This window comes from Bubalus bubalis, chromosome 5 (genome assembly GCF_019923935.1).
Source record: "Bubalus bubalis isolate 160015118507 breed Murrah chromosome 5, NDDB_SH_1, whole genome shotgun sequence".
NCBI classification, from domain to species: Eukaryota; Metazoa; Chordata; class Mammalia; order Artiodactyla; family Bovidae; genus Bubalus; species Bubalus bubalis.
Window position 1 is genome coordinate 7,503,604 of NC_059161.1, and position 71,746 is coordinate 7,575,349.

General features: G+C 44.7%; 1 protein-coding gene across 2 annotated transcripts; it reads left to right on the forward strand.

Moving 5' to 3' along the window:
• The first annotated feature begins 3,983 nt into the window (after positions 1–3,983).
• Positions 3,984–32,795, forward strand: UTP25 (UTP25 small subunit processor component). 2 transcript variants are annotated; one of them, XM_006057018.4, is made up of 12 exons: positions 3,984–4,204; positions 5,230–5,269; positions 5,983–6,223; positions 8,218–8,388; positions 10,399–10,487; positions 11,838–12,248; positions 14,211–14,430; positions 21,654–21,856; positions 23,222–23,404; positions 23,538–23,650; positions 24,361–24,606; positions 31,916–32,795. In XM_006057018.4, exons 1-12 carry the CDS (start codon positions 4,098–4,100, stop codon positions 32,157–32,159), a joined length of 2,268 nt encoding a protein of 755 aa, XP_006057080.2. In that variant the 5' UTR covers positions 3,984–4,097; the 3' UTR covers positions 32,160–32,795. The 2 variants fall into 2 exon arrangements, with proteins under 2 accessions (XP_006057080.2, XP_044798596.1); XM_044942661.2 differs by lacking the exon at positions 5,230–5,269 and having other exon boundaries at positions 4,060–4,204.
• Positions 32,796–71,746: the final 38,951 nt, after the last annotated feature.

Sequence of the window (71,746 nt, forward strand, 5' to 3'; positions counted from 1 at the left end):
ATGTCTCTGCTTTTGAATATGCTATCTAGGTTGGTCATAACTTTCCTTCCAAGAAGTAAGCGTCTTTTAGTTTCATGGCTGCAGTCACCATCTGCAGTGATATTGGAGCCCAGAAAAATAAAGTCTGACACTGTTTCCACTGTTTCCCCATCTATTTCCCATGAAGTGATGGGACCAGATGCCAGAGAACATAAGAATATATTAAACGAATTGTGTAAAAAAAAAAGACATTTATGAGAAATTTGAACACTGACTGAATATATGATGATACTAAATAATTTATTAGGTAAAATAGCACTATTGTGGCTGTGTTAAAAAAAATAACCCTTATCATTTAGATATTTTAAAAATATGTTTACAGATGAAATAATACAATGTCAGAGACTGGCTTCAAAAATAATACGGGGTGGGGGTTGGAGGGGTCAGGGGTAGAGGGTGGGTGATTGTATAAAACAAGATGGCCCTCTGTTGAAGCTGAGAGAAGGAAGCAAAGAAGTGTCTTATACTATCTTGACTACTTTAGCACTTAATTGAAATTTTCCAAAGAAAAGGTTTTCAAACAAAGAAAAATAAACACCTTTTTGAATATTCTAACACTCTTGTCCTAAGGGGCAGTCATCCTTGTCTACCCCCAAGGATCAATATCCCAGGGAGTCTCCCCAAATGGAAAATACCCAGGGAAAAGTGACAGTGATTCATCAAGCTCTCTTTACAAACTAGTATAAAAGATTACTTCCTGCACTGTTTTCACCACTGAAAATACTGAGTCCCTGAGGGGAAAGGTGAAAGAAAACCTTGGAGGAGGGGGAAGAAGAGTCGAGTGTGGGAAGACGAAGGGGAAGAACACACTCTACCTTCGTTACACTTTTCCCAGGGCCCTCACTCGTTGTCACATGCATCTTCTTTGTGTGGGTTTTACTAAGAGAACTTTCATTGGGGGGCAGGGAAAAAGTGTTTCAGTTCTGAACTCTCGGGTTAAAACTGCACAAAGCATCCTCTTTTATGTTGTCAAAGTCTAATATAAATAAATATTTTCAGAAGCAGGCTCACTGAGCCAATGATGAGACCGCTTGGGTGGAGCTAGGACACAGTTTTTTCTGGACCTGGGAACAGTCTGGACCTGTCCATAGGACTGCAATGACGTGGAAACCAGGAGAGAGTAAGGAGTCACCTGAAATGCTCAAGAGTATACCTTTTTATAGCAGATCTCTGGAAGAACACCAAGAAACTGGTTGCCTCTGGGGAGGGAAGCTGGGGCACTTGGAATAGGGTGGGAGGAAAAAAAACAGTATGACTTTATTGTTATAGCCAGGTTATACTGTGGTTAGTGCCTTAAACTAAATGATGACATTTTGCAAACAGCCTTTTGTTGACATAAGTGACTGTACTTTTTATCTTGGAATTAGACAGAAGACAGATGTCTGTTTGTTTATGGCTTCCTTGGCTGGGTCAGCTGCTGGCTCTACCTGCTGTTTGCATATTTTCTTGATTCTCCCTCCTATCCCCACCCCTCTCACCCCAGCCTCCCAGAATTTAATTAGAAGTAGTAGATGGTCCTTAGAACCACAAGAATAAGATTCTAATAGTTCTGGTGCGACTTCTGTAGGTGTGACATGGAATTGTACAAAGTTCAAATGCTCCCACTGAAGCGTCAGTAATAACAGAGCGAGTGAACACCGTCTTTAATGGCTCCTGTTTTACCTTAAATATTCAGGCGAATGCTGTGGTTTATAATTGACAATTATAAATAATTTATAATTGTTACTATTAGGAAAAAAGCATCTCTTTGTGTTTATCGAGTGGTGTTTAAGTAGCTCTGCATATATGCTGCATGTCTCTTGAGTATTAAGTCCAGTTGCGTTTTTCGTTTTTTTCCTGTTTATTGAGATTATTATTTACTAACATTTAAATGGACCCATTTTAAATGTACAGTTTGATAAATTTTGGTAATTGTATACAAGGTGTAACCAACCCCATGATCCAGGTGGAGAAAAGTTACTTCACCTTTAAAAGTGTTCCATCCTGCTTTGCCCCAGTTCGGTTTTGAGGCTCTTGATTTTTACTGCTTTCTCTATTATGATTCTCTGGGTGATTTAGGAAAGTCATTTTACCTCTCTGGATGTGTTTCTGTTCTTGGAACATGAAAAAAAGTCAGAACAGATTTGTTACCAGGGGCCCTTGCAATACTTTCAGAAAATGAGGGGGTAGGGTAAGCGCAAGGATCTCAGCCTTGTGTCCCACTGTCCCTGTGTCAAGACATGGCACAGGCATGTCACAGGTCCCAGTGGGAAAAGCCTGTGTCACATCCGACAGACTTGGGCTTCCATCTCCTCGCTTGTTAGTGTACATGTAACCTTTTGAAAGCATTAGCCTTCTCATCTCCAATATCAGGTTTATTAACATGTCACATTTGTGTACTGTTATGAGGATGAATCAGGACGAGCCAGCACCCTTAAATGTTGGTTAGTATTTTTATTACAGTCTAATATAAAACACTAGGGAACCGAGAACGTCCAGATGTTCAAGCTGGTTTTAGAAAAGGCAGAGGAACCAGAGATCAAATTGCCAACATCCACTGGATCATCAAAAAAGCAAGAGAGTTCCAGAAAAACACCTATTTCTGCTTTATTGACTATGCCAAAGCCTTTGACTGTGTGGATCACAATAAACTGTGGGAAATTCTGAAAGAGATGGGAATACCAGACCACCTCACCTGCCTCTTGAGAAAACTATATGCAGGTCAGGAAGCAACAGTTAGAACTGGACTTGGAACAACAGACTGGTTCCAAATAGGAAAAGGAGTACGTCAAGGCTGTATACTGTCACCCTGCTTATTTAACTTTTATGCAGAGTACATCATGAGAAATGCTGGGCTGGAAGAAGAACAAGCTGGAATCAAGATTGCCGGGAGAAATATCAATAACCTCAGATATGCAGATGACACCACTCTTATGGCAGAAAGTGAAGAGGAACTAAAAAGCCTCTTGATAAAAGTGAAAGAGCAGAGTGAAAATGTTAGCTTAAAGCTCAACATTCAGAAAACGAAGATCATGGCATCTGGTCCCATCACTTCATGGGAAATAGATGGGGAAACAGTGGAAAGAGTGTCAAACTTTATTTTTGGGGGCTCCAAAATCACTGCAGATGGTGACTGCAGCCATGAAATTAAAAGACACTTACTCCTTGGAAAGAAAGTTATGACCAACCCAGATAGCATATTCAAAAGCAGAGACATTACTTTGCTAACAAAGGTCCATCTAGTCAAGGCTATGGTTTTTCCAGTGATCATGTATGGATGTTGAGTTGGACTGTGAAGAAAGCTGAGCACCGAAGAATTGATGCTTTTGAACTGTGGTGTTGGAGAAGACTCTTGAGAGTCCCTTGGACTGCAAGGAGATCAAACCAGTCCATTCTAAAGGAGATCAGGCCCGGGATTTCTTTGGAAGGAATAATGCTAAAGCTGAAACTCCAGTACTTTGGCCATCTCATGCGAAGAGTTGACTCATTGGAAAAGACTGATGCTGGGAGGGATTGGGGGCAGGAGGAGAAGGGGATGACAGAGGATGAGATGGTTGGATGGCATCACCGACTCTATGGACGTGAGTTTGAGTGAACTCCGGGAGTTGGTGATGGACAGGGAAGCCTGGCGTGCTGCGATTCATGGGGTCGCAAAGAATCCGATAGGACTGAGCGACTGAACTGAACCGAACTGAATATAAAGCACTGCATTCACCCATCTCCGCTACTGCACGTTCACGCAGGCTGATTCTGACAACCACAAGAGATGCACAAAGTACATCCATCCACTGACCTATCTGGGGAACCCGGAGGCCTGCCTGCCTACTTTTGGCCTATCTTCCTTTTACAGCCCAGAAGAGACGGGAAGGCGAGCACGTGCTTCCAAAGAACCCCACTAGAGGGCGAAACGGGAAACAGGAAGTTACAACGCCTGTCGCACAAGCACGACGTAAAGCGGGTCTGCTTTATGGCACGCCCCTGCCGCCGTAAAGCGCCGCCGGCGGTCGCGCGTGAATGGGTCGACAGGTCTACTTCCAGGCGTGAAGCTAGTGGAGGTGGGCGGACTTGCGGTGCTCGCCATGGGCAAACGTGGGAACCGGAGCCAGAGCCAGCTGCTCGGCTCCCTGACTAAAAAGCAGAAGAAGCATCTTCGGGATTTCGGCGAGGAGCACCCCTTCTATGACAGGTGTGGAGGGGCGTGGCGGGACCCGCGCTGCCAACCCCCTCTCCCAGAGGGACCCCGCGTGTCCCGGCGTTGGGCCCGCGCGCGCCCCGGGGCTGTGACAGGGCGCCCCCGCCGCCCCGGGCTGGGCGTCCTGTCGACGTCCCGCCCGAGACGTGGTGTTCTCCCGTCTGCCTGCCTTTCGTTGAGCCGGTCGCCTTCTGCCAGACCCTACACACCTAAAGTGGGGGCGGGTGTCGGGGGTTGGTTTTTGTATGGTCAGAGATTTTTCTGAGATCGTTTTGTTTTTTATGTTTATGAAGATTTGCTTGCGGCTCCCCTGGTGGCTCAGACGGTAAAGAATCCGCCGGCAATGCGGGAGACCCGGGTTCCATCCCTGGGTCGGAAAGATTCCCGGGAGTAGGAAATGGCAACCCACTCTAGTACTCTTGCCTAAAAAATCCCGTGGACAGAGGAGCCTGGGGGGCTACAGTCCATGGGGTCGCAAAGAGTCGGACGCGACTGAGCGACTTCACATTGGGGCCTTCGGCATCACCGGTCTATTCCGTGACCGTGAGGAAACTGATGTATGGGTAGATGTGGGTTTTCTCTATAAGTGTCCAGACTCTCAGTTATGATCATAGCTCTTACCCGCCACTTTGGGCCACTTTATCAAAAAGTTAAGAGGGACGGCCTAATTAAGAGACTTGCTAGAAAAGGGTGAACCCCAAGGGCTTTTATTGCCAAACGTTCTTATCTTTCGGATGAGAGCTAGTTACTGTGTGACTCGGGTATTTGTCCTGTGATCTTGTTAAACTTTTACATTTGTCGATTATCATCTATTTGGCATTTTCTTGCAATCCCTGTCCAAGTGCATATGGAGTTTTTACATGACTATAGTTATAATGTATTTATAATGTATAGTTATACTGTATTTATGTTACAATGTATTGCTAGTCTGCCATGCTTATTTAAAGTTGTATCATTAGACTTTTTCCTAATTGTTACATACCAGTAGTTAGAGTTTAACATTACCTGTTTCTTCTCAGGGTTTCCAGAAAGGAAGCAAAACCACAGACTTGTCAACTGGTAATGCTTTATATCTTCCTTATGATAGTTGATTCTGGGCTGTTACTTCTCTGAGATTATATATAATAAAGTTTGAATACATTTCTGCTTTTTGATTTTAGATGTAAGCTATTATTTTCATAATATTGCTTAGTTCTGAATGCGGATGTGTGTTTAAATTCCACTGTGATAACTAATACAGTACAGAGTTTGAAACTGTCCTGAGAGATTAGCATTTTAGAACTTGTTAAGGAGGCATACCAGAGGGCTCTTAGTAAATCCTAAGAGGAAATATCTTGTATACTTAACATAAAATAGAGTGGAAAATCATCAAAGGTCTTAACTCATTAAAACAAACTCAGAAAAATTGCTACATTTTTGTTGTTGTTGTTGTTGCATTGTAGTTTTTTTCTGTTGCTCCTTTAAAAGTGCCAAATATCTGACCCAGGTGAGATTGCCTTATAACCTAACGCTCACTGTCTTTAGTCGGCTTTCTTCCCATATAGAAGATTAGCAGTTCAAAGAAGAGGAAGAGCTTTTAGAAGCATAGCCAGGTTAGCTATTTTAAATAAATTTGGTGCAAGGTTTGGTTGAATAGATATTGCATATTTACAGAAAAGCTAATTTTAATTTAGAAAAATCTGAACTTGTTCCCCTGTGGACCTGATGATAGTGATGGGGTAGTCATGAGAACAGTATACTTCTTGTTTTTAAAATCCCTATTTTCCTTCCAGTCAGAGAGTTCAGATACTTCAAGTTCTGAAAGTGAAGCAGAGAGTGAACCAGAACAAGTGTCTGGTTACCATCGATTACTTGCCACATTAAAGAATGTTTCCAAGGAAGAGGAGGAGGAGGAAGAGGAAGAAGAAGAAGAAGACAGTGTTATGGATGAGACAGAAATGAATCCTGAAGATGGCGACAGTGATGTCAGCGAGGAGGAAGAGATGGCAGCAGAGTCTACTGACATGCAGAGCAGTAAGTGTCTCTGGTGTGGCTCTAAGATCTTTGCTGGGACCACAGACAGATTGCCCCAGGGGTATGGTGCCTTGTGCTATACGAGCTGGGTGAAAGCACATGGATTCAAAGCAGAGATTCTTAACCTTTCTGGGCTTGGTGATAACTTTGAGGTCTGACAGAAAACACAGGACCCTCTGGCCATAAACATGGAGAAGTGACATTTTTGCTTATGATTTCCAAACTTCAATCCTAGTTAAAGTTCCTGTGATTGGCAGGAAAGGGAACATAATTCTGTTTTTGTTAACAGTCTCAATTTATTAAAGAGATTACTGTCCCTCCCTTAGAGGAACTGTGTGTATTGGAAGATAGACATGAAATATACAAAACATTTCAAGCAGCAGATCTAGGTGGAACAGATAGATACAGGGTGGTGAAGAGATGCAGAGTGGTCACATGCTGCCAGAGTAAATGAGGGAAGGCTTCAGAGAAGAGATGGGACTGAAAACCCAAAGGGACTCTGCCTCACTCAGGCATCTAGGTGACTTTTTAAGTTAACTTTAAAATCAACTTTATTGAGGCATGATTTACATACAATAAAGCATACCCATTTCAAGTATGTGATTCAGTAACTTTTGACAAATGTATATGTCTGTATTACCACCACCAAAATCAAGATACAGAATGTTTCCAATACCTACAAAAAGTTTTCTTCTTGTCCCTTTGCAGTCAGCTTCCCAGGCTGGCCTCAGGCAACCACTGACCAGCTTTCTTTCACTATATATTAATTTTGTCTTTTTTAGAAATTCTTATGAATGAGAGCATACTATAAGTACCCTCTTGTGTCTGGCTTCTTTGGCTTCTCATGTTTTTGTGACTCATCCGTGTAGTTCATATTATTAATTCACTTCTTTTTGTTGCTAGAGTAGTAGTCCATTGTCTGAATATGTCTGGGTAGCTTTTTATACCCTATTATCTTAATACCTGTTTGCCTGACTATTGTTTTCTATACTTTAAGGTGTCACACACCAGTCTTAGTGTTTTAATTCATCATTTGTACTGGGATAAATAAATCATTGTCTTAGACTTAGGGATTTCTTGTTTAATTTTGTTGCTTTTTCAGCTTTCTTTCATGTTTTGGGTTTTTACAGATGAGAAGTTGGTGTTTTTTTTTTTAATTGTAAAAGTAATATATATTTACTGTAAAAGTTGAAGAGGGTGATATAATATGGTTCAGCTGTATTTGCACCACCCTGAGATGAACACCTTTAACATTGTATGTAACCTTCCAGACTACTTTTTTATGGATATATGAGTGAATACGAGTCTATACATATATTTGTGAGTATGGTCTCATATATTCCTGTAACTTCTTTTTCTTTGTTAATAATATAATGTTTGTAACTCTGGATTCACATTAGCTTAATCACAGAGTATTCCATTGTGAATACTGTGAGATAATTTAATTAGTACCCCATCAATAGAAATGATGAAATAATTTTTCCAGTTATTTGTTATAATTAGTGCTGCTTTGAACATCCTTACACGTACTGGGTCAACAGTCCAGCATAATTTTGAAACTTCTGTCTTCGAACCTGAGTTGGTTTAAAGGTAAATGATGGCAGTGGGTGTCAGGGTCAGTATGCTATGCTAAGTCACTTCATTCGTGTCCGACCCTGTGTGATCCCATAGACGGCAGCCCACCAGGCTCCCCCGTCCCTGGGATTCTCCAGGCAGGAACACTGGAGTGGGTTGCCATTTCCTTCTCCAATGCATGAAAGTGAAAAGTGAAAGTGAAGTTGCTCAGTCGTGTCCGACTCTTAGCAACCCTGTGGACTGCAGCCTACCAGGCTCCCTAGTCCATGGGATTTTCCAGGCAAGAGTACTGGAGTGGGATGCCATTGCCTTCTCCGAGTGTCAGTATAGACTGAGGAATTAGATTTCATTTGTCAACAGAAGTGTAATTGTATTCAAGAGCAGTAAATAATTTTATAAAATGTTTCCCAAAATTGCAGGTGTGGCCTCACCTGCTGATCCTGAGGGAAAAGACGGGCACGGGCCACCTGGCACATCAGAGGAGTCCCCCGAGGAGTTTACAGATGCAAAACATGAGTCACTCTTCAGCCTAGAAACCAATTTTCTTGAAGAGGAAAGTGGCGGTGACCCTTCTCCGAAAGCATCACAAGGTCAGAGCCTGGTGTACATTGTTTGAATTCACCTGGTGCTAGGTAGGGGCTGCTTCTGCTGCTGCTGCTGCTGCTAAGTCGCTTCAGTCATGTCCGACTCTGTGCGACCCCATAGATGGCAGCCCACCAGGCTCCCCCGTCCCTGGGATTCTCTAGGCAAGAACACTGGAGTGGGTTGCCATTTCCTTCTCCAATGTATGAAAGTGAAAAGTGAAAGGGAAGTCACTCAATTGTGTCCGACTCTTAGCGACCCCATGGACTGCAGCCCTCCAGGCTCCTCCGTCCATGGGATTTTCCAGGCAAGAGTACTGGAGTGGGTTGCCATTGCCCTCTCCAAGTAGGGGCTAACGTGTGTTAAATCTCCTGATACTGGAATGGCAGCAATAAAAACAGATAGTTTAGCAGCTAGAAGTGGAGCTGGGAAGAAATGTTTCTCCAAGGTATTTTCTGGTTTTCAGGGCTGAGGCCTTGTTGGGAGTGGGAGGGTGTTCAGGAGAACAAACAGTTGAATGATAGCAGGGAAGACCCATTCCCCAGACCTGACATTCCCGCAGCTGGGATCAGGGGAAGATCCTGACTTTTTTTCCCTGAGCAGAGAAGGAGGAGAATAGTACTTTGCATTTTTCTTTCTACCCGTCACTTCTCAATTTCTGTAAGCAGCAATTTTACAGGTTTGTGAGCCCCGGGGTGGCTGATTTAGTTGGTCCTTATTACCAGGGAGCACCTCGGAAGCCAGCACACTCCACCTTATCCGCTCAGTCTCTCTCGGCCTCTTGACCGCCCTGTGCCCCTGTGGCAGTCTCTTGGACAAGACCCACCTGTGGAAGGCTGAGGCAGGTCTCTGCCATCTCTCAGGGTCCGTGTCTCCGTGTGTGCCTGGATGGGCAAGTCAGCTTGGTCTCAATCCCGTGTCCTGACTGCCTTTTTTGGTCCCAGTGCCATTCTTCAACCAGGTCTGCCACTGAAGTTGAAATTTTAGTCGCCACTGAAGTTGAAATTTTAGTCCTCATTTGATTCTGTTAGCTCTTCTGGAGAAGAGGGAGAAATAGCAGGTAGAATTTGGGCACGAACCCCATTCTGAACTTAAAAAACCCTTATGTTTCATAAGGAAGCTTATCATAAAGTTTCTCTTGTGGTTTTGCCTGTACAGATATATTAGCACCTTGAATTCTGATTTCCTATTGTTCACCCTTATCTTAGGTTTTGTTGTTAGGTGCATTGCATTTGAGGTTTTACTGCCTGGATCCTGAATAGGTCGTTGAACTTTGCTTCTGAAATGGGTGGGACTGGAAGAGCAGACTGGTGCCAGCGCAGAGCGCTGAGGATGACCCCGAGAGCAGGTGGTGCCGTCTGAGCCTTTGTTCGCCTCAGTTGAGTGTTGAGCATGTCTAGGTGTCTTCAGTGCAAGTTAAATCAGACACAAAACCTGCCCACAGGGATCTTAAGGTCTAATTAGATGAGGTAGGACATACACACGTGTGTTGGGGTGGATGGTGGGGGTCTTGAGAGTGATAACTGTCTGTAGGGGACCAGAGGTGGCCTATTCATGGAGCCAGCCCTGTGCCTGACACAGGAACCTCCTGGGAAATAGTTGTTTACTATGAGTCAGGGGTAACACTCAACTGATCCTGTTTGGATATATGAAAATGAGGTGAAGGAGAGGATAGAATTTTCAGTTAAAGGAAGGAAAACCACAGTGGCAGAAGAATTTGAGAGCCATGTCATTCAAAAATTACATTGGAGAAGTAGGTTAGAGGTGTGTGTTGATTTTCAGACTGAGAATTTTCTTCAAAGGTTTTTGAGCTCGGAAATAACGTGACTAAAGAAATGCTTTAGGGAAGTGAACGTGTCAGAAACTTTTAAGCTCTGGACTGGGATAAATGATGGGGGAAGTAGGTGGGGGAAAAAGTCGAGTTAACATCATGAAGAACATCATGTCATTAAAAGGGAAGACTGAAAAATCCCTGTCATTTGCTCTAACTGTTCTAATCTTCTTTATTTCTGAATTAGATCCATTTGTACAACATGTGAACACAAAACTGAAAGAAAAAGAAATCCAGGCTGTTGCCACAAACCCCAAAACTACCCACCAGCTAAAAGTAAGCGTCATTCCATCATCACAGTCACAGATGGGGAGGAGCGGTGATCTTGGGTTCTAGTGATCTCCCTAAATGTGTGGTACACACCAGTGGCAGATGACTTGGGGAGCAGGACACAGGAACACTGGAAGAGCCTGGGCGTGTGCTCACTCGCTCAGTCACGTCCAACTCTATGACCCTGTGGACTGCAGCCCTCCAGGCTCCGTGTTCATTGAAATTTTTATTGAGATAGTTCTTACAGATGTGGTTGTAAGAAATAGTGCAAAGATACCCATGTACTCTATGCCTGGTTCACCCCAGTGGTAATGTCCTGCAAAACTGTAGTACAGTATTGCAGTTAGGAAATTTCCATTTAGCCAGTCTCCTTGTCTTATTCAGGTTTCCTTCGTTTTGCTCCTATTGATTTATGTGCGTTACTTAGTTCTGCACTGTTTTATCACATGTAGGTTCCCATTTCCACCACTATAGCCAACAGACAGAGCATTTCCAGCTCTGTAAAGATCCCTCCTCTTCTCTGGAGCTGTTTTATGACCGTACCCACCTCCCTTCCCCTTGGTAATAACCACTAATCTGTTCTCCATTTCTGTCATCTTGTTATCTCAAAAGTGTTCTAGAAATACAGTGATACAAATTGGCTTTCTTCACTCAGCACAGTTCCCTGGAAATTCATCCTACTTGTTGGCGTATCTTTAGTAGTTAATTCTTTTTTATCGCAGAGGTCATCCTTTATTGCTAAGATCAGCAGTTTCATTAGAATGCAAACATCCCCGCCCCCCCCCCCCAAAAAAAAAATCCCAAACAAAAACCTTGTTCAAAAAAAAAAACAAAAAAAAACAAAAAACCTTGCTCCGTGCCCAGGTAAATTTGGAAAACTCTGGGTTAAAGAAAATGGAACAGAGTCCTTGTTACAGGACTCAGCAGAACCTTCATATCTATTCTGCTGTGACTCTCCCTGAGGGGGATTAGGTTTTGTAGTGTTTTCAAAGTTACTTGACCATTGGGTACCTGTACCTTTTTTTTTGTCTAGAATAAATTTTGACTTCCTACAGTGTGGTCCACAGCACAGTCTGTGACCCACTGAGTGAAGAGCTCACAAGTTTTCTAAAGTCATAAACCTGGGGCTCTAACCCTTAGCTCTGTTCTCTCCTGTTTGTCTGAATCCTGTAACCTCTGAATCTCAGCATTTCCTAAACTGTAAGAAGAGCATTATGGCATTTACCTTGCACGGTTGTTGTGAGGATTAAGTGAGAGAACCTGTAAGTCATCAAAGGCCTTTGTAAGTTATGAAGTACTGTATGAATGTAAGGTACTGTCATTCATTTCTAACTTCTTGATTCTTTTCTCCCTCAGTGGCCCATCCTGGGCCAGGTTGTCTTTTCATCCAAGTTTCAGAAGTTGGAAACCTTTAAACCCCCAAAGGACATTGACTTAAAGTCAGTTCATCTTCAAAAGCCCCTGGAATCCACCTGGATCAAGACCAACAGCCAATTCCTCTCTGGTCCCCAAAAATCAAGTAGCCCCTTCACACCCCTCCAGAAAGAGCTCTTCTTAATTATGAATTCTTACCGGGACCTGTTCTACCCAGAAAGGACGGCCCTGAAGAATGGGGAAGAGATCCGACACGTGTACTGCCTGCATGTAATAAATCACGTCCTCAAAGCCAATGCCCAGGTGCTTAGCAACAACAGCAGACGCCGAAGCCAGAAACTTGGGGTGGGTGATGATGACGACTTCAGGGACCAAGGGCTGACAAGGCCCAAGGTGAGTGGCCCCAGAACTTTGCCCTCGAGGAGGCTATAAGGAACCACCATTTAGGCCCTGGCACTTAGAAGGTTCTCAGGTGCTTTAATGCTTGGAGTAAAGAACAAGTCCAAGACTGAGCGTATCAGCTGGGTGATGTTAGAGTCGTGCTGCAGACAGCTCAGTGGGCTGTCTCTAACAGTGGCTCTACCTGAAAACTTGAGTAGGCGGCGCCTGCATGATAATTCTCCCTAAAGATAAACCCTGATCCTCTGTGTAAGTAGCACTCCACTGTAAATCTCTTCTTTGTGACTGTCAGAGCTGGATAGGTCCTTAAAGAACTTTTTGTTCGATCCCTACATATTACATCTGTGGACACAGACCCAGATTCATAAAGGGTCTTGCTAAAGAGAACCAGGGAGACAGTAGCACAGACAGGACTAAAACCAAGGATTCTCTTCACTAAGCCACGTAAATATGTAAACCTTGGAAAACAAAACCCCTCTTTTCCCATTGTATCATTATTGCAACTTAAAGTGATGATTACATTTATGTGGGCTCATAGGCTTAAGCGCCAGTGGATTGAAGGCTTACACAGAAAATGTCTTCTGACTTGCTACATTTTTCATGATGTCGTGTAGCTAGATACTGTACCTCCCATCCCACCCAGCCTTTTCACCCGTGTCTCTGTATTGAAGAAGCCTCCTCTTCTTAGATACTTCTCATTGAGCTTAATAGGATTCTCAGCTATTAAGATGATGGAGCTCTTAAGAGATTTCTTAGTCCAGCCCTCTTGTTCGATAGCTGGGGAAAACCACCAGACTCTTAGTGTCCCAGCAGGACAGTAACTTGGCCTTCTTCAAAAGTGATCAGTCATCCCCGCGTTGTACCAGACTGAGTCACTGCACCCCTCTGGCTGTGCTGGTTGCCCTTCTGGGAAACCACCTCAGAATCTTGAACATCAGGATAAAAAGATTATCTGTTTCCATTTAGAACTGCAAAACAGAGTATGAGGTAGAACACCCAAATGAAGCAATTTAGAATTTGGTGAACTGCCATATCTGACTGGGGTTATTTCCACTGATTGTATGGTTTACACAAGGGTTGAGTTGTTTAGTAAGCCATGTCTAACTCTTTTGTGTCCACTTGGACTGTAGTCCGCCAGGCTCCTCTTTCCATGGGATTCCCCAGGCAAGAATATTGTGGTGGGTTGCCATTTTCTCCTCCAAGGGACCTTCCCAAGTCAGGGATTGAACCCATGATCCCTAAATTGCAGGCAGATTCTTTACCATTGAGTCACCAGGGAAGCCTTAGCCAAGTGTCGTTAGGAAAAAAACCCATGTACACAAGGGTAGTTAGAAATTATTTGTTAAGCATCTTCTGTTTTTGTTTCTCAACAGTTAATACTAAACATTTTTGGAAACGTTTGGAAAACTGAATCATCTGTTTCCCATTGAAATATGATCTTTAGAAATACTTGATCATTATTTCTGAAAAGTGTACCAGGAAATGTACTAGAGAAGTAATGATAGGTTATTTGTTCTCTACCAATACATCTAATTCATTTATTCAGCATATTCCTTGGCTGTTATGAATCACAATGCTGAACTAGTTCTGTAGGACACAGAAATGAGTAACATTTCTTGTCCTCAGAGAGCTTTGTCTGTTTATGTCCTTGGGCTTTTGCTGGTAGATATCTCTGTTAAAGGCATTGAGTTATCCTAAAAGGTATTTCCACATTATGCTTAAGAATGTCCCCCAGGGGCCATGAGATTGAAGTCCATGGGACACTGCTGTGGGTCTGAAAGATACTCAGCCTGCAGTACTGAGCCAGGCCCTGTGTAAGGGGGGTGACACGGATGTGATCCCTGGCCCGGGGCCGCAGAACAGGGGACTCGTCAGCTCCAGGTCCCCAGCGGGCTCACCTCGAGCTGCCCTTCCTTCCCCTTGCCCCTCCAAGGCCGCCGATCTCTCCCTTGTCAGGTGCTGATCGTGGTGCCGTTTCGGGAAGCTGCTTTGCGGGTGGTGCAGCTCTTCATCAGCCTCCTGGAGGGCGACAGCAAGAAGAAAATCATTGTCAGCAACAAAAAGAGGTTTAATGGAGAGTACGGTTCCGATCCCGAGGAGAGACCACCCAACCTGAAGAGGCCTGAGGACTATGAAGCTGTGTTTGTCGGAAACATTGATGACCACTTCAGGATTGGTAATTCCTCCTTGTCCAGACTGAAACCCCGAGGGACCTGGGGTGTGAGATGCACATAACTGGGAGCTAGAAGCCTGGAATTAGACATTCTGTCAGAGGGCCACTGGTAGACTCCTGACAGAACCAGGTGCATTTGAGACATCTCTTCTGCCAGGGGAGAGCCTTGCCTTGGCTAATTGGATGGACGCTTGGCTAATGAAATGGAGCATCTCCAGAGGCGTATGTGAAAAGCATATGTACATGTGTAACAGACGTCTCGGCTCACCCACAGCTGGTGGCTCGTCGTCAGTGCTGCAGGAGTCCTGAGGGAGTTGGAGGTTTAGGGGCAGAGCGCGTCAGTCTGGGGAGGATGAATTAACTGAAGGGCTTGTGCATAGTGGACTTCCTTCTGGCCTCCATAGGGAGCTAGCTCTACTCCAGACTTACTGACTTCCACCCAGCTTTTCACGTGTGTGCCTGTTGCATTCAGCTCCCATGTATGTGGTTGGTTGTACATTGAAAAAGTTCTTGAAGACTATTTATTGTCACATATGCTCATTTATGAATTATTTAGCATCTACTACGTTAAGCACTGTAAAGTAGCTGGGGATATAGGATTAGAAGGATCAAAAGTTACTGTTAAGGAAGTCCAGCCTAAAGGCAAATCGGACAGTATGAGATAAAAGATGTGTTATGGTTAGAGGATGCAGTGGCCATTTTAAGTATTTAGAGCAAATATCCCTACTCAAAGTGGACACAGGACTGTTTGGGAAGATCTGCTGATGGATGTACTAAGTTGAAACCCAAATAGGATTTAGCCAGTAATGAAGTAGGGAGATCTGAGTGGAGGAAAAAGTTTCAGACAGGAAACTGCAAAGACATCAGGATGAATAAACAGCATGACCTCGGACTCAGAGGCTTTAGCACGGCTGGTGCGAGGTGCAGGGGGTGAGAGTTGATGTTTAGTTTTAAACATGTGCAGGTGGCCAGCAAGCAGCTGATAAGTCACTCTTTTTTCAATTGATGTATAACTGACATGCTAGTTTCAGATGTACAACATAGTGATTCAGTGTCTATGTACCTTACAAACTGATCACAACAGTAAGTATAGTTACCATTTGTTGCCATACAGAATTGCCATACAGTATTATTGACTATATTCTCCTTTGGCATACGTTGGATCCTTTTCATATGTTGGATACGTTGGTGGCCGGTTCGCTTGACAACTGAATGTTTTGTACCTCTTGATCACCCTCCATGCATGTTGCCCACCCTCCAACCCCCGCCCCCGTTTTCTGGCAACCACTGGTCTGTACTCTGTATCTATCAGTCTAGTTTTTTGTTTTATTTCTTAGATCCACATCTAAGAGATGCCATATGGTATTGATACTTGTCTTTATCTGACTTATTTCGCTTATGGTGATACCTTCAAGGTCCATCCTTGTTGTCACAGATGGCAAGATTTCATTCATTTATGGCTGAGTAATATTCCATTATATGTGTGTGTGTATATATCTGTATACCACAGCTTTATCTATTCATCTACCTACAGACTCTTAGGTTGCTTCCATATCTTGGCTATTATAAATATTGCAGTGAACAGAGGAGTGCATATATCTTTTTGAATTAGTGTTTTTGTTTTGTTTGCATCAGTACCCAGAAGTGGAATTGCTCAGTTGTGTCATGGTTATGTTTTTTTCTTTTTTGGTGATGGTCCTATTTTTAATTTTTGAGGAACCTCTGTACTGCTTTCCATAGTGGCTACACCAATTTACATTCTCATTAACCATGCACAAGGGTTCCCTTTTCTCCACATCCTTGCCAGCACTTGTTATTTCTTGTCTTTTTGGTAAAGCCTATTCTAACAGGTGTGAGGTGATATTTCATTGTGTTTCTCTTTTCTTCTGTGCTTTGATTTATTCAAATGTAAAATGAGGATAATACCAACTTACATGATGGCTATAAGAATTCTATAACTCCAGTGTCATAGTCTGTTATATTATTTCATTTTGATCATCGCACTTATTAGCCACCTGATCCATTATTTGTTTTTTGAAAAAATTGAAGTATGGTTGATCTACAGTGTTGTGCTGATTTCTATGTACAGCAAAAGTGACTCAGTTATATTTACATTCTTTTTAATATTCTCTTCCATTATGGGATTGGATATAGTTCCTTGGGCTATGCATGAGGACCTTGTTGTTCATCCATTCTAAATGTAATGGTTTGCATTAACTAACTGCAGACCTCCAGTCCTTCCCTCTCCCTTCCCCCTCAGCAGCCGCAAGTCTGTTTTCTATGCCTGTGAGTCTCTTTCTGTTTTGTAGACAGGTTCATTTGTGCCTAATTTTAGTTTGCGCATGTAAGTGAGATCATCTGGTATTCGCCTTTCTCTTTCTAACTTTCTTCATCCTTCACTTAGTATGATAATCTCTGGTTGTATTCATGTTGCTGCAAATGGCATTAGTTTGCTCTTTTCACGACTGAGTAGTATTGCATCACACACACACACACACACACACACACACACTAGTATTCCATTATATATATTTATTTTTATATATATACACACACATACATACAGACACACACCCTGCATTATTGTGCTCTTTTTATGGCTGAGTAGTATTCTGTTACACACACACACACACACACACACACCCCGCGTCTTCTTTATTCATTCTTCTGTTGATGTATATTTAGCTTGTTTCCATGTCTTGGCTATTGTGAATAGTGCTGCTATGAATATAGAGGTATATGTGTCTTTCTGAATTATACTTTTGGCCAGATATATCCCCCGGAGTAAGATTACTGGATCATATGGTAATTCTGTTTTTAGTTTTCTGAGGAACCTCCATTCTGTTTTTCGTAGTGGCTGTACCAGCTTGCATTCCCACCAACAGTGTAAGAGGTTTCCCTTTTCTCCACACCTCTCCAGCACTTGTTGTTTGTAGGCTTTTTAATGATGGCCATTCTAACTGGAGTGAGATAGTACCTCATTGCAGTGTTGATTTTTTTTCCTTGTAGTTTTTGGTTTGCATTTCCCTGATCATTAGTGATGTTGAGCATCTCTACATATGCCTGTTGGTCATCCCTATGACTTTGAGAAAATGTCTGTTCAGATCCGCAGCCCATTTTTATTGTTTGTTTCTCTGATAATAAGTCACATGCATTCTTTATATATTTTGGATATTAACCCCTTGCTGCTGCTACTGCTGCTAAGTCGCTTTAGTCGTGTCCGACTCTGTGCAACCCCGTAGACAGCGGCCCACTAGGCTCCCCCATCCTTGGGATTCTCCAGGCAAGGACACTGGAGTGGGTTGCCATTTCCTTCTCCAGTGCATGAAAGGGAAAAGTGAAAGTGAAGTCACTCAGTCGTGTCCGACTCTTCACGACCCCATGGTCTGCAGCCGACCAGGCTCCTCCGTCCATGGGATTTTCCAGGCAAGAGTACTGGAGTGGGGTGCCATTACCCCTTACCACATATGCAAATATCTTCTCCTGTTCAGTAGATCACCTTTTTGTTTTGTTGTTGGTTTCTATCGCTATGCAGAATCTTTTTAGCTTGAAGTAGTCCCATTTAATTTTGCTTTCATTGCCCTTGCCTGTGGAACAGATCCAAAAAAAATATCACCAAGACTGATGTCAAGAAAGTTGCTGCCTATGTTTACTTCTAGGGGTTTTGTGGTTTTTCAGGTCTTATGTTCAAGTCTTTAATCCATTTTGAGTCGATTTTTGTAGTTGGTGTAAGCTCGTGGTCCAGTTTCATTCTTTTGCATGCAGCTCTCCAGTTTTCCCAGCACCATTTGTTCATGAGACCGTCTTTTCCACATTGTATATTCTTGCCTGCTTTTCATAGATTAATTAGCTATACAAACATGGGTTTATTTCTGGGCTCTCTATTTCTGTTCTGTTTGTGCTAATACCATACAGTTTTGAATACTATAGACTTGTAGTGTAGTTTAAAATCAAGGAGCAGGATACCTCCAGCTTTGTTCTTCTTTCTTATGATCAGTTTGGATATTCAAGGTGTTTTGTAGCTCTAAACATCAGATCGGATCAGATCAGATCAGTCACTCAGTCGTTTCCGACTCTTTGTGACCCCATGAATTGCAGCACGCCAGGCCTCCCTGTCCATCACCAACTCCCGGAGTTCACTCAGACTCAAGTCCATCGAGTCCGTGATGCCATCCAGCCATCTCATCCTCTGTCGTCCCCTTCTCCTCCTGCCCCCAATCCCTCCCAGCATCAGAGTCTTTTCCAATGAGTCAACTCTTCACATGAGGTGGCCAAAGTACTGGAGTTTCAGCTTCAGCATCATTCCTTCCAAAGAAATCCCAGAATGGACTGGTTGGATCTCCTTGCAGTCCAAGGGACTCTCAAGAGTCTTCTCCAACACCACAGTTCAAAAGCATCGATTCTTCAGCACTCAGCCTTCTTCACAGTCCAGCTCTCACATCCATACATGACCACAGGAAAAACCATAGCCTTGACTAGATGAACCTTTGTTGGCAAAGTAATGTCTCTGCTTTTGAATATGCTATCTAGGTTGGTCATAACTTTCCTTCCAAGGAGTAAGTGTCTTTTAGTTTCATAGCTGCAGTCACCATCTGTAGTGATTTTGGAGCCCAGAAAAATAAAGTCTGACACTGTTTCCCCATCTGTTTCCCATGATGTGGTGGGACCGGATGCCATGATCTTCATTTTCTGAATGTTGAGCTTTAAGCCAACTTTTTCACTCTCCACTTTCACTTTCATCAAGAGGCTTTTGAGTTTCTCTTCACTTTCTGCCATAAGGGTGGTGTCATCTGCATATCTGAGGTTATTGATATTTCTCCTGGAAATGCTTGATTCCAGCTTGTGTTTCTTCCAGTCCAGTGTTTCTCATGATGTACTCTGCATATAAGTTGAATAAGCAAGGTGACAATATACAGCCTTGACGAACTCCTTTTCCTATTTGGAACCAGTCTGTTGTTCCATGTCCAGTTCTAACTGTTGCTTCCTGACCTGCATACAGATTTCTCAAGAGGCAGATCAGGTGTTCTAGTATTCCCATCTCTTTCATACTTTATGATTTTCTAGTACTGTAAAATATGTCATCAAAAATATTTTGATAGAAATTGCATTGAATCTGTAGTCTTCTTGGGTACTATGGACATTTTAACAATACTAATTTTTCCAGTCTATGAGCATGGTATATTTTTGCATTGGTTTGTGTCGTCTTCAGTTTCTTTTAAGACCTTATAATTTCCAACTACAAGTCTTCTACCTTTTTGGCTAGATTTATTCTTAGGTATTTTATTCTTTTTGATACAGTTGTAAATGGGATTGTTTTCTTAATTTCTCTTTCTGATAGTTCATTATGAATGTGTAGAAATACACCAGATTTCTGTATGTTAATTTTGTGTCTTGCAGCATTACTAAATTCATTTGTTCTAACAGTTTTTTGGTGGAGTCTTTAGGGTTTTCTCCATAAAATGCCATGTCTTTGTGCTTCCTGGACTTGAATGTCTGTTTCCTTCACTGGGTTAGGGAAATTTTCAGCCATTGTTTCTTCAAATAAGTTTTCTGCCCCTTTCTCTCTTCTCCTCCCTCTCCTGGGTCCCCTATAATGTAGATGTTAGTGACTCTTTCTCTCTCTTCTCTTTCTGGGACTCGTTAATGCTGATGATAGTCCTCTTGATGCTGTCCCTTAAATTGTCCTCATTTAAAGAAAACTTTTTTATTTTCCCTTTGCCGTTCTCTTGGGGTGATTTCCACTACCCTGTCTTTCAGGTCACTGACACTCTTTCGTATCGTCTAGTTTGTGGATTCCCTCTAGTATATTTTTCAGCTCAGTTACATTCTTCAGCTCTGTGAGTTCTTTTAGAACTTTCTCAATATTTCCTCTTTATTGAGTTTCTCAATATGTTTGTTTATTCATAATCTCCCAAGTTTGGTGAGCATTTTGATGACCATGACTTTGAATTCTTTATCAAATAAACTACTGACATCTGTCTCATTCAGTTGATTTCTGGGGTTCTATCTTGTTCCTTCAGTTGAAACATGTTCCCCTGCTTCCTCATTTTGCTTGGCTGTTTGTTTCTGTATATTATGCAAAGCAGTTATGGCTCCCTGTCTTGAAGGAGTGGCTCTGTGTGGGAGATGAACTGTATTATTTAACCTTTTCCTAATTCTCAGTTGTCCCACGAACTCTTTGCTTATTTCACTCCCGTGGAGTCCAGAAACACAGTCTGCCCGCCATCTGCCTGAGCCTGGCGCTCAAGGGGTGTCCCCTGTGTGGGCTGCACGCGATCGTTGGCTCTGGTGGTGCCCTGCGAGTGGCGTGGGAGGGGGTCGGCAGGGCTGCTCGCTGTCCATGTCTGCCAGCGCGGCCTGCAAACAGTGCAGGCGGTGGGCTGGGGGCGCTCCCCCGCCGCTGCGGGCAGCTTAGACTGAGCGTGCAGAAATGGTGCCCACCAGTGTCATCAGGGTAGAGGGCGTTTGTAAAAGTGGTTTCCACCAGCATTCTACCCCCAGAGAGAGTCCCCAGCAGTCTTCTGCGCCTCTGGTACATGCTTCCAGTTAGGCAAGTCAGTCTCCTTCACGTACGCTTTGGTCTCTTTACAAACTGAAATGAGATGTGGGCAGGAAATATAAAATTTTGTGACAGTAGGGTTAAAACCATCATTAGTGAATATATTTATCCAGAGCTTTATGCAGAGTGAAAGAGAACTTGCAGGTGAATCCAGGGATTTGTAGAAGAGCTGTCTGAATCTGGAAAGATAGATAAGGACTGGGTCAGTGATAAAAAAAAGTAAGTGTTGAAGTCATGGAAACCACCAGTAAGGAAAAAAACATTTCAAGGAGAACGTGCTTATGCATTAATGACAAGAAACAATGAAGAGCCATTGAGTTGGTAACCGAGAGCTTTTGGTGACCTTAGCAAGAGTCATGTCAGTGGCGTCCTGAGAATCAGAGGCAGACTGCAGTGCATTGAGGAGTGAAGAGGAGATTTTAAAGTAGAGACGATTTTCTGAAAAGATCTGCCAGTGAAGAAAAGGAAGAGAGAGTGGGGGCTAGAAGGGACCATCAAAGCAAAGAGGGGTGATGATGATTTTAATAATGAAAGCAATTTGAGTCCACTTATATGCTAAGGGGGAAGCTGTGGAAGGTACAAGGGCAGGCGGCACTTTGAGAAGGTGGAAGCTGGTGGCTTGGTGGTGATTAAAGAACTGACGTGTCCTTGGCTGTTTGGTGTGTAGGGGTGGCGATTCTGCAGAGGAGCATCCGACTTTACGCCCCCTTCTACTCCTCGGACATCCTCATCGCCTCCCCTCTGGGCTTGAGGACCATCATTGGTGGAGAAGGAGAGAAGAAGAGAGATTTTGACTTTCTGTCTTCTATCGAACTGCTCATCATTGATCAAGCTGACATTTACTTGATGCAGAACTGGGAGCATGTCCTGGTAATGTTGGTCATTCACATTTAGAGACAAGAAGCTCAGTGGGTTGAGTCTGAAAGGATTAGTCAAGTCCAGATTAAAACTCAGTTAGTTTGGAAATGGAAATGTTCCACATTTCCCAGTTTGCAAATGAGAAGTGTCCCCCCTGCTAGCTGCAGGTTGGTCAGTATCCAGAAGGATAAAAAACTCTTGTCGATCTTTTCAAATCACCAGATAAGAGTCCTTCCCCTTATAAAGATGGCTTCTACTAATAGACTGCTTTAATGTGGTTGGTTGGTTGAAATCCCTCCTCCCCGAGGATGTCTTTATCTAAAATAATTCCTCCTGCAGTTTATGTTCATTCGCTTTTGTTCAGTGTTTGGTAGAGTTTGGGAAAAGATTGCTCATGATTTCTTAATGTGTGATGTTTTACTGATAAATGTGAGGTGTTTTTGTCCTCCTGCCATAATTAGCGCTGTGATTTTTTTCTCCCTCTCCACATACTCTGCAGTGTCTTTGAGTTTAGGATTGTTCTTTGGAACAGTCCTCATCATGGAACCATAGGTTTATTTTGACAGTATAAGGCAAGTGAGAACTTAACCTTTTCTACAACTCCAGGACTTAGAGTAAGTTTGCAGCAAATAAAGGGGAGTACTTATAAAGTAAGGAATCAATTTATAGTATTTGTTACCCTTCAGTATACAAGGTAAAAATATGATTAACATAGAAAAGGCATGTCGATAGTTGTGGTGGTGGTTTAGTTGCTAAGTTGTGTCCAGTTCTTGCGATCCCATGGACTTGAGCCCGCCAGGCTTCTCTGTCCATGGGATTCTCCAGACAAGAATACTGGAGTGGGTTGCCATTTCCTTCTCCAGGGGATCTTCCTGACCCAGGAACTGAACCCAGGTCTTCTGCATTACAGGCAGGTTCTTTACCAACTGAGCTACGAGGGAAGCTAATGATTGAGTCATATTTAATTTGTTGACATGTAGTCACTCAGGGAATCTCCTAGTTTTTTTGGGAACCAGGTCATGGAAGGACAGCAGTTCTGTTTTCTGTGTCATTTTCCTTCTTGTCCAAGTCTGGAGCCAGGTTGCTTATAGACTAACCGGGGTGGCATTTCAGAAATACAGTGTATAGATACTATCTCAGTCCTTTTTGAAAGATCCAGGAGGTAGCCAGTTTGAGCTTTATTTTCGTGTTGGGAATGTTTGCCTGACTATGGACAAGTCATTCTCCCGCCTGAACCGCAGTTTTCTTGCTGTAACTTGGGAGATGATAGTGTGCATTTCTCAGGGTTAAGTAAGACAAAAGGCTTATGGAATGCTTAGCAATGCCCTCCAGGTAAGTGCTCAGTAAGTATTAATGGAGTATTATTCCTGCTCGCAGCATTTGATGAACCACATGAACCTACTGCCCTTGGATTCACATGGGGTGGACTTTTCTCGAGTGCGGATGTGGAGCCTCAACAATTGGTCCAAGTACTATCGCCAGACCCTGCTGTTCGGGGCCCTGCAGGATGCCCAGATCAACTCCGTGTTCAACAAGTACTGCGTCAATGTGCAAGGCCAGGTGGGGTCTCCCCTTTCTCTGAACCTTCGGGAAGTGTCGGGTGTTGTTTGGGTCACAAGGCAGAAGGGGAGGATTGCATTTGGTCAGCAGCGGGGATGGCTCGCCTCCTGATGCTCCCCCTGACTCCTGGCAGGCGGCCGTGAGGAACGTCCCGATGACAGGCTCCATCAGTCAGGTCCTGGTGCAGCTCCCGCATGTCTTCCAGAGAATGGAAGTGGAAAGCCTTGCTTCCGTGATTGATGCCAGGTACCCACATCCTCCGCCCTTCCCACTGGACCCTGGGAGTCACAGAGAGGGCTTTTACCTGGCCGTTCAAACTTAAAATTGGACTCCATGTTGGCTTTATCGATGACTGTTTGCCAGATGAAATGAGGTGATTCCCCTCCATCACGGCGTTGACAGAGGAGGACACTGAAGCCCAGAGAGGCGATGCCTCGTCCTGGTATCTGTTAGTGGCAGAGTTGGTGAATCGGGCGCTTTCCCCTAGACGGTGGCATTTTAAAATTACATGAATTGCTTAATGCTGCATGTCAGCAACTTAATTGTAAGCCCTTCAGGGCAAGAACTCCTTTTCTAATTCTCTATGTTATTTTCTCCTGTTTGCTCACTGTGTTTAGTCAGGGGACCCTTGGTAGCAGAATGGTGCTTAGTATATGGTAGGTGTTCAGTAATTGTTTGTTGACTGACAACTGAATGAATGAGCTATATGGTTATGTACTTCCTAGAATAATTCTCTGGGATGTACCAGTGTCACATCCATACTTTATGATGAGTAGTATTAGCACTTACTTTCTAACGTGTTGAACAAGTTTAATCTCTTTGCAGTGCGGTAGACCAGATTGGCCTCTTAGTGGAGGTAGAGGGAGACTGCGACTTGCCCAGGGCCATGCAGTTAGCAGTGACCCTCCGGGCTCACTTCCAGACCACTGACTTTGCCCTTTGCCTTTCCAAATCAGGTTCAACTTTTTCGTGAACAAGATTTTGCCTCAGTATCGGGATGCAGTCATGTCCCACACGCTTATCTATGTCCCCTCCTACTTTGACTTTGTGCGTCTCCGAAATTACTTCAAGAAGGAGGAACTGAACTTCACTCATATCTGCGAGTACACCCAGAAGTCTGGGGTCTCCAGGGCCAGACACTTCTTCCTTCAAGGGGAGAAGCAGTTCCTGCTGCTCACCGAGCGCTTCCATTTCTACAAAAGGTGAGAAGTAGGGCTGGGCTTCGAGCATCCTCTCTGGAGGGCCTGCTTCTGAGTGTACGGGGGGCTTTGCAGTGCTGTGGTCCTCCCTATTCCACCTCCTGGAGAGACGCCAGAGTTCTAGGGGCTGGACAGGCTTTTCTTGATGGGTTGTTTGGTTTTCTTGCAAAAAGGGTGTTGCTGGAAAAGGTTGTAGAAATGAATGAGTGACTGCAGCATGTTATATATAAATGTGGAGTGGATCCATACTTAGGGTACTTCCTAAGTGGCTTTCTTGAGGGTGTGCCCCTCAAGGAAGATGTTACAGAGCTGAGCAGCTCTTGACAGGGACAACTTAAGTGAGTACAGCAAAGGGTGGATGGAGCCTGTCATAGAAGCACAGATGAAATACTGGGGACTGTGTGGGGACGGAAGCTGAGTGCAGGGGCAGTGTTCAGGAAGCTCTCATGTGTCCAGAGATGGTGTGCACACTTGATGTTTATGAAGAGCAAAAGGCGAGGGCCTTAAAGGTGAATCTTTAAGAGCTTCAGCATTTGCTTAGCTTCCCCACCATGTGACTTTGACAAAAATGTTGGGTTGACCTTTTTTTCAATTAGAGTGTTAGTAATATTGATCCTTCTGTTACTGTTTGGGATAGCTGCAGCCCTTTGTGCACCCAGAGCTCGGCGATTTTCTTGTTTTGCTAATTGTCTCTACTGCCAAGTGTAAAAGCCTCCTTTAAGCCCTTAGCTAGAGAGAGATGGAAATTGCATCCTATAACCTTTTCTTTCCTGATTCACAGTAATGTTCAGTGAGTTTAAGTTCTGACTTTACTGTTTTATTAATTTTCAGTCATAGACTACTGAGGGACACATTTCCTCAGAGAATCTCTAACAGCTAAGCCAGAAATCTTCTAGGCTTTGGAGCTTATTAGTTGGTGCACCTTGGCATTGCATTGCTTTTTAGTTTATGTTGGTATTGGATGGTGTTCCCCAGAAACCCTCTCCTCACCAGAAAGACCCAGCAGCCTGCCAGGTGAAACAGGCTGGCAAGGCATGACCTCTGGCATTCTGCTGACAACGGTTATCTGCCAGCGGAGAGGCGAGGCATGACTGCATCTGTGTTGATGGGGCTTCATTCTTGGCTGTTTGGCCCAAGAGTTTTAACAGATGCCTGCTTCCTGGCATCATTATTTGCTTCCTTCCAGGGAGTTGTTTTCATTAGCATTGGAAAGTGGTATTTTGGAGGGAATTTGCATTCAGCAGGTCTTAAGAGCCCTTAGTTTTCCAAAAGCTTGACACATCAAAGCAAGTCCTTTGAATGAAGTGGATGGATTGGAAAACTTCCCAACGTGATTGTCTCTCACAACTGTGAATTAAGCTGGGATGAGGACCTCTCTCAAAGAGCAGATCTTCAAGGAGAGGGCGTGGTATTAAGAGGAGCCCCTTCTCTTAAGTAGGTGGCACAGTCTCCTGTCTTACACTGTTCATTTACTGATCAGACAGTTTTGTCCCCAAAGTCATGGTAAAGACAGACCTGACATGTGCCACTTGCTTTACACCCTGGATCCGGTTATTGGGTTTTAAATGTGAATCTGAGTAATTTGCAACTGCCAATTGTCTCAAGGTTCCCTGCTGTAGAATTTTTTGCTTGAGAGGTCATGAAGGTGATGATAGGTATTTTGATCTGCAGTGTCTTTGTGATTTGATTTTTTTAGTTTGACCATGGGGAAAAGTACATGTGTTTTCAACTTTAGTAACCAACTCTAAAATTCTGTGTCTGTATTCTCTGAGGAAGTAGACAGTGTTAGAAATACTGCAGTTCATTTGTGAGCTAATGAAAAATTTTCAACCTGAAGATTTGTTTTCTTTGGGGAGATGAAACCAGTAGAATCTTAGGGCTGGATTGGCCTTTGGTCATGATACTCCTGAGGTGAGGACAGTTCACAGCTCCTTCTCTGAGCATTATCAGTGGGAAAGCACAGCATGAAGGATTGACACTCAGAAGCTCTGGAGGTGGGATTTCTAGAGTTGGGAAAGGCCGCCTAGGGTGTTTCCAGGTTCTCCTTGCCCCAGTGAGAACCCCAGCTGTAGAATTAGCAGATCGAGTCTTTATAGACTATGGAGGGAACCAGCCTTTCAAGTCAGTTGTGGGTGCCTTATTTATCATTGACAGTTGGCAGGTAGCGTAGATACCTGGAATGTCCTTAATTTTAGGTCCTGTCAGAGTGTTAGACCATATTTATTGGGGTCATTGAAGACACAAAACATGTACAGGAGAGGAGGAGGGCAGGGGAAGGGGTGCAGAAGGTTACAGGAATTGGTACTGACTGCCCCTCTGAAGGCAATGGCACCCCACTCCAGTACTCTTGCCTGGAAAATCCCATGGACGGAGGAGCCTGGTAGGCTGCAGTCCATGGGGTCTCGAAGAGTTGGACACGACTGAGTGACTTCACTTTCACTTTTCACTTTCATGCATTGGAGAAGGAAATGGCAGCCCACTCCAGCGTTCTTGCCTGGAGAATCCCAGGGATGGCGGAGCCTGGTGGGTTGCCATCTATGGGGTCGCACAGAGTTGGACACGACTGAAGAAACTTAGCAGCAGCAGCAGCCCCTCAGAAGAGGCCCTGCTCATGTTCTCTTATTTCCAGAAGATGCCTAGCCTCTCTTTGTTGTACTGTTTAATTGCTGAGTCGTGTCCGACTTTGAGGCCCCATGGACTGTGGTCTGCCAGGCTCCTTTGTCCATGGGATTTTCCAGGAAAGAATACTAGAGTGGGTAGCCATTTCCTTCTCCAGGGGATCTTCCCCACCCAGGAATTGAACCTGCATCTCCTGCATTGCAGGAAGATTCTTTACCGCTGACCTGGGAAGCCCTAGTCTCTACTGTGTCTCTACTGTAGACAAATTGGCACTAAGAGATTTTCTTAGTTCTTAAGTATAATACCTATTGGAGTCGGTTTTGTTTTATTTTGTTTTAAAAATACTTCCATTATAAGAGTGTTATTGTTAGAGAACCTGGAAAATGTAGGTTAAAAAAATGGAATCGCCTATAATCCCACTGATACAAATACTCATTTTGGTATATTTCTTCCCTGACTTTTTAATGTCAAAAAACTTGTGTACATGCACACAGACACAGGCAATTAAAAAAAAAAAAAATATACCAAAATTGAGATCCCCATATACACATAGGGATTTTTTTTTTCTTTTATCTTAAGTGTTTTATGTGCTCATTGAAAAAAGCAAGTTAGCATTTTGGCATGTGTACTTGTGTGTTATGGATATGGATTTTTAAGTCTTTTTAAGTTTATATGTGGTTCTGTCACATCCTCCCCCCACCAACTTTTTATTTGGGAAGATTTCATTTCAAAAGACATTGTAAGCTACCCCAGTGAACCTCTCTAACTCCTTCCACGTAGACTTGGCCAGCTATTAGCATTTTGCCCCGTTCACATGCACTAACATTCTGTCTCTCCTCTCTCTCCTCCCACGTCTTATTTTTTTCTTCCTGAACCATTTGACAGTAAATTATAGGCGGCTTCATGACACCTAACTTCTAGATCTTTCAGCATGTAAAGTGGCTAAAAACAAAATTCTGTCATTTACTGCCATTCCACTTGCCGTGATCGCAATGACACCATCTAAAGTGTCGTCCACACTCCGATTTTCCTAGCTGCTTTCCAGTGACTCTCACAGCTGCCCCGCCAGCAGTCCAGGGTTTAGGAGTTAGTTGAGTATCATACATTCATTTGCTTAACATGCTTCTTATTTTAGCAGTTTTCAAGCTGGGAATAGTTTTGCTCCCTAAGGGACATTTGGAAATATCTGGAGACATTTTTGGTAGTTACAGCTGGAAGGTTATTCTAGCGGTTCACACAGGTCAAGGCCTGGGTGCTGCTAATCACCCTTCAGTTCACAGGACAGCCCCTGCAACAAAGAATTATCTGGCTTAAAATGTCAGTAATCCTGCAGTTAAGAAACCCTCATCTGGAATAATTCTCTTCCTTTTGTTCTTTGTCATTATACTGACATTTTTTTTTGAAAAGTCCAGTCCGGTTTCCCGTAGAATGTCCCACAGTCTGGATTTGCCTGTTTCCTTATTATTTAGATCAGTGTTCCCAAACTTAACTACACATTGGAATCCCCTAGTAGAGCTTTTAAAAAATCTGAATGCCCATGTCATACCCCAGTATCAATTAAATCATAGTGTTGGAGATGGGGACCAATTATATAATAGATATTTTTAAAAACAAATAGGTGATTCAATAGGCGTCCAAGTTTGGAACTCACAGATTTAAACATTATTTTGGTAAGAATTCTGCATGAAGGCACAGGGTGTCCGTTTATCCCATTTTGGGTGATGCTAAATGTAATCCCCTGGTCAAGGTAGGTCTGCTGGATCTCTGCCTTGTAAAGATACCTTTTCTTTTTAATTATAAGTAATCTCTGAGGTGTACATAGTATCCTTTTTAATGGTAACTTAGTGTTATGTACTTTGAATGGGTATATAATTAACCCAGTTTCCTTTTAACAGGCATGTTGTTTTCTGCTATTATGTACAATAATGCCATGAGCATCCATCTGTGTAGTTGATGGCCTGGTTGCCTAGGTATTTTCCTTGGGATAAATTTGGAAAGGAAAACTTGTTTGTTCAAAAACTGTACACAATTTAATGTTTGCTGTACATTGCAACTGCCATCTTCTCCCTTCCCCCCAAAATACATACAATAACTTATACTCCATTAACCTATCTCTGTAAAACCCTACCTGTTGCCAGTAATTTGATAGTCAAAATGATACCTCATGGTTTTAATGTCTTTTTCTTGCTTTTCTGTGTTTTTGTAATAGTTGAGTGGAGTTCCTGAGTGGGTGGTTGGCCTGGACACACCTCTTGCATCAGGCCACTAGAGTGGGAGTTGGGAGCCTAGTGAGGATTCGGTTGTTCCCATGGTTACCGTCCAGGTACCACAGACTGCAGTTCCTCCAGCAGACAGTGGCCCAGCGCAGGGCCCTGCTGGAGGGTGTTGTCTCAGGACCTGGCTCCCCTCTCAGCTCTCCCCCAGCCCTGCACCCCTGTGCCCAGGGAGAGCCTCTCCCTGCACTGCTGCTGGTTCCCCCCTCCAGCCGCTCCTGCTCGCTCCTCCGCACAGGCTTGAAGTGGGGCAGGGGCCCTCTGACCCGTCCAGCTCAGGTGCAGGCAGGTTCTCTCCACCCTGGGCTTTCTCAGGGTTCCTACACCACCCTGCGTGGCGGTAGACCTCTCTCTGCCTTGTTCTGTGAGGGTCTTGGGAAGAGTTTCCTGCTTCTCCCCACTGGCAGCAAACCTCTGCTTACATCAGCGCAGGCTCTTGGGCTCCGTAGGCTTCATGCCGTTTGCTTAGGGACAGACTGCTCTTGCTTTTCACTGGGTGTGAGTCTTGTGGTGGGGAGGAACGGGGTGAGGGGGTTAATGCCCCTCCCTTGAAAGTGAAAGTCTCTCAGTCGTGTCCAGCTCTTTGCAACCCCTTGGACTGTACAGTCCATAGAATTCTTCAGGCGAGAATACTGAAGTGGATAGCTTTTCCCTTCTTTAGGGAATCTTACCAACCCAGGGATTGAACCCAGGTCTCCCACATTGCAGGCAGATTCTTTACCAGCTGAGCCACAAGGGAAACCCCGCTCCCTTAGGGTAGTGGATTTTTGCTTCATCTGACCCCATCCCAGCAGTTGACCTTTGTCCTGTTCACTGGCTTCAGGCTTTAGCTTCATACACAGTATGGGTCTGGGGAAAGAGTGAGTTTTTCTGTCTGTGCCGCCTGCGGGGTGTCTCAGGTCTTCTGCCTCGTCTTCAGGGCTCCCAGAGGAGGCCTGTGGAAAGGACCTCGTAAAAATGAAGTAAAGGTGCATCCGGAAATCCCAGGGATCCTGAACTCTCATGCAAACCCATAATTGCCCTTTGAGAACGTGTTGAAGGTGTAGCTGTTTCTTCCTTCCCACTTTTATGGCAGCCACCCCCTTTTCCACTGCGCTCTGCCTAAGGTGAAGTGCCCTTTCTTTCTTCAGATGAGCTTGTTGCTCTGGAATTCAGTCAGTGATGGGCTGAAGCTGGCTCATACCTGCTCTTGAGATCTGGTCACACATCTCTTCCTGTTTCCAAGTCCAGGAGCATGACATTGGTCACTTGAAATGAAGGGTTTACACCACGGAAATTGGCAAGTGCTTCAAATCAGCACCTTCCCTCCCCCACTGAGAACCAGTTAAACACACACCAGGGTGCCGCTGAATCAGTTCACCTGCTTACTTCACGACATTGGCTGTCTAGGCTCAAGAAGAGGAATGTTGTTGTAGATGGTCTTTTTCTTGTTAGCATGGAAGCAGTATTCTCTTGAATTTTCTACATACTAAGCAGAAGTGAAACTCCAGGTTTGTGTGTTTTTGTTTCGATAACTGCTGAGGCAGAACTGTGTCTTGTCAACTTCACTCGTTAGCGCTAGAATTCCTTTATAGAAAGGGGATGTGGAAAAATGAACCAAGTAATGGACTGCAGTTATATTCTGGAAGAGGGGGGTCTCCAGAGAGATAAGGCTGAGCCATGGGATAAAAAGACCAGGAAAACTTATTCTCCATGAATAAAATAAAATTCCCGAGGAAGTCTAACATCAGATGTGTCGGAATCAGAACCTTGTCAGCCTGTGAAAGCTTTTGTTAGGGAATGCTTGACTTCGACCTAACCACAAGGCGAGTCCCTAGGGTGTGCTTTCCCACCACCACGGTGCAGCCCTGTGGGGCAGGGAAAGAGTGAGGAAGCTCCTGGAACTAATTGCCTTCCCAGAATGCCTGATGGGTCCTTGGGCACAGTGTTATAAATAGATGAACTTGGAACATCTGCCATGGAGTTAACATGTTGTCAAAGTGATAAGAAAAGACTTAATGGGAGAATATTTGTAGTTTATTTTATGTACTGGATCTGACCTCATCTCCATTACAGAACATTGTTTTCCCTGATTATAAGGATAGTGTTATATTGGAAGTTGTCTACTTTTTAAATTTTGGATGACTGATTTTTAACCCTTGTCTTCTATTCTTCCCCAGCCTACCTCACTCTCCTCAGAGCAGGCTCAGGAAAGGCAAATTCATTTTATCATTATCTTAAACCAAACATTAGGAATTCAAACATGTTGTCACAAAAAATGAGCCCTTCCAGCTCAAATTAGAGTAGCCATTGGTCTGTCTGTCATTGTTCTTCCTCCTTGAGCATGAAATGGTATGAGTGACTGTGTCCCTGTAAAATCCCGAGGTGGCTTCTCCATAAGTTTCTCCCGTAGACATAGCCTCTCTTTCTCCTTCTGGCAGATACACAATAAAAGGCATCAGGAACCTGATTTTCTATGAACTGCCAACATACCCGCACTTCTACAGTGAAGTCTGTAACATGCTGCGAGCCACCAGCAGGGGTGAGGAAGCCGCCTGGACCTGCACCGTCCTCTACTCCAAGTACGACGCCCAGCGCTTGGCCGCTGTGGTCGGGGTGGAGCGGGCGGCCCAGATGCTGCAGTCCAAGAAGAACGTCCATCTCTTCATTACCGGAGAAAGATGAGAACTGGCCGGACAGGAAACAGTGTTGGTGTGACACGTGATGCTTGATGCTCTGCACTGCTTGGACCCGACTCTGATCGCTTCTACAGAGAAGGGCTGCTAGCAGGAAGGGGCACCAGGCAGCGTCTTCTCAGACACTTCTTCCTTTTCAGGTCATGTATCCCTGAAAAGTTCGGCGTAGACCAGATTTTGGTACAGCCTATCTTTGAGAGGACAGGAGGAGCTCGTGGGGGCTCTGAGAAGTCGATAGAAGGAATCCTCAACTTGTGAATCTTTTTGTAAACTGTAAATTGTTTTATTGTGATTATACCTCAGATTTATCCTGCTTAGTAAAGTCTGTCAGATTTGCCTGTTTCTGTTTGACACCTTCTTACACTGAGGCATACATTTCTATGCTTGTGAGAACTGGTGGTGAGAAACTGGAATCCTTCTTGCTGTTGAATGTCATCTTTTGGATCGCACAGGTTTTGCAAAACTGTTATTTTTCCCCAGCCAAACTTTTTTAAACCTTACATATTCTATTTTAATTCAACCTAGAAGAGTATATTCATCCACTGATCTTTCTTTAACTCATAAGTGCTTTTGTTAAAATATATACCTAAAAATCACATTATATAAAATAACAATTTCTCCTCTATTTCAAGAAATAATTTTGTGACACTCTTGATGCTATGAATTCATCTTCACCACTTGTCTTCGTCATTGCCGTAGTCACTTGTCTGTTACACTGAGAAGTTGCACTTTTAAAAACAGTTTCAGGGGATCCGTCCAGTGGTTAGGGCTTGGCGCTTTCACTGGCGTGGCCCGGGCTTGGTCCCTGTTTAGGGAACTAAGACCCTGCACGCTGTGTGGCGTGTGACTCCCGCTTGTCTCGTCACTGTAACACTGACCGACCGCTTGTTTAAGGAGCTGCTTGCCAGCCGTGTTCACTATAGGGTCACTCATTCCCTGTTTATTTATTAGTTTATACAGTATAACGAGTATGGAATCATTTCTGTATCCAGTGAGTTGTAATTGATTATTACAGTTATTCCTTTAGATGCTTAATCATCTCAGGTATGGCCAGCAGGATCCCCTTCAGGCTGACTCCTGTCTTCTTGACATGCCTCCCTTATACTTGGCCTTTTTCTTTATTTTCTGACACTGTAGGCCAGTCCAGTTTTGTCTTGTACTTGTCATTACTCTGGCCCTACTTTCCTTGAAGTAAAGTCGCTCAGTCGTATCCGACTCTTTGCGACCCCATGGACTGCTCCGTCCATGGGATTTTGCAGGCAAGAGTACTGGAGTGGGTTGCCATTTCCTTCTCCAGAGGATCTTCCCCAGCCAGGGATCAAACCCGGTCTCCCGCATTGTAGGCAGACGCTTTACCGCTGCTTTCCTTAGTGGAACACTGCTTTAAAACTAAGATTTGAGGGCTAAGTGTGCTCAATACTGTTGTGGAGCCACTGGTCCCAGGTCATCTCAGCAGTCAGAGTTTGGGAATATTTGCATGTGAGTACATGTATGCACATACCTGTGTGCCCATGACATCTAAATTTATTTCTGTATCCATATTGAAAACCACGAGTTTATCCCATACCTCCATTTCAGGCTGACAGCACAGGGTTCCTTTTGTTTTCTCCCGTCCCATATGTGTAATTTTTTCTCAGATACTGAGGCTTGTGGCTCCCATTATCCTCAGTGGAACAGTCCATAATTGGAACAGAGTTTGTTCCTCTTGGACATGCTTGAAATTTCTTAGTAAAAAAAAAAAAGTAAAATTAGTAAGAGTAAGGGGTACTCTTACTGCTAAATATTTATATAGGCATTTTTATGTCTCTCTTTCCCCAATATGGAGAGTACAACTATTCATTCCATATATAGATGGGCTCCTAAAGTTTTGCAGATTTATAGTCCTAAGGCAGCCAAACTCATACTACAGAGAACTTTTTTTTTAAAGACATATATTTTAAATTTTTATTGGCATATAGTTGATTTAAAAGTGAAAGTGAGAGTCACTCCGTTGTGTCCGACTTCTTGCAACCCCCATGGACTATACAGTCCATGGAATTCTCCAGGCCAGAATACTGGAGTGAGTAGCCTTTGCCTTCTCCAGGAGATCTTCCCAAACCAGGGATCAAACCCAGGTCTCCCGCATTGCAGGTGGATTCTCTACCAGCTGAGCCACAAGACTGATTTACAGTGTTTTGTTAGTTTCAGGTGTATAGCAGAGAGACTCAGTTACACACACACGTTTATCTACAAAGAGCTGTTTTATCCATAGAGTGCCCTGTGGTCATTGGCATATTTGTGCCACTGTTTACTGGACAGCCTGTGTATTATGAGAAAAGAATTATTTGCCTGGTTCAGAGAAATGAGGGAGAAGAGACTCTGATTACCCTCATCTTCTATTTCCACGTTCTTTTCCCTGTGAATTGTAGCCGATCCGTGGCTTTCGTTATCACTAGTCACAAGACTCCCAAATCTCCGTCTTCTCTGGATCTCCACTCACATGTGAGCCCGGATTTCAAGTCTGTGATGTAGCCCCCAGAATACACATTTTATTAAGCTTTCCTGCTGACTTTAATGCTGGCTTATAGCCAGCTAACTGCTTCTTACCCACAGAGAACACCGAGAGTATCAAGTGTGCACAAAGCCGTATTGCTTCTGTTCTTGGCTCAGCACCTGTGAAAGAAGGTAAGTAAGCCTGTGCAGTGGCCCTTGCTCCTCAGTTGATTGCAGAGGGCAGAATCTGGAGTGGTTTCATTACAAGGATACCTTCACATCAGGTCTCCCATAAAAAATAAGGGAGAGGAGAGAGTCTACTGAACTATGGATAAAAACTCCTAAGCTGGAATTATACACGATCTTGATATTTCCTTGCAAGGCTCACCTTGAGCAAACGAGCACCTGTATCGTGCTGGTAGAAAACAGAACATGGAATGGTCCCAATCCTGGGAAGAGGTAGAATTTTAAGGAAGGAAAAGGATCTTAACCCGAAAGTAAGAGTTCTAAACTTTTTTTTTTTTCTCTTCCCGTGGTAATAAAACTAGCTTAGCACTTTTCTTTTTGAGGGGAAAAGAGCTTTGAATCATGAATGCTCTCTACAGCTGGCTGCACCATATGCAGTATTCAAAAGACAAGAACTAGCTAATCATAGAGAAGCAGCGGCAGCTAAACAGCCCTCTGCCGGCTTCCAAAGGGCTTGTAATTGAGTGCAGATGGCCCCGGCAGGGTGGGTATGCGTCCCTGCTGACTCCTCTCACCCCAGAGGGCCAAGGCGGGCTCGTGGAGCCTCCGCCCTGATGGTGCCCTCATCGGGGCTGCTGAGGACAGAGGGGGAGGCGGGCGGGGTGGGAGCCCGCTTGGCCGCCTGCTGCCCAGCCTGCCCTCAGCCGCGTGAGCAGACCTTCAGGCCGCAGGGCATAGCTTTGATGAGTCCAGAATCTCGAGATGACAGAAGGCCAGGGGTAAGGGAACAGGGTTGGGAGTTCTTTATAACCATCCGAAGAGCCTCACTGTGTAATCTGCAGGTGGCTGCGGGGTGCCCAGCCTCCCAGAGGAAGAGTGTGGTGGAAATGCACAGCCTGCTCCTTGCAGGGAGCTGCCTCTCGGGTGGGGCCCGCTGCTGGCCCCCCACCCCCCCCACCCCATTCCTTCCCATCTTCCCCAGCTGCTCTCTTCAAAGGCATTCTGGTCGTCATCTTCATACCATTAAAAAAAGCCTTTCTGACTTTTCTAGCTAAATAGAAATCTAAACAAACTTCAGTCTCATGCAAAAAAGCTTTTCCAGCTAAACAGAATTCTAAACAAGTTTCAGTCCGCTTTTAATGTCAGAGCCGGTGAACTGGGAGTAGGTAACACAGATAATCCCACATTGATGTTGTCTGTGGAATGTGAAAGAACCGCCCCCCCCACACACACACACCTCTTTTCGTCCCTAGTCATTCCTTCCACGTGCATCCACCATGTCCAGCTGACAACAGGAAGTTCATGTCTTTCTAAAGACTTGTGTCTCTTCCTCTTATATGATACACTCCAGCCAGAGCTGCAATAAAATTCTATGCAGTGCATTTTATGTCTTTCTTCCCTGAAGCTGGACATGTGTTCCTATCCCCTCATGGTGTTCCTTGTTTCTGTGAGGACCCGCCTTTCTTTAGATGCGTAGTGCTGACTTTTCAGACTGATTCCTGGATTCCCCTTTACACCTCTGACCCCATGGCCGTCTTTCCTGTGGGACACCAGAACATGTGGAAGAACAGCTCCAGGCTTCTGCCACACAAATGGGCTACCATCTCCATGGTTGGAGTCCCGGGCCCCAAGGGAGTAAGGGCTGAGATTGGATCGCTGCAGGCTTGCTCGCCCTGCACAGGGAAATGTGAACCTGGTGAGCCTCTCTGCCCAGGTGCGTCCCCCTTGCTGCCGGAGGAACCCCTGCACTCTCTGGCCCTCGTCCTGGCCTCCACGGTGGGTGGGGAATGGCATGGTCCTGGCCCAGCTGTCGGGGTCTTCAGGCTTGAGCCTCTGCTGCTGGCTGGGACCCGGTGGGAACCGTAACGTCGGCTGACACAGGGAGGGAAGGCAGGTTTGCCGCTTGGCTGCTCTGGAAGCTGTGCTGAATCCCTGCCCATCTGTTCTCCCAGCTGAGCCAAGGCCAGAGCTGTCTAGCTCTTGCCAACCAGGGGATGACACGGAGCGTGGAGTCCTGCGGCCCCTGTCCTCGCTGCCCTCTGCAGCCCCTCTCGTCTGCCAGTTGGACTCCCCGCAGGGAGATGGCCCTGGGCTCACACCTGCTGTTGGTCCACAGATGTTCATGAGTCTCTGCCTTCTGTGTTCGTCATTTTCCAAAAGCGGCCCTGAGCTGGGTGCCAGCACCGTCACCACCACCGCCCCGCTGTAGCTCTGCACAGGTCCTCCTGGCTGCCTCTCAGCTGTCTCGTCTTTGTAAAGTGGGGGACAAGCCCTGCCATCCTGACAGGGGTGCGAGAGACGGTGGCAGACACTGCTTCTATTTGTGCTTGCCTCCTACTTCCCTAGTAATGGGACCCTGGGTTTTACTGGGTGACCAGAGCGCCCGATCCCTGTGGTAGTAAGGTGTGGCCAGAGAAGCAAGCATTCAACTATGGAGCAGATTCTTAGGAGAGCACTTTGAGAAGAACACCTCTTTCGCCTCTTGTGCTTCCTGTTTCCTGCCTGGAACACAGAAGTGACGGTGGAAGCTCCCCAGGAAGATGTCCTGTGCCCATCTTCTGTGGCCAGCAGATGGTGGCGCCGAAAGGCAGCAGGAGCCTGCCTCCCCGGCCGCATCCCAAAGCTGCCGTCACAGCTCTGCGTGTCCTCCCTGCAGCCTCTGCTGTGAAAACCTGAACCTTCGTTTGTTTCAGCCGCCGAGGCCAGGCTCTATCGTCCACAACTCCTAACTGCTGCAGAGGACAGAAATGGGATCACGAGTCCCGGGGGCCAAAGGCCCTGCCTGTTCTTTCCTTCGTCTCATCTCTGCAATAACCAGCATAGGGACTGTGCTTCAGGGCTGGTGTCTGGCACTTGGTGGGATATGGACGCTAAGGTGTCGCTGGTTTGGGGCCATCACTTCCATCTTCTCCAATCCAACTGGGTCCTTAAGAATGAGGGAAGACACGTGTCTTCCCATAGGGTTTATGGAGACACGGTAGGACAAAAACACCTGCAAGAACACAGACTTCAGCTCTCTGCAAGCTGGTGATCGCCTGTTTTTTCATTTCTTCAGGTGTATTTCAGAGCAAAATTAGGAAATGAAAAGTTAGGACTAGAGAGGTCTTATGACCGAGTCTGCCACTTGACCCGAGAGTTGTCTGCCTGTTCCTTGTCTCTTAGAGGCGTTCTCAGCCTCGGGTGAATGTTTCAGGGATGAGCTACTCTCTGTGGCTTTTCAGTCACCTTTGCTCACTAGGGACCGAAACTTCCACCCATCGGTCCTCGCTCTGAAGTGCAGGTCTTTCTCTTCCACTTGTTAACTCTCAGCAATTTGAAGACATTTCAGTTTGAAGTGAAATGACAATTTGAAGACATACACTGTGTCCTCCATGAGACTTCTTTTACCCAGTCAATTATCCTTAGTTCCTTCAAAGAATTTTTTTTTTCTTTTGTTAATCTTTAGTTTTGGTCTTCTTTTTAGAAAACAACCCATGCTTATTCGGCAGACAAGTCAAACAGTGAAAAACAATGAAAGTACACCCACTTGGTGGCAGCAATTACCATCTTGGTATGTTTCCTCTCAGTTTCCTTTCTGCATTAATAATTTTAACAGCCAACAGTTTATACAGAGAGTCCCTTGCATTAAAAGGTGGTCTTGTCACCTGTCTGTTTAGCATGGCACCTGGCACATTACACGACAAGGTAACATTTTCGGAAGAACTTACTACGTGCTGGAAACTCTTCTGAACTCTTTACATGAATTAAATCAGTTCATCCTCACACACTCTTCTGAAGCAGGCACGATCATTTTCCCTATTCTGTAGGGGAAATTAAGGCCTAGCTATGTGAAGGAACTTGTGCAGTCAATAACAGCTAAGATTTGAGCCCAGATAGTACGATTCCTTCAAATCCACATTATTTTTCACTAGATCATTGCTTCTCTAAAGCAAAAACCAAGAAAAAGCACTCAATACACTATATCTATTGTTATTGTTATTATTACCCTTTTAAAGGAGAGATTTGAAATTGTTGAACTCTTAAAAAGACTGAGGAGAATATAATACTTTCCTGGCTGGGGTGCGGGGAGGTGTTATGAACAAACACTAATGAACCTGTTCTGTATACCATCCTTCTGGATTGCATGACATTCTAAAGGGCAATCTATGCTTCTGAGAAGCTTAATATCTCATATAGCAGAGGATTATTGAAGGCATTTTTTACCTTGTTTGTTGCTCTGTTTATCCTTGGTCCATCAAACTTTACCCAGAGAAATTAAATTTTTAATATCAGGCCAAATAAAAATTAAGAAGATACCTTTTCTTGAAACATGCACTTGCATGGAAAAGTGGTTAAAATCATGAGCAGTGGAACAAGGCTGCCTGACCTGAAATCTTTGCTGATTTCTAGTTGTGTGATTTTTGGCAAGTTCCTTAAATGCTCTGTGTCTCAGTTGTGGCATCTGTAAAATGGGCATGTTAATAATAATACCTGTCTCTAGAATTGTTATAATAGTGAAGTTACTTAATCCATGCAGCACACTTAGAACACTCCCTGGCACATAGTCACTGCTCAGTCAGTCTTAACTTGTAGTACAAACAGACCTTCCCTCCCACTTTTATACAAAGCTGCTGCTGCTGCTAAGTCGCTTCAGTTGTGTCTGACTCTGTGCGACCCCATAGATGGCAGCCCACCAGGCTCCCCTGTCCCTGGGATTCTCCAGGCAAGAACACTGGAGTGGGTTGCCTTTTCCTTCTCCAATGCATGAAAGTGAAAAGTGAAAGTGAAGTCGCTCAGTCGTGTCCAACTTAGCGACCCCATGGACTGCAGCCCACCAGGCTCCTCCGTCCGCGGGATTTTCCAGGCAAGAGTACTGGAGTGGGGTGCCAGCTAGAAGGAAACAAAAGTCGTTGTGCATCAGCTGTCATTTTGGTTACAACCCTTACTCTTTTTAAGTAAATTAAAAATTTTGAGAGAGGGAGTGCTTCAAAAAGTCGTTGTGGAGATTTTACTCAGCAAATTTCAGGGCTTAAGGACGAGGGGGCGTTAGCGTTTAATGAGTTATAAACAGCAGGTGGCGCTGTAAACAAGCCCTCTGAGGCCTCTGGGAGGCTGCTGTCCTGTGAGACGGAAAACCCAGGCCTCTTTTTTTTTTTTTTTTTTTAATTTCCAACACAGAGGAAATATGGAAATTCAAAAACAATTTTACAAAATCTTGTGCTATAATTTAATTGTTTGTTAGTTAACACCTTTTAAAAACGATCCCACAAATAGCATATTTATGTCAGGAACTAGGTTTTATAGAGCAGTGCACATTATGTTTTAAGAAATGGAAAATCACTGTCAGGTGCAATCCATAATTAAACTCACAAATAACTGTTAAAAATTAACGTTTTAAACACAAACCCCAAATTATAATAACTCGGCGAATAACTTCCTTTGGAAATACAACCAAATCTGTATATATGAGGCCCAAGTCACATGGTCCCTGGCTTCTCCTGCAGCAGGCTCTGGAGGATTGAGCACAAGATTTAGGATTTTGGTGGCTTGTTGGAGTCTTCCTTCTAGAGGGTCAGAGTTTTCCTTGGAGAGAAAACCGCGGGGTATTTTCCTGGTCTCTTATCCACCTACTTCTTCCGGGCCTGGCTTGTCCCTGCCTTCCTTCTTGAGACTGCCCGCTTCCCCACCCGCCCCAGAGCAGATGTGCTCTTTACGCGTCCTCCCTCTTTGGTCCTCCTCTCAGGAGATAAAAAGACAGCAGGAGGTCATGGGGAAAAGAGAAGGGAATTAATATTTACTGAACACCTCCTGTGGGCCACTAACTGGCCTGGGTGCTTTACCCGCATCATCTCAAAACAACTGTAAAGCTGGTGTGTGTCCCCGTACTGTGAAGGAACATTCATTGAGAAGGTAGATATCTAAGTCTTCCGAAGTGAACCAGCTTAGTGGCCAATGCCACGGGTTTTCCCTGTCATCCCCATGCGATTGAGAAGGCTAGGGCCAGCGGCTCAGATGGAGGTGAAACTGCAGAGGGTTCTCTCTTCCAGCCAGTGGCCATGTCTGGTCCACTCTGTCAGCACAACACCTCTTAGGCGTGAATGCAACTCCCTTCCCACAGTTTTACTTAATTCAGGCCTCTGTTAGCCTCTTCCTGGTATAGCCCAGACTTTGGAACCTGCTAGCTTGGGCTTCAGTCCCAGATTTACCTTTTACTGGGTGTGTGACCTTTGGCAAGTTTCTTGCCATTGTCTCACCTCCGTTTCCTTATTTGTAATATGGAGATAATGCCGTCTTTCTTCGGGAGTCGAATTACGCAGATGAAATGAAATGACATAAGTACTTGTAGATCTCATAAAAGTCCTCTTCCCTCCCTTTTGCTTGGACTGCCTGTTGATTCATCCATGCTGCACATATGCACCGTGCACCCACCATGTGCCAGGAATTCTTTGGGGCACGTAGGACAGACCTGCTTCCTACATTCAGGGAATTAGAGTGCATGCGGGAGACAGAAAATAAACAACTAGAAGCTAGATAAAAATATAATTTCAGGTTGTGGCTGGAAGAAAATAGAGCAAGGTCAAAGCGCTGAGATCTTTGGCCATCCTGTTTCCTTTGCACAGAATGCCCGGTCACCACTGTTGAACTCGTACTCCTCTTTGAAGGCCCCCTTCAAATGATCATCTCAGTGAAATCATCACAATTCACTATCAGATTCAATCATGGCCTCTCCATGAGGCTGAGGACAACCACTGTCTTACTCCCTGTTGCGTTTTCCAAACCACCCCCCACCCCCAAGAAAAGCTCCTTGGATGTTGCGCAGAGGAAAGTTGATCCTGTCACTCCGAGTAACTACCGTATGTGCCAGTCTGAGGGTAGCAGATCCTCAGGTGGCTTGGAGAGAGGGAAGAGAAGGGGAGCAGAGACACAGGGGCCAAAGGAACAGCCTTCCAAACAGATGACACAGTGAGGCATCCACACTGCGCGAGTGTTAGAGGCAGGGATGAAGGCTGACAGGAGGGACCGACAGTGCTTCGGAATCTGCCTTCTGCCAGGGAAGCAGGTTCCGTCCCTGGTCAGGGAACTCAGCCTCCACGTGCCATGGGGCAGCTAAGCCTACGTGATACAACTACTGAGTCCATGAGCCATAGCTAGACAGCCCGCACGCTGCCGTGGAGACCCACCACAGCCAAAAACACAAACCCAGCAAAAACACCCAGACATTTATTTTCAACTCTGGAAGCTGAACATCCAAAATCAAGGTGTGTGCAGGTTGGTTTCTTCCGAGGCCTCTGTGTTGGGCTTGTGGTGACTGTTTTTTCTCTCTGTGACTTCATACGGGCCGTCTGTGCCGATGTCCTCATCTCTTCTTCCTATAAGGACGTAAATGTAGTAGATTAGGGCCCACCCTGATAAAACCCATTTTACCTTCACCAGCTTTTTAAAGTCTCTGTCTCCAAGTTAGTTACATTTTAAAGGACAGGGGGTTAGGACTTCAACATATAAATTAGAGGGGAAACACAATTCAGCCCGTAGCAATAGCAGGTAGTCATACCCACTTTCTGCCCAGACCTTAATCCACATATAGATTCACCAGACTACCTGGAAGGGGCCACACCTCCAGGAGAAAACAGGCCCTGGGAAGCATAAATATAGGCCTCTGTAGGTATCCTTACTAGAAGGGGAAGTTGAGAACCTGTCTCTTTTCAACAGGTACTCTTGCTACTCCCTGCACTGGGCCATGGGCTTCCCAGGGGGCGCTAGTGGTAAAGAATGCCTCTGCCAGTGCTAGAGACGTAAGAGATGCAGGTTCGATCCCTGGGTGGGGAAGATCCCCTGGAGCAGGGCATGGCAACCCACTCCAGCATTCTTGCCTGGAGAATCCCACGGATAGAGGAGCCTGGCGGGCTAGAGTCCACGGGGTCGCAGAGAGTTGGACACGACCAAGGTGACTTAGCACGCTGGGCCTCAAGGTGAGGGTGAGCAGCCAGCCCTGTCGGTCTCCATCCGCCCACCCCCGCCCCACTCTTCGAGATTAGCCGGGGAGAAGCACTCTCACGCTCTCGCTTCCTTTCTCTAACTCTTCTAAGAGCAAGTTTGTGTTTACAAAAGGCAGCAAGTATTTTGCTGCAGAAAAGTAGCCAAGTAAGAAAACAATCATTAAGAAACTACCTTATTAAGCCAATAGTGGGAAAAGCTGGGTCCTAAAACATGGGTCCTAGGGTGGGGTTGTTATGAGGGCACCAGGAAAGGGGGAAAAGCTAAATTGGTCCACATGGTTGAGTCTGGATGGACAGCATCTGTGGTCTCCTCAGCGGGCGTCTCAGGCTTTCCTGTGGGTGCCGATGACGGGGAGTCCCAGCAGATGGGAAGTGACCGTGAGAAAGCATCCCCTCTCCCAGCTCCTCCTTGGTGGGCTGCTGGGAGGCAGGGGCTGCTTTGGCTCTGAAAACCACAGCTCCTGTTGGCCACCCTCTGCTGCTACAGCTCACTCTCTGGAGTCCCTCCTCTTGCCCACGGGACACCCCACCTTGTTAGTTTCCCCTTTCTACACCTTTGGGATTAGACCTTTCATCAATCTCTCCTTCAGGACTCATGTAGGGCCTCCCAGGTGGTGCAGTGGTAAGGAATGCGCCTGCCATTGCAGGAGGAGCAAGAGACATGGGTTCGATCCCTGAGTCAGAAAGATCCACTGGAGAAGGAAAGGGCAGCCCACTCCAGTATTCTTAGCTGGAAAATTCCAAGCACACACACACACACACAGACACACACACACGACTCATCTAAATGTTGCATGGTTTCCTCTCGGGACTCACCTATGTGCTGTGCTTAGTCGCTCAGTCATGCCTGACTCTTTGCAACCTTTCGGACTGTAGCCCACCAGGCTTCTCTGCCCATGGGATTCTCCAGGCAAGAATACTGAAGTGGGTTGCCATGCCCTCCTCCAGGGGATCTTCCCAACCCAGGGATCGTACCCAGGTCTCCCACATTGCAGGCAGATTCTTTACCATCTGAGCCACCAGGGAAGCCCCTCCTATGTGCTAGGTACTGCTGTAAATATAAATGTACATCCTCTCTCTTTTCTTTTTAAAAAACTTTATTAAGATATAGTTCACATACCATACAATTCACGCACTTAAAGTATACAATTCAGTTGTTTTTTAGAATATTCACGGTTATATGGAAACATCACTGTGGTCATCTTAGTACATTTCATCAACTTTACAAAAAAACCCATATCCTTTAGCTCTAAACTCCTTTAGCAACCACCACTTCTCAGCCCTAAGCAGCTACTAATCTACTCTCTGTAGATTTCCCTGTTCTGGACATTTCATTTGAAAAGATTATACAGCATGTGGGCTTTTGTGATTGACTTCTTTTGTGTAGCATAATGTTTTCAAGATTCTTCCACATTACAGCATGTGTCAATACTCCATTCCTTTTTGTGGCTGAATAATACCTCATTATGTGGTTATACCATATTTTGTTTATCCACTCGTCAGCTGATAGACATTTAGATAGTTTACACGTTTTGCTATTATGAATAGTGCTTCTGTAAATCTCCTGGAGAGGGAAATGGCAACCCACTCGAGTATTCTTGCCCGGAAATCCCATGGACAAAGGGAGCCTGGAGGGCTACAGTCCGCGCGGTTGCAAAGAGTTAGCAACTAAACAGCGAACACTCAGGTACAGGCTACTGTGTTTTCATGTCTCTTAGAGTAGAATTTCTGAGACGTGTGGTATCTACGTTTAACCATTTGAAGAACTGCAAGACTGGTTTCCAAAACAGCTGACCCATCTCACATCACCTTCGGATGTAACGTGATCAGATTTCTCTGCATCCTCACCAACAGTTGTTATTATCTGAACTTTCAGTTCTAGCCATCCAGGTATGAAGTAGTAGCTCCTTGTGGTTTGGATTTGCATTTATCTTGTACCCAGTGATGCCATACACTCTTCAGTGTACTTTCGCATATGTATCTTCCTTCATGCTCTCACTACTTTATGAAGTAAGTGATTATCTCCATTTTACAGATGATAAGACTGAGGTACAGTGAGGTGAAGGGACTTACCTAACGTATAGAGCTGGTGAGGGTTAGACTAGGATATGAACTCCAGCAGGCAGCCTTCATGTCCCTAAAACCACTATTCCACACTGCCTTGCATAAGAGAGCAAGAGGATTTAGGAGCTAGCAGGGCAATAGGGCAGTGTGGCCAAGGGACTTTCACTATTCAATTTTAAATAGTTTCTATTGCTGCATGTAAATCTCTTTCATCTCCTTGTGTGAATGGTTGTTTTATGGAAAGGGGACCAAGTTCTTCTTCCATGTTTGGGTTGAAGCTGGGTGAAAATGAAGGAACAGTCATAAGAGGTAGGGCAGACAACACGAACTCAGTAGGGGTAGAAAGTGAGAGCCAGAGATGGGCAAGATTGTATACAGCCCCTAATAGTTCACAGAAATCTGGGAGGGGGCTCCCACTTTGGAATAATGCAGACATTTCAAACAGACCTTATCTGGATCTGAAGGGACTGGGAGACCCCAGCTAGGTTTCATTGATAAAGTTGTTTAATGGAAGTTTGGCCAAAAGTGTCTGTGGTATCTCTGCCTCCTCCCCACTTAACCCCACCCAGTTCTTATCCTTTCATCCCAATGGACATGTGGGTGCCGAAGCCCACTCTCCACCCCTTCTCTGTTTGATTCAACAATGAACACACTGGCCTTTGTTGCTGACCTTGAAGAGACTGTACTGTCAGCTTCATTCTCTAAAACCTTTCTAAAAGAGGGACTTATAAAAATTCAGAGAGGTTAGAGGACACCCCATTTAGAAGCTTTCTTCCTTCAAATTCATACCAGGAATCTTCTCCCTTTTACTCCAGGTGCTCCCATCCCTATCTTTCACACACACACACACACACACACACTCCTCCTGATTCACTGCCAGACTGCCTGATGATTCTCTCTGATGTCAGAAGCCAAGCAAAGTAACAAGAAGGAAGGAATGAGTCTGTGAATCAGGTGATATTTTCTGAATTTCCATCTGTATCCCCAGCATCTGTCTGCTGATCTATCAAGAGGATCAGTGATGGTTTAGGGATGATGGACAGTCCTCTGAGGAAGCAGTGCCAGGGGCATGATGAGCAGAAATGCTGAACAAGATGCTGGCTGGAGGGGAAATCAATCTCCCAGGCCGATGAGTTGGGCGAGAGCCAAGAGAGGCAGAAACTTATCACAGCCACACTCATCTTTCTTGCTACCTTTTTTTCTGGATCCTTGAGTAAAATTAGATTAGCCTCAGAGCTCAAGGTAGCTAGTTGGTCTGAGCTTATCACAGGCATGTCTCAACGCTGATGACTATTTAAAAATGCATAAGATTCATCTATTCAACTGATCTGTGAGATACCTAAGGAGAGGGCTCTGACCTTTCTTCTGTAATTCATGGAGTAACCAGTACAACGCTGGGCCCAAAAGGTCACTAAGGAACCTGCTGAAGCGAATTAGCTTCATAGTAGAAATAAAAGGAACTTTCATTTTTTAAAAAAACAAAAAAAAAGTTTGTCTAAACTGCCAGCTGAGAAATGAAAGCCAGATGAGTCCAATTTATGATGCACCAAGAGTAAGATGGATAATTACAAACAGGGAAGCCCATAGTGATTTTTTTTGGGGGGTGCGGTTCTATAAAATGTATGGCAAAAACCACTGCTGCTGCTGCTGCTGCTAAGTCGCTTTAGTCGTGTCTGACTCTGCGAGACCCCATAGACGGCAGCCCACCAGGCTCCCCCGTCCCTGGGATTCTCCAGGCAAGAACGCTGGAGTGGGTTGCCATTTCCTTCTCCAATGCATGAAAGTGAAAAGTGAAAGTGAAGTCGCTCAGTCGTGTCCGACTCTCAGCAACCCCACAGACTGCAGCCCACCAGGCTCCTCCGTCCATGGGATTTTCCACTACAATATTGTAAATAATTAGCCTGCAATCAAAATAAATAAATTAAAAACCAAGATTCTCATACAGACATATAGTCAAAGATTTATCTAATTCATTAGAGAATCAGCAGGATGACAAAGCCCAATCACAGGGGAATACAAGGGACTGTTTCATCTGACCCTTAAAAGAAAGGATGTGGAAGTAAGTTTGCACAGTAGATAAAGCTAGTTAATGTCACGTGTGGCAATAAGATCAGACCTTTTGAGGTTACATTTTCTAGCTGACAGAATTCATTTGCATTTCTACTGAATACAGGCCATTTGTAGCCTAGCAATATTCTGAAGTTAATGTCTCCTAGAGAATCTGGGCCTGGATCATTAATAATTCGTAAGTCTAACTAGGTTACCTCTCCGAGCATCAGATGACCCTTAGGTCGGCTTGTTAGACAGTGTGATGGCATGACACTAAAGGGCACGTGTACTATTTTTTGTCTTATTTCCAACTTTTAGGTAATTTTTCTTCATATCATTTGCATACAAATAAACTCACCACATATGATCATGGGTAAGCCTAGAAAATCGTTCCCAGAAGTTATCCAACCCGAACTTCCCTGGTGGTCCAATGGCTAAGACTCCATGCTCCCAGTGGAGGGTGTCCACGTTCAACCCTTGGCCAGGGAACTAGATCATCTGGACACGCCACAACTAAAGATCCCGTGTGCTGCAACTAAGGCCAGGCACTGCCAAATACATAGTCTATATTTTAAATAAATATTTTATTTAATATAAAATGTATGTATAAAGAATATCTAAAGAACATATATTCTTCATATATAAAGAAAGTCATTAAGTCTTAGATAAGACTTAATGAAAGTCTCTCAGTCATGTCTGACTCTATATGACCCCATGGACTATACAGTCCATGGCATTCTCCAGGCCAGAATACTGGGGTGGGTAGCCTTTCCCTTCTCCAAGGGATGTTCCCAACCCAGGGATTGAACCCAGGTCTCCCGCATTGCAGGTGGAATCTTTCCCAGCTGAGCCACCAGGGAAGCCCATATGTATATATATATATATATATAAAGGCGTTATATAAAGAAATTATATCTAACCCAAACTGCAGATGCTGCCTGCTTTCCCTGCCCTCAGTCTTTTGCCATTTTTACACCTCCCTCTATGGTCTTTAGTTTGTGGCAGTAAAAACTCAAGTGGAGTGAATAACTTATTTAAGCGCTATTTATGAGCCAATATGTCCTACTATAAATGGGAATCACGGTTGTTAAGCAAGTGTTTGTTCTCTTTCGCTTTTCCCCTCACAGGCCAACAGCATTTCCTTTGGATCCCACTCAAGTTTAGGTTGGCTGTGCCAATACCATCAACTGCATTGACTATATTTATAGGCAGCGGGAACTGACAGTGAGGGGATTGCTTGGTAGATGACTTGGAGTTTATCCCTGCCCTATTGAACCAGGGTTAATGAACTCAGCAGCAGAGCTCGGGAGGCTTAACTGTCCACATCCGAGGATATGACTTGGGAAGAGTCCAGACTTGCCCGCTAAGGCGCTCTCACACCAGCTGGGGCAGGTTGGAGGATTGGCAGTAGTCACGCTCAGTGCTATCTGCTCTTCTGGCCAGGGATAGAAACAATAGCATTTCACCTTTTTAGTCCCATTTGCTACTATGAACCCTCCAGCCTCATCAGAGTCCCCGCCGTGGTTCTAGGGGTCCCCAAGGGGCATTTCATGTGCACAGATAGAAGAGTCCGCTGGGTGATCACTAACATCCATAGTTTTTCTCCGGTCCTGCCCCAGCCTGCTGGGCTGGGTTCTGTGAGAGAGCTCACATGTGCCCATGAAGCTGCCTGGAGGCAACCACACCACCACTCATTGTGCCACGGCCTCCTGCAGTGGGGTCACGAATCCCGTCTGTCTTACACCCTCGGTGCCCTGCCAGGTGCTGCGGAAGCACTCACTTAGGGGTTTTTGTTGTTGTTGTTGTTGTTATTCTTTTGACTGCACCAGGTGGCATATGGGATCTTAGTTCCCAGACCAGGGATCGAACTTGTGTCCCCTGCAATAGAAGCATGGAGTCTTAAGCACTGGACCACCAAGGAAATCTTGCTCACTTAGTTTTAATTCTTTCCTTATTGCAGCCTTTCTCCCTGGAGCTCGGGCAGGTGTCCTGAGTACCTGGAGGGAAGAACACCTGTGTTTTCTATTCCTCCCACGTGGACCCAGATTTGTGCAACTCTACCCTTTGCTCCTTATGCATGCATGCTAAGTCGATGCAGTCGTGTTCGACTCTGTGCGACCCTATGGTCTGTAGCCTGGCAGGCTCATCTGTCCATGCGATTCTCCAGGCAAGAATACTGGAGTGGATTGCCATGCCCTCCTCCAGGGGATCTCCCCGACCCAGGGATGGAACCCATGACTCTTACACCTCCTGCATTGGCAGGCAGGTTCTTTACCACTAGCACCACCTGGGAAGCCCATAAGATGAACTCTTTTCTGGGAGGCCATGCTATGATTCTTCAAACTCTAAGCCCTCTTAGAAGGCCCAGTGCTGTGATTCTCCAAACTCACATTGTCTGAATCCAGGGTGGACAGAGTTCAGGTTCAGGTGGAAACCCTACCATTGTTTCAGATGGACACGCCTGGGAAAAGAGGACATCACGTGACAGCTCTGAGAGGCTCAGGGATGTTTCCCTGGCAAAGCAGAGGAACTCACAACAGTTTTCTGGCTCTTCTGAATCAAATCTCCCAAGTGAGTTCTTGTTATTCAGGTGAAGGAAGAGTGAGATAATGAAGAAGATGACACAGGGGTGTGGAGACACAGAGCGTGCTGTTAATGAGTCACTTCCTCTCCCTGACCTCAGTGCCCTTGCATGTAAAATTAGAGTGGCACTCTGTCTAGATCAGGGGCCAGCAAACCTTTTCTGTAAAGGGCCAGATAAGTATTTCAGGCTTGGTGGGTCATACGGTCTCTGTTGTAATGATTCAACTCTGCAGCTGTAGGACAAAACAGCTGTGGACAATGCATGGCTGTGTTCCAACAAAACCTGATTTATAGAAACAAGTGGGAGACTGAATTTGACGCCCAGGCCATAGTCAAACCCAGGTCTAGGTGATCTCCAAAGTCTCTTTAAGTTTCAACAGTTCCTTTAGGTTAGAAGTGAATTACTTGGATACCAGATACACAATGCATTTAAATGTAAGATCCCAGATGTAGGCACTCCAGTAGTCTACTTGTTCTTTCAGATCCCATTTTTTCTCTTCCCCAGTGATGAGCTGAGTTTCAGTTGCATTTATTGAGAGCCTGGAATGTGCCCAGAGCCGCTCTTGCTGGAGGGGAATCTCACCATAGAGTGACAAAATTGTGCACCTCAAGTTATTCATCGTGTAATGAAAGAGATAAACAATTACATGATTACAAAACATTACAATTATTGTGCTATAATCAACTATGGGGACTTAAATCAAGCTCTGTTACATTTCAGTTTCAGAGGTTAGAGGGGAACAGGTTCAAGGACATTGCCATGCTCTATGTGTAGGATATACAGGAAATTGGCTGGGCCATCTGAAATGTGTGCCTGTGAGAACTGATGGTCGTGAATTCTCAGCAAAATCCTGACTCAGGCTAGGACTGATCCACAGAGCAATGCCGTGGCAGATTGCACTTGAGGCCTGACTGACAGCCAGAGAAAAAGGCGATCTAAAAAACAAGTAAACTGCTGGCGTTCTTACATCTGGGATCTTACATTTAATGTATTGTGTATCTGGTATGCAAGTAATTCACTTCTAACCTAAAGGAACTGTTGAAACTTAAAGAGACTTTGCGGATCACCTAGACTTGGGGTTGACAACTGGCCTGGGGGTCGACAGTGAGGGTGAAAGTCAGACTCTCGGTCAATTGCAGAGAAGTGAGGAGGAGCCGGGTGCAGAACCTGTAAAGGGAAGCTCTCATTCCGGAATGCATCCGTGACATTGCATGTGAAAGGGGACCAGCAGGGAGTGCATCAGCCCTCACACGCCATGCTCTCCAGCTCCACAAAGCTTTGTGTTTCTTGTTATACTTCTTTTTTCAGGGAAATGAAGTTTTGGTAGAGGAGAGGCTTAGACCACAAGCAATCCTGTACTAACATTTCTGTCTTTGACATACTTATTTTTAAAATGTTATCATAATTTGATATCTTTCCATAAAACCTGCAGTAAGCTTAGCGTTCCTTGGACAGTGTGGCTAGATGGATCTGAAGGCTTATCTTAGCCAAGTCTTGAGTGGCCACATAGATGTCACTGGAGGAGCCACGTGCAGATAATTAAAAACACTTGCTACTGAAAAGGGAACCCTCCTACAGTGTTGGTGGGAATGTCAGTTGGTACAGCTACTATGGAGAACAGGATGGAGCTTCCTTAAAAAACTAAAAAGAGAACTACCATATGACCCAGTAATCCCACTCCTGGGCATGTACCCAAAGAAAATAATAATTCAAAAAGATATTTGGTCCCCAACATTGATTACAGCACTATTTACAATAGCCAGGACATGGAAGCAACCTAAATGTCCATCAAAAGATGAATGGATAAAACAGATGTGGTACATATATACAATGGACTATTGTCCAGCTATAAAAAGAAATGAAATAGTGCCATTTGCAGCCATGGATGGACCTAGAGATTGGCACATAGAGTGAAGTAAGTCAGAAAGGAAAAAACAAATATTGTGTATTAACGCATATATGTGAAATCTAGAAAAAATGGTACAGATGAACCAATTTGCAAAGAAGAAATAGAGACACAGATACAGAGAACAAACATATGGATACCAAGGGGGGAAGGGAAGTGGGATGAACTGGGAGAACTGAGATTGACATATATGCACTATTGCTGCTATGTATGAAATAGATAACCGATGAGAACCTACTGCATAGCACAGGGAACTCTACTCAGTGCTGTGTGGTGACTTAAATGGGAAGGAAATCCAAGAAAGAGGGGATATATATACATATAGCTGATTCACTTCGCCGTACGGTAGAAATGAACACAACATTGTAAAGCAACTATACTCCAAAAAAACAACCCTCAACCCATTTCTACTTGACTTCGGGCTATAGTACGTTTGTGCAGGAATAAACTTCTATTGTTCCTATTTTATGGAATTACTGAAGCATAGAATTTTACCAGAGCCCTTCATTTCACAGATCCTGAAAGTCAAGTTTAGGGAAGGGATGTTAGGTACTTGCTTCTGGTCGCAGAGTAAATGCTATGCTTAGTCACTCAATCGTGTCCAACTCTTTGCAACCCTCTGGACTGTGCCCAGCCAGGCTCCTCTATCTATGGGATTCTCCAGGCAAGACTACTGGAGTGGGTTGCCATGCCCTTTTCCAGGGGAGCTTCCTGACCCAGGAATCAAACCAGGATCTCCTGCATTGCAGGCAGATTCTTTACCAGCTGAGCCACCAGGAAAGCCCAGTTAATAGAAGAACCAAAATTAGAACCTAGGTCTTCTGATGCCAAATTTAGGCTGTAAGAAGTACATTTTATAATGGGAGTCAGTATGTGTGCAAGAGCTCACCTACAGTCCTAAACTATTGGCTCTTTTTTTCTCCTCCATTCGATTATCTCCTTTTAAAAAGTGCAGGTCATGACCCACTCAGTTGACCTTACAACCCACTAAAAGGTCTCAGCTCAGCTTTTGATAAACTCTGCTCTAGGTGACAGCGTTACTCAGAAGCCATCACAGCTACACATCGAAGCAAAAGGAATACCTTCTTACAACAGTGTGAGCCAATATTTCCCTTTGAAAGATTACATGTGTATGCCACATTCCATACGTGAGCAGAAAAGAATTGGGACTATTGGGTTTTCTTGGGTTAAAAAAAAAAGTTAAAATATGCATAAAGGAAGCCACAGATCTGTCAAAGATTTTCAAACCACGTTCAAAAGCTCTCTTTCCCCATGAGTTCTTTCCCGACTAAACTCATGGAGCTCTGAGCCTCTCAGCACTGTTGTACATTTTTGCGGTCGCTAATCCTAAACCTCATCCTTATCCCTTTCCTTCTAGGAATTTGCAAAGAAAACAAAATTCCCACTGGGGTTTGGGAGATTCTCACCCTGCTTATTCCCAGCTCTGTGAGAGAGGGCTGGAGGCTCTGATGGATGATGCAGAGTGACATAGCCTCTCTACAGATACAAATTCTGCATATTTGAGTGCTGAAAATACAATGGCAGCGCACCAAAAATGTGCAAATCAAGCTTGTCCAGAATGGAGCCTGGGCTTTCTTTGGGGCTGGGGGTGGGGGGCATCACAAGGCACGTAGGATCTGAGCTCCCCATCCGGGCATCAAGCCTGTGACCCCTGCAGTGGAAGCACGGATCCCTGACCACTGGACTGCCAGGGAAGGCCTGGAACATGGGCTTTTATATGTACTTATAATTAGATTGCCAGTGCCATTAGAGACTTTTCAGGCTCTGGACAGCACAGACCAAACTTGATTCAACCTCCCACAGTTCTCCACCCTGAACATCCTTCAGAGTCATAGGCTTTCAGCAAGGATCTCTTTGCAAATTATTTTGCTTTCTCAGCCACCAGAGCTGCAGGAGGTCATGACTAGGGGCAAGGAGCAGAAGCACAAGAAGCAAAAAAGCTTGAAAAATCCTTGTGCTGGAGAAGGGCGCTACAGATTGGAGAAGCACAGCTTGAGACAATCGACTCTCTAGAAGAACGTACAACATGGCCCTCAGGCCTGATCTGCCTACTTTCCCAGCTTGAACTGTGCTTTCCTAAAGTGATTTCAATTTCCTCCTTCTCCGAGAGGCGGCAGCAGAAAGGAGGGAGCCGGCAAGGCAGAGGCCTGGTGCTTTTCTCAGTGGCTGCCCGAGCTGTGCTCTGACACCCCAGCTGATGGGAAATGGCTCCTAATTAAATCACTTCATTAAAAAGAAGACACCATTTTCCATCTGAATGCACTGCAGTTCTCATCCTGGGTAATTTGTTGTCCTAATAAGCTGGAGAGGTTGAATTCCAAGGTTGTAGTTGCCTATGGTCCATAGAAACAGGGTCCATGCTTTAGCAGCGCCCTCGTCCTGTGGAGGGTAATGAGGAAGCCTGACAAATGGCAATTCCTTGTAATAATTCTGTTCACTGGAGACCTTGGGGCTGAGATTCATGTTTCCCAGCCCTTAAGTTTAGAACGATCTATGCCACTAAGCCAAAACAAAGCCAGCTAGAAGAAAAGCCTCCATGCCATCTGTTAACTGAGAAAGAAGCAGGAGAGGACCCCTGTTTTCTATAGATCTTGCTGGGATGGGGGAAAGGAGTACTCCTTCAGCTGTGTTTAAACAGAAATGTGGATAAACTCCCTCTTCATTCATCTCCATGGTCTTGGGACAACTGGACGGGCAATGCCACCCAGCGTGAGGCTGCAGACCCTGAAGTTAGACGGAGTATCGGTTCCAAGACTTCCCAGCTCTGTGACCTTGGACAAGTTGCTGCAATCTCTTTAAACCTTGTTTTCCTCGCCTGTCAACAGAAGATAATAATACCTACTTCTTGGGGTGGTAGTGAAGAGTAAAGAAGATTATTAGACTGCGTGGTATCTGGCAATAGAAAACTCATTAAATGGTAGACAGAGAGGCCATTTTCTCCATTTTACAGACGAGGAAATGGAGGAGTAAAGAAATTAAGGAATAGAGAAATTTTATGACCAAGGTCATAAAACTAGTGAGTGCTCAGATCAGGATTCCACTTGACTCTAAATCCAGTCATCATGGTTTCGTTCTTGGTGCCTATCGAAGTGAACATTTAAAGGCATATACTTTCATTGGCTGTCAACTGAGCAGACCTGTTCTTATATACCTGTCTAGAGAAAACCCATCACAGACCATACAGATTGTACTTCGAGAGGTGTATCTTAGCAAAGACAATGGCAACTCCCTTTGGTTCTTAGGCCCATCTTGCTCCAGGATTCCCTTGTGCAGAGTGCCTGAGCCCATTTCTCTCTGAATGCTGGAGTATGTGCTCTCTTGGGTGCCCTGTTTCCAGACTCTGCTGCTTCATTTCTTTCTCTAGTGTCTAAAATGATTTCTCCTCTTATTTCCTAAGATCCAAAAGAAAGTTGGTGGTCCTGGCTCCCTGCCTCCTTACCTCCACTTCTCTCTCAAGTTTCCCTTTTAGTTCAGGTTCAGTGGAAAATTCCACTGCGGCCTTCTATGGATGAATGCAGACTCTTTAATTATATTGAATTTGCAGAGATCAATTTTTATAACCCTAACAGGGTTAGTTCCTGAGTTCCTGTGCTTGTTAGGTAATAATGGATCCATTCCTCTGGGTCCAGGGGCCCCTCAGGGAGGCTAATTGACAGTGGCCAGTCATCTGTCATGAGTCATTTGTATCATGCTGGAAAAGAGAAATTTATAGCTTTGATCAATATCTATCCTTAGGGCTCGGCATTTCCTGGCTCCATTCTCTTGTTGGCTCTCTGAAGCAGCAGCAGTTTTTTTCCTTTTCTATTGGAATAGACTCCTCCTTGCTACAGTTTCTCTGAGGGCCTTGACCACAGAAGAAATAATCTGGGCTCTGTTGGTTCTCTTTCTCCCTCCTTCTGGGTTTCTTGCCTTCCTCTCTTTCCTTCCTTCTTTTTCTCCTTCTCTTCACTTTTCTTGCTCTCCTACCCTCTGCCTTTCTCTTCCTATCATCTTTCTCTGTGTTTCTCCATTCTTTTGAATTCAATAAATGTTGATTAATTCCCAATAATTTGGGCTAGATAACTGAGCACCCCAAAATGAGATGGCTTCTGTTCTCAAGAAAACCCACAGCTTACAATCTAATAGAAACTTTTCTTATATTGCCTTCCCTTTTCCAATTTATAATAAGGACTGAAAAAGTCTAGATATTATTTAGGGTCAGTAAGATTATCACCGAATGTCAAAAACACATTGAGAGCTATGTGCGAATTAGTCATTCACACATTAGTGTGAATTAATTCAATAAAATTGCTTGCTTTCTCATACTTAGTTAAGCAGCTGCCCTATAAGAATAAAGATTCTGGTTGGAGAAGGAGAAGTGGGGAATTTGGGATCATAAAATAATTTTGGAGATTGGCAGCTTCAGGAAAGCACTTCAAACAGTGTAAAGACACTGTTTATTAAGATAGACATTTGTTTCAAACCAAGGCTTGTCAAACATTGCTGTGAACTGTTGTTATGATTTGAACCAGGACTGAATCAGAGAATTTGGAGGGCTTATAATTTTTATTTCTTTGGCTGTAAGAATTGTTGACTCTCAGCAACGGTCGATGGGACTTGTTTACTGAAGATCTCCCCCACTAGACTGTAAGCTCCATGAGATCGGGATGTCATCTGTCTTATTCATAACTATGTCCCCTTGGCCTAGAACAATGCCTGGTCTACAAATAGTAAGTGTCCAATAGGTACTAGTTGGATGAATGAATGAATGAGTGGAGTAACAGTGGTGCATGCATGCTCAGTCTTGTCTCTTTGCAACTCATAGACTGTAGCCTCCCAGGCTCCTCTGTCCATGGGATATGAGTGGCGTAGCAGTAGCATACAAACTGCTATAGGAATACAAGGTGGAGGAAACTACATTGGGCTGAAGGCTTGTTTTGGAAAGAGCTTCATGGAGAAGGTTTTTCAGTGAAGAGGTAGGGGACTAGACGCCTGACGTTCAAGGACAACCCAAGAAGAAAATAACTTTGCTGAGAACCAGCAAGGGACACAGTCATTTGGGACAGTAACACTTAGAAGAATGAAGACGCCAGTAATTAACTCCTTCTTGAATACAATGGGAAGTACAATCAGATGTGCTGGTGTGGACTGGTGGTATGCTTTTACCTTCCTCGGACCAGTCTGGGAATCGTCTGGAAAATAGAGGTAGCTTGGGGCCACGAAAGGGTTGCTGAGAAGACTGCCTGGTAGCCTGCAGGGTTGTTCATGCTCCACAAGGCAAGGCTCAGTTGACCATTGGAATTCTCCCAGGACATGATGGGTGCTTTCTGTCTCAAGGGTTGTCATGCTTGAATCCAGCAGTCCTTCTCAAATTTGTTCTATGGGATGTGCTGAATGAGTGATGGGGTGACCATGCAGTCTTCTTTCAGTGAAGTCTTCCCAACCCAGGCAGGTGTGGGTGTGGGGATGATTCAGCCCCAAAGCAGAGAGGAGACCAGATGTCCTTCAGGGAGCCCATTCAACCTGAAAATCCAGGATTACCCTGTGCAAATGGCTGCATACTGAAGGCCTGTTTTTCAGCTCCCTGAGTGATGGCACGTATGGTTAACTCAACTCTTTCATCTTCTGCTGATCATCAATCCCCACCCCCCAGCCCAAACCTGGAGATTATTCATTCCTTCCTGGTGTCCTTTCCCCCACACCCCCTTTGTCTCAGAAATAATGAGATGTCATGAGTCTGCCATCCATCACTGTATCAGCAGCAAGTGGTGACTTCTTATTAGTGGGATACCTCAGGAGCAGCAGGAGGGACCATGGCAACACCGACTGCCCCACCTGGCAGCCTTGTCATCCCTCAGCGACGGGCATTCTGTCTGTGTCAACAAGAGTCTGTCTGGGGATTATTCAAGTGGCTGGACGTAATGAATTCAGCTGCTTGCTAGTGCAGCAAATGGGCTTTTGCCAGTGATATTAGGATCAAGCTGAGTAACAGGATGCGTCCATACCAGAGGAATGTCCATTTATTAGCTTCTGTGAGAACACACACATTAAGAAAAATCACATTTTGCATGGCTCTGGAGCTGAGGGAATGGCTTGTTAAAAATTTCCACTCAAGCAACCTCGAGCTAAGGATTTGTATTCCAAAGAGCTGGACCTATTTCACCAAAAGTATTTACTTGAGAAGTAGAAAAATCCCACAAGCTCAATGAGCAAAAATGACTTTGCCTTATATAAAAATCTCTGTGGGAAAGTTAGCCTTAGTGGAGGAGAAACGCTGGAGGTCTACAGAGAAGGCAAATGGCTGACGCACGCTATCTTTCAACATAATGTCAATTGTTGTTTTTTTTTTTTATTGGCAACAGGAGATTGACTTAATGGTCTCTGAGGTTACTCTGGGAGCAAGAACTGTCTTCTGTCATTGGAAGAAGTAGCTACTTACTTGATTTCAGGGACTGGGGGAGGTGCCCCTGGTCCTTCTCAGAAGCCCCTCTTCTGCTCAAGTGATGACTAAGATCCCACATTTCAGATTTGTTCCTTGGCTGGAGATTTGCCTTTGCCTACTGCAAGGTATCACCAGGCAGTGTCACCCATTAAGCCTCTTAGAATTGCACAGTGCCAGTCTGCAAGGTTGTATATGGCAGCTCTGTTAAGTGCTTATCAGCATAAGAGATTTGAGACTTTCTCACAAATGAGTTTGGAAGGAGGCCTTGGGACCCAGTGAAAATAGAATATAGATGTGGTAGAGTTAGGATGACTGTGGTTCCAGAAAGTAAAAAAAAAGTGGGTTTGAAGACAATATTGCCTAGTTCATAGTCTGACAAAGGAAAATTTAGTAAGTAGAAGTTCCGATCCTTGTCATTTAGGAGCTTACAAACCCAGGACACTTCGAATGGTACATCACGCAGCCCAGACAGCTGGTCTCCACAAAACCAAGTTAACAGCCTTCACAGTGTCTTCATGGTATATTTTCTTCTATTTGAGAAGGAAAAAGAAAAAGCATACACGAAGGTGAAGATTCTGAGGTGAGACAAACCCACCTCTTCTTTCTCAACACAGAGGACCCGAAGTGATCTTGTTGAATGACTGCCCATTCCTCTGTGGGCCTTTCAAGCCATGTCTACCAGAGAACAAAGTCCCTTTGGCACCAACTTGGCATTTATAGCGATCAGCTTCTTGTGATCTGGCAACATTATCCATGTTCCCTGGAAGACAATAAGGCCGTTCAGCTCAGACCACCAGGTCAGAAAACATGGAGGTCTCCCGCCAGGCAAGCACTCTCTCAGCCCAGCTCCAGGGGCCTTGCATCCCCTTCCTTCATCTCCCAGAAGCCCCTCCATGCTTTACCAGCTGTCCTTCATACCTAGTCTTCACAGGCCTCTTTTCTCCTCAGGACTGATTTCTGAGGAGGTTATTTCCGCATTAACTACGCTCTTCCTTGCTATCCTCTAAGGCAAACAGAAGGGCTCTTTTGTTTGTTTTTATCCTGTTGCCGCCAGGAAGAAACAGCCAGGGTACCAAGAGGTTCCCAACATAGCATTAGCAGAGAGGTTCTAGAGTTGATGAGCTCTTCCACACACTGTCCCACACATTGTCCTCCCTAAGTGCTCAATCCTTGGCCCCTTTTTGCCTCAGATCTGGATAATCACACAGTCTCACTTCTGCCATCTTTAGGCTGAAACCTTCCAAGTCTTTGTCTCTGGTCTCAGCTCATGTTCTGAGCAAGAAATATTCACCTCCAATGGCAGGTTCAACAGTCTTAGTTCAGTGTTCTCCACTCAAGACCCACTTAGCATGTGCAAATCAAAATTTAGTAAGACTCTTCTGTTCTTCCACCTGAATTATTTATATTGGCTCCAGCATCCACCCAATCACTTTAAACGCCAAACCTGGAAACCTTCTCAGACAGTTTCTTCTGCTTCATCCCCATACCCCCCACCTCCGTGTGGGTGTGTATGTGTATCCTGTCTGACTCTTTACGACCCCATGGACTGTAGCCTGCCAGGCTCCCCTATCCATGGAATTTTCCAGCAAGAAAACTGGAGCAAATTGCCATTTCCTACTCCAGGGGATCTTCCTGAACCAGGGATCGAACCCGTATCTCCTGTGTCTCCTGCTCTGGCAGGCAGATTCTTTTACCACTAGTGCTACCTGGGAAGCCCGGGTAAAGGAATAAATACAAGTAAAGGTATTTGATCTTAGAACAGTGCCTGGTGGAGAGGAAGTATTCAGTAAATGTTAGCTATTGATGTTGTTAGTAGTAGTAATAGTGGAATTCCATGCTGCTGCTGCTGCGTTGCTTCAGTCGTGTCTGACTCTGTGTGACCCTATGGACAGCAGCCCACCAGGCTCCTCCGTCCACTGGATTCTCTAGGCAAGAATACTGGAGTGGGTTGCCATTTCCTTCTCTGTGGAATTCCATATTTCCTATCAAATCATCATCAGAATTTTTACCCTTATAACTACTGGAGAGACGAGGGGAATGGCTGTGTGACTCAGCCATCATGTCTATGTTCTCATTCATGGCAGGAACTGATCAACACATACAGCAGTACAAATGAAAACACCAACCCATCCCTCCTCACTCACCCTGCTTTATAAAATACGAAGGAATTCTTAGCCCAGTAGATCTGGTGTTGGGTACAAGTACTTTGTGCCTCTATTTAAACTTACCGCACCAGAGCCTCCCACAATTCAGCCAGAGGCCAGGTACTCCAAATCATTTCATGGTCCTCCATCTCCAGGGGCTAGATTTTATAAAGCGTATCCACCTCTACAACCCTCTGTGACTTCTACCGTGACCCCCCTGAGGTTTTAACTTCCCCACCCACAGACAGGATCTGTCACATGCCTCTGGAAATGCATTCATCGCTGCCATTTGGAGGCACACTAAGAAAGCACCTTTTTAAAAAATCTAAACTGCCGCCTGTGATGGTTTTGTGAAGACACAACCCAAGGGAGAGACCCTCAGTGGGTAAGCTTAACTCACACCACTGAACAGGGGAAATACCTAGGCATCTGGCCTGGCTTTATGAGAAGAGACACATTTTTCAACTGGAGAGGAAGGCTCTTAAAAGGGGAAAAAGAGGAGCGAAGGAAACTAATGAGACGTCCCTTTCCTCACAGATAACGTGGGCTCCCCGGTCTGCAGTGGCTGTAGCGTCGTTTACACTTCAGTGACAACCAAATGCCTTGGAGATAAGGCAACAATTATGAGACCAGAGAAGAGATGAAAGGAAACCGATAGCAGCCAAGTAGCACTGCCATCTATTAACAAATTATTACAGGCTGAGGCAGGCTTTAATGAGATTTTAACAAAAGAAATCTAGTCACGTTCCTCTGGGGCAAAGAGATTTTATTATGATGTGAATGATTAAGCGGAGAAGAAGCCCTCCCTGGGAGCTTCAATAAAGAGGAAAATGTGAGCCCTGCGTCCTGCTTCTCCAAGGGCCCTGACTCCCACTCCAGAGGAAAAACTCTAGGAGAAAAGGGCTCATATAACACTCTTACGTAAGAAGTTTCATTTTGGCACCTGGCCTGGTGAGCCGCGAGAGTCTTCAGGAAAATTGTTTTAGACCTTTGTGTTGATATCCAATAAGTCATCACACTTTTGGTTATCCTAATGGGCATCACCAGATTCTCAAGAGATTCTTGAATCAGAGGGTATCAGGCAGCATTAATTTGGAAGAACAATGAGGCTGGAGAGAGTCAGGACCTGCCTGTCCATGACCTTGTAAAACCTCTGGGGCTTTCAGAAGAGCAGGCGATACGCCTGTAATGGTTTAAGAGAGGATAGAGAAAATAGGCTGCATGGAGTAGGTCACAGGGAAGGAAGCAAACATTAATTCGAAGAAGTCAGTATGCACTCTGCTCAGATGAGCTGGACCACTTGCGTGCAATGGATTTTTCTCTTTTTACTTCTCACACCCCTTTCATTTATCCTCTAAATGAAAATAGGTAGGCAATCAACAGCATCAGGGAGAGGTATAACTATTCCACAGTAATATTTCTATGACTCAGGAATTTGAAATGTGCCTCTGATGCCGTATTGACGGAAACTGAGGAACACTGATCTAATAGTGCCTGGGCTAATGAGAGTATAGCTTCTCAAGGAGGGGATACCAGACCATGCCAGGATGGTGAAGGAAGGGTGACTCAGTGGTCTCCCTCTAACCAAGACTTTTTGCTCCACCAAACTTTAGTCAGGATCCTGGACCTTCTCCCTGGGCTTGTCTGTGCTTGTTGTTGTTTAGTCCCTAAGTCATGTCAGACTCTTTTGCAACCATATGGACTGTAAGCCCACTGGATCCTCTGTCCATGGGATTTCGCAGGCAAGAATACTGGAGTGGATTGCCATTTCCTTTTTCCAGGGGATCTTCTCGACCCAGGGATTGAACCCACCTCCCCTGCGTTGGCAGGAGGATTCTGTACTACTGAGCCACCTGGAGAGCCCAGGCTCGTCTGTGCACTTCCTTCTAAAATCCAGTTTTAGCAAGAACCCCTGGCCCTTAATATCTGATCAATCACCTTTTATATCTGATGGGGAGGGGTGGGGAATGTTCCTCAGCTTTCACAGGTGATAGCTGATCACGTAACTTGTCTTCAGCAAGAATCCTGTTAGGTCATCTTAGCAGAATCTCCTGACCCCTGCTGTTTGCTCTTAGTAATTTCCAATCCACTGACCCCCACCATGCTCCTCAACTATAAATCCCCTCTTGTCCATGCTGTATTTGAAATGCTGCCCATTTCTATACCAAGGTCTCTTTTCTCACTTTGCAATAATCCTGGAGTAGAATCTATTTTGACTACTGTCTAGGGGCTTCCCTGGTGACTCAGATGGTAAGTAATCTGCCTGCAATGCTGGAGACCTGGGTTCGATCCCTGGGTTGGGAAGACCCCCTGAAGGAGAGCATGGCAACCCACTCCAGTATTCTTGCCTGGAGCATCCCCATGGACAGAGGGGCCTGGCATGGAGTCTTAAAGAGTAGTACATGACTGAGCGACCAAGAACAGCACAACACAGGGGCTTCCCTGGGGACTCAGCAGTAGAGAATCTGCCTGCCAATACAGGAGACACGGGTTCTATCCCTGGGTCAGGAAGATCCCCTGGAAAAGGAAATGGCAACCCAGGGACAGATGAGCCTGGTGAGCTACAGTCCCTGGGAGTCACAAAAGAGTCTGACATGACTGAACAACTAAACAACAAGAACAAACTACCATCTAGCTCTGGTCTTCCTTGACATCAGCCTGACGATGAGTCAGGGAGACAGATCCCTTGGCAGCTGGGGTTCAGTGTAAGATTATGTCACCTTTTGTGGCAGAATAGCAGCCAGAATAGCTGTGTAGGATGCTGGCGATACTCCCCTTGGGACCAATGGCAGACACTAGCTGTTAAAATATTTAGTGTCTGATAATATATGATAAATGAGTGAGGAGTGTAGTAGCACTTTCTTTAATGGCTCACACTGTAGAAAAGAGATTTAATAGAACTGAGGATGAACTTACAATGACGTGGAAGATAAATCTTAGGAACATACATCTTTGGGATAGATAGCTCATTTTGTTAGAATCTAGTGCCATTATTACTATTCACTAACATTTATTAAGCGCTTCCTCAATGTCAGGAACCATTTTAAGTGTTCAACACATGTTAATTCAGTTCTTGGCATACTATCTGTGATGATGAACCAGTATTTTTTTTTTTCCTACCTGTTATGGACAGACAGTTTTGTAAAATAAAAATGTATTATTAGAAAAGTGAAATTTTTATTAAAAATTGCAAAATGAAGCTTTTTTTAACTGTTAGATTTAACAGAGGTAAAATTACAAAGTTTCTCAGTTCTTACTCTTAATTTCTATACTTATCTTCCTATGTATCAGTAACTGGCACCCACCTAAGGACCATATGTTGAAGAGCACATATGCTAAAGAGGTTTTATTAGCTCATTTAACCCTTGTGAAAAATCCTATGATGTAGTTAATATTTTTATCTACAGATGAGGAAACTGAGGCACAAAGCAACTGTCTTGCTAGTGAGGCTGAATTAAATCCTTTAGTAGTAATTAGCTTTGCAGAGAGGAAAATCTCTCTTTTATGACCATGGAAGCATAGCCCACCTAGTCACTGTAAAATTAAAAGTAGCTTAAGAAAAGCAAGCCTTAGTGAGAAAATATAAATGGAGTTTTATAATCTAGGCCTCTATTAGGAAAACCATTAAAGGAATAGGCCAAGCATCTTAAGAGTCTCATTTTTGCTATATTGAGCAACAGGGTGACGTATTTTAAGAGTGTGGTTTAGGAACTAGGCTGGATTTGTTTCCTGGCTTGACTACCTACTTCCTGTGTGAATTAGTTCCTACCTGAAAGGATGGTTGGGAAGAATAGCTGTGTAAATATGTATAAACCATTTTGAAAAATGCCTGCTGCTGCTACTGCTGCTAAGTCGCTTCAGTCGTGTCCGACTCTGTGCGACCCCATAGACGGCAGCCCACCAGGCTCGCCCGTCCCTGGGATTCTCCAGGCAAGAACACTGGAGTGGGTTGCCATTTCCTTCTCCGATGCATGAGAGTGAAAACTGAAAGTGAAGTCGCTCAGTCGTGTCCGACTCCTAGCAACCCCATGGACTGCAGCCTACCAGGTTCCTCCGTCCATGGGATTTTCCAGGCAAGAGTACTGGAGTGGGTTGCCATTGCCTAGCACATAGTAAATGCTCAATAAAGGTTAGTTCTTATTTTCACATTTGAAAAACAATCCATCACAAAAATGTCAGATTCTCCTATGCCTCCATCTACAACAGCCGGACTTCTGACTGAATAAGCCAATCTCCCTGGCTTGAACGAGAGCCACAGGCGGAACTCAGCCAGGCTGCAGTGGTCACTGCCAGACCTAGGGTACAGAGTGGGATTCCTCAACCATGCCACTACTGACATCTCAGGGGAGGCGAGTGTGCATTGTTGGAGAGCAGTGCTCCTGGCCTCGGCCCATCAGGTGCCAGGATCACCCCCTTCCAGTGGATGACACACAAAAATGCCTTCAGTCATTGCCAGGAATCCCCTGAGAGGAAAACGTCCCCAGTTGAGAACCACTGTTAGAGAAGAAAGAGAATGTTAATATTAGTCCCTTATATTTTTGTAGCTTTTCAGTTTAAAAAGACTTCTGCATGTTTTAACTCAGTTGAGAAAAAGAGGGAAAGAATTAAAAAGATTAGAAGAGAAAATGAGAGGGGAAATAAAAAAAAAAAAACAGAAAGAAGAGAGGGAGAAAGGGGAAGAAGTGAATGCAGTCTAAAGAGACAAAGAAAGGGAGATGTTCAACTAACGAAGGAGTTAGGAACAGCTGTGAACCTTTTCACTGGCGTGTAATTGCTTCACGAGGCTGTGTTAGTTTCTGCTGTCTAATGAAACGCGTCAGCTCTAAGTATAACACATATCCCTGCCTCTTGGATCTCCTTCCCACCGCACACACACCCACACATCCAGGCAGTCACGGAGGGCTGAGCTGAGCTCCCTGCGCTGTGCAGCAGCTTCCCACCTGCCAACTCTTTTCCACGTGGCCATGTCTACAGCGAAACTGTTAGTCACTCAGCTGTGTCTGACTCTTTGCCACCCTATGGACTGTAGCCCACCAGGCTCCTCTGTCTATGGGATTCTCGACGCAAGAATACTGGAGTGGACTGTCATTCCCTTCTCTAGGGGATCTTCCTGACCCAGGGATCGAACCTGGGTCTCCTACATTGCAGGCAGATTCTTTACAGTCTGAGCCTCCAGGGAAGCCCTGTATATATGTCAATCCTAATTTCCCAATTTGTCTCACCCTCCTCTTCCCCGCTTGTGTCCACATGCCCATTCTCTACGTCTAGGTCTCTGTTCCTGCCCTGCCAACAGTACAGATGAGCCCATTTGCAGGTATGTGCTCTTATGCAATCTCCCACTGGTGCATGCATGTCTGCATGTCCCACTAGCACTCCAGATTCAACATGTTCAAATCTGAAGACGCAGCAGGTCCCCCACAGACATGAGCCTTCTTTGTTGCTGAAGTTTCTATTACTGACCTCACCATTCCCCCAGTCACCCAGGTCTGGAAATGTGTGTCTTCTTAAAGGGATACTTCCTTCCAACCCTCCCTGCTCTAACACCTAATTAGTTCTAAGGCTTGCTGATTCTACGTGTTACCTCCCTCAGGGTCAGGGGCTCCCCTTGTAGCTCGGTCAGTAAAGAATCTGCCTACCATGCAGGAGACCCGGGTTCAATCCCTGGGTCAGGAAGATCCCCTGGAGAAGGAGGTGGCAACCCACTCCAGTATTCTTGCTTGGAGAATCGCATGGACAGAGAAGTCTGGTGGGCTACAGTCCACAGAGTCGCAAGAGTTGGACAGGATTGAGCAACTAAACCACCACCCTCAGGGTCAGAGCCATACTTCCACCTGATGTGAGAGCAGAATCTTTGACCTAAGCCTATCACTCATTTATTTCATGGATGAGGAAACTGAAGCCCCCGGAGGTCTAGGCCATGACCTTGGGGAGGTCTAGGGCATGACCTTGGACAGATTGCTCTGAGTCTGGTTTCCTTGAGTGTAAACCAGGGATAATACCATGCACCTCATGGGGCTGCTGTGTCCAGACCTATCACTGGGTATACCTTGTCTCATGTCAGTTACAGGTTGGAACCCGGCACTCTTCCTCCTCAGTCTACCCCCAGATCACGGTCCTGTCCACTTGACCCCATCATCCTGTCCCCCTGATGCTGCCCCATTCATGCCCAGCCCTCAAGACTGCCCACTGAGTGCGCTGTGAGAACCTCCTTGCTGGACCTTTGGCTCTAGGCTCTCCCTGGGATGTTCATCCTACACATCGCTGTCAGGCTGATGTCTTATAACAGCATTAGGATCAAGTAGCTCCCGTTTTTAAAAATCCTTCACCAGTTTCCCATCACCAAATTGAAACTTCTTGGCCTACTGTTTAATGTCATTCCTCCCCACAATATGGCCCCATCTCCCTAATTTTCATTCTGCATTTTCCTTCTTGAAGTGAAGTCACTCAGTCATGTCTGACTCTGCAACCCCATGGACTGTAGCCTACCAGGCTCCTCCATCCATGGGATTTTCCAGGCAAGAATACTGGAGTTGGTTGCCATTTCCTTCTCCAGTGGAACTTCCCGACCCAGGGATCAAACCTGGGTCTCCCGCCTTGTAGGCAGATGCTTTACCGTCTGAGCCACCAGGGAAGCCCCTTCTGAAAGTGCAGTTTCTTAGACAGACCTCATGCTTTTCTACCTCTGCCCTTGGCTCATGCTGTTCACCATCTTGGAATTCCCTTCCTAAATCCACACATCCTCAAGGCCCATTTCACCTAACTTCCTTCACAAATTCTAATCTCATCTTCCTGGTTAACTTGCATTTAGTTTCTTTCTTCTTCTATGACATTTTATCTGTGTCTGTTCTGTGGCGTTCATGTCTTTCCACCTTGTACCATAAATATCTAGGTAGCATTTCCTCCACTAAACTGGAGGTTCCTTGAAGATCCAGTATGTACAGGCTGATTTATCTTTGTATCTTCCATGGGGCCTAATACAATAAATATTTACCTGGTGATAAAAATGACATTAACTGTCATACTTATTTATCCCTTATGGAACCCTTATGTGTCTGTCTGTCTAAACTTGGCAGTGGTTTAAAAACAAAAACCAATATTAGCATACCACAGCAGCATGAAGACAGTCCCTTTGTGTGAGTAAAGACATATGTGTAAGTCAGGAGTTTCTGTCATATGAACACGTGTGTAAGCATGTGTGTGTGTGTGTGTGTGTGTGTGTGGTAGTGTGATACAGTGGTGCAAGCTCCTGAAATCACACAGAACTGGTTTCCAATCCTAGCTCTAATGCTTGATGGGTATGTGACCTCGGAAAAGTTACTCTGCCTACCTAACTTTATTTTCTCATTTGCAAAAGAGAGATACATATAATGTTCTTGTGAAGATCATGTATTTATTTCATCAACATATATTTACGGAGTCTTCACTACGTGCCAGGTTCCTGGTAGAAATTAAATAATATACACACAGTGTTTACTGATGTACCTGGTACGTAGTGAATATTTTTATACATTAAGTATTTCTCATTAGAGCAATCAGAGCAATATTAGAACAGCCACTCTCACTCATACATGTACATACAGACAGAGAGACCCGTAGACCCATAAAGACTAAGAGTCTTTATTTTAAAATCTGGACAGAGGGAAGCCTAATCTTATTCTTTGGCTAGAATGTTCTCTTCTCCAGTTAGCTTGAATGTATTTTCTCCTTTCATTCTCTTAGTATCCATACCTGTGGAAAAATTAGGAGCTGTTAGTAATGCCATTTATTAAGTGTCTACTATGGACTATTAATCTTCTAACAACCCTTTATGGCAGATTAGCTGGTCCCCATTTTATGACTCAGAGGGGAGAGAACTTTCCAAGGGCCGTACAGCCCGCAAGCAGTGGAGTCCTCCAACCATCCCTTTCCACCGGCCCTAGGCTCTGCTGGCAAAGCATCTTAAACGCCAGGCCAAGGTGAGGAGCAATTATCTGCTCTGTCAATTTCTCAGAAGTTTCAGTCAATAATTCTTCTGCTTCAGAGGTCTCTAAAATATTGAAACAAAGTTGATTTCAAACCCTGTCTAAAGAGGAATCACCATTTTCAGTTGGAGGGAGACTCCCTAGTATACTCCCTTCCTTCTTACCTCTTCCCAGAGGAGGAAACTGCCACCAGCTGTTCAAATCTCCAACTCTCACCTGGCTCAATCTCAGATAGGAAAAAAATGGTTAATTCCTGACTCTTTACAGTGGGCAGGGTTATTGGCCTCCAAAACAAGCATGGGTCCAGGAGGTCCTCTGCGGAGTGCAGGCTCCACGTCTGTTCTCGGAGGTGAAGCGGAGTCCAGGGCCTGGCCCTTGTCTGTGCAGCAAAGATCGCTGTCTACCCTGCTTGCGGTCCTGTGTGTGATCTGGGCCTCCACCTGGCAGCCTTGCTTCAGTGGGTTCCCTTCAGATCCAGAGCCCTCATCCCAGCATACCCTGGGATCCTCTTGCTTCTCCCAAGGCTCAGAGTCCAGGGCAGAAGGGAGGGCATCAGTTCTAAGTAGATTTTCTAGTCTAAGTTGCACCATAGATTTCCCCCACATTGGGGAGATTATCGGACCCTTGCCAAGTCATTAATAAAGCTCATATTCTTGTCCCCTTTTGGCTAGTGGTTCTTATACATGTTATCTAACAGTCCTAGTTCAGAAGTCATTGCGGAGCCAGGACTCCTGACTCCATTATTAGGTCAGGGACTTTCTGCATTGCCTTCTGCTTCTTTGTCTGTTGCATATCAAAGCTAACCTTATTTTCATAGATCAGCTAAACTGTGGGACTCTTCAGTAATTTTAAATGTACATATACATAAATACTATCTAACAGCCCTCAAAGATGACCTAGTACAGAAGTCTATTCCTTTTACAGTTAACAAATATAAGGAAGATGGAGACTTTTTTGGTTATTTTTGTTTAGGGACCCAGAATTCAAAACTGAAAACTGCCCAGGTAGCTCATGCATGTTAACCAAGTTAATTCTGACAAGTATTGATCTAGGCAGTTTTCCTTGGATTTCTACTTGCCATCTTAAAAACAGTTTTAGCCCCAACTTCACCACCCAAGTCCCTGACTTGGACAAGGCCCTTTTCTGGGCCCAATTTCCTCACCTGAACTGTGGATGTTTTGATCCAGATCTTTCCTGACACCCTTCCTGTTCCCATATTCTATTTATAGTCCAAAGTCAGTATTTGGGCTTGGATTGCCTTCAGCGTGTGTTGGTGGTTCTAAGAGGTTTTGGGAGATGAGTGAGTCTAGAGAGGAAAAAAAAATCTAATAAATAAAAAGAGAGAAACTTGCCAGATGCAAAGTGGGAGTTTATTCCAGACATATTAAATTATCATGAAACACTTCCATCTACATTTATTAAGAACAGGAAACTCAGCTTTGCTTGCCTAAAGCCTTCATTTCCAAAGCATTAACAAATTATTCATTTTCTTCATAAGTTCTTTAGTCCTTAGGGTGTTTAACACCAGGAGTTTGACCATATTATTACTTATTCTCATAACACGTGATAAAGATGATACTAAATATTTTACACAAATGACAGTAGATATGGCTTATGGATCCTCATTAATTTATTTTGCTTTTAGCATAATAACTTAATACTTTAGCCATAGACTTTTTTTTCCCCCACCCAAAGCAGCACTGGTAAGTCTTAGATTTGTGGTATTTTCGTAAATAAATACTACTGACTACATAAGAAAATATTCTTCTTTTATACAAATACATGTCAAAGATTATTGAAATGAGAAAAATTTTTTACTTTCTCCACCACTTAAAAAATAAGATTTTAAAACAGGCTAAATCACTACTTAGCAATGCACTCTGTATTTGTTTTCTATTGCTGCCTAACCTAGTACCACGAACTTAGCTGCTTAAAGTAACATCTGTTTATTATTTCTGTAGGTCAGAAGTCTGTGTGAGCCCACCAGGGTTTTCTGTGTGGAGTATGACAAGGTCAACACCAAGGAATTGGCCAACAGACTCTTCTCGGGACGCTTTAGGGGCAAATTTGCTCCCAAGTTCATTTAGGTTGTTGACCAGACTCAGTCCAATTCCCTTGCTACTATTGGCAGGCAGCTCTTAGGTCCTTAAGCTTGCCCCCATCCTTGGAAAACAGGCCCTTTCTTCTGCAAGCCAGCAATGGTTTATCGACTCCCCTGAATGCTTTGAGTCTCTGACTTCCTCTTCTGTAGCTCTGCTTTTAAAGGATGCGTCTTTTGGGTCAGGCTCACCTGGATAGTATCTATATCTCAAGGTCAGCTGACTTGGGATTATAATGATATCTGCAAAATCTTTTCTCAGCATTTCCTAGACAAGTGTTTGACTGAATCGCCAGAGGATAAGAATGTTGAGGGGCTATTTTTACAATTCTTCCTGTCACACCTAACACAATTAAGCAAATTACCTGACTTCTATAAGCTTTTTAGGATTCTACTCTGATAGCTTTGATGACCAGAGCTTTAAAGGGATTTCACTTTCTATAACTTTACAGCATCAGCTAACTAAACACAAAACAAAAACTTAAAAGCAGAGAAATAAAAACCCTCTCAGACTGGGTCTACAAGATGTCAAAACGTATGAACAAAAAAGAACAAGATCTAGTTACTTTCAATTCTGCTCACTGGTATTTCCCTAACCCTTACAACTGTACCTGGCACAAAGCGCATGGGTGCTAAGTTGCTTCAGTCCCAATTTTTTGCCACCCTACAGACTGTAGCCTGCCAGCCTCCTCTGTCCATGGGATTCTCCAGGCAACAGCACTGGAGTGGCTTGCCATACCCTCCTCCAAGGGATCGTCCCTGGCACAAAGTAGGTGCTCATTAAACACAGTGTTTGTAGAATGAAGGAGTACACACACTAATTAGAGCCCTTTAGTTATCTCTTTATCAAGTATTTACTGCACACAATGCATTTATGCTGAGTTTACTGAAGAATACATAGATTTATAAGGCTACACCCTCACCTATTATGGCTAATTTCATATGCCAGTTTGGCTAGGCTATTTGCTGTTGTTCAGTCGCTCAGTCATGTCCGATTCTTAAAGTTCCCATGTACTGCAGCATGCCAGGCTTCCCTGTCCATCATCATCTCCCAAGCTTGCTCAAACTCATGTCCATTGAGTCGGTGATGCCATCCAACCATCTCGTCCTCTGTCGCCCCCTTCTCCTGCCTTCAATCTTTCTCAGCATCAGTCTTTTCTAATGAGTCAGCTCTTCACATCAGGTGGCCCAAGTGTTGGAACTTCGGCATCAGTCCTTCTAATGAATATTCAGGATTGATTTCCTTTAGGATTGACTAGGCTATGGCACCTAGTTGTTTGGTCAAGCTCTAGTCTAAACATTGTTGTGCAAGTATTTTTTAGATGTGATCAACATTTAAATCAGTAGATATTGAGTCAAGCAGATTATCCTCCCTAACATGGGTGGGCCTCATTCAATTAGCTGATGGGCTTAAGAACAAAGACAGTTCTATTAATATCTCCAGGGTGTCTTCAAACTCAAGATTGCAACATCAACTCTTCTATGGGTCTCCAGCCTGCCAACAGCCTTGCAGATTTCAGACTTGCCAGCCCCCCAGATTGTGTGGGCCAATTCCTAAAAAAAAGTATCTTTCAGTACACACAGACACACACCATATACACACACATTATTGGTTCTATTTCTCTGGAAAACCCTGACTAATACATCACCCAGAGGTTAGAATAATGTTGGAAAGATTAAAATGTGTGTAAAGG

Coding starts and splice junctions, on each gene's coding strand:
- UTP25 (XM_006057018.4), top strand. CDS start 4,098: ATGGGCAAACGTGGGAACCGGAGCCAGAGCCAGCTGCTCGGCTCCCTG. Junction 10,488..11,837: donor AAACTACCCACCAGCTAAAA/GTAAGCGTCATT, acceptor TTTCTCCCTCAG/TGGCCCATCCTGGGCCAGGT. Junction 23,651..24,360: donor GCTTCCGTGATTGATGCCAG/GTACCCACATCC, acceptor TTTCCAAATCAG/GTTCAACTTTTTCGTGAACA.